The sequence below is a fragment of the Monodon monoceros genome, unplaced genomic scaffold, assembly GCF_005190385.1.
Source record: "Monodon monoceros isolate NGI ecotype Baffin Bay Population unplaced genomic scaffold, NGI_Narwhal_1 Super_Scaffold_7, whole genome shotgun sequence".
Classification (NCBI taxonomy): domain Eukaryota; kingdom Metazoa; phylum Chordata; class Mammalia; order Artiodactyla; family Monodontidae; genus Monodon; species Monodon monoceros.
In genome coordinates, this window is record NW_021703784.1 from 106312153 (window position 1) to 106382627 (window position 70475).

At 54.1% G+C, this 70475-nt stretch overlaps 2 protein-coding genes across 2 annotated transcripts; both read left to right on the top strand.

Moving 5' to 3' along the window:
- The first annotated feature begins 26216 nt into the window (after positions 1-26216).
- CTSD (cathepsin D) lies at positions 26217-35828 on the top strand. Its single transcript, XM_029208871.1, has 9 exons — positions 26217-26387; positions 28495-28654; positions 30566-30689; positions 31158-31276; positions 32690-32916; positions 34031-34153; positions 34523-34667; positions 34765-34863; positions 34944-35828. Exons 1-9 carry the CDS (start codon positions 26314-26316, stop codon positions 35109-35111), a joined length of 1239 nt encoding a protein of 412 aa, XP_029064704.1. The 5' UTR covers positions 26217-26313; the 3' UTR covers positions 35112-35828.
- Positions 35829-39101: 3273 nt separating this feature from the next.
- Positions 39102-53767, top strand: IFITM10 (interferon induced transmembrane protein 10). The gene is made up of 4 exons (XM_029209431.1): positions 39102-39116; positions 39627-40130; positions 40626-41078; positions 53612-53767. Exons 1-4 carry the CDS (start codon positions 39102-39104, stop codon positions 53759-53761), a joined length of 1122 nt encoding a protein of 373 aa, XP_029065264.1. The 3' UTR covers positions 53762-53767.
- The last annotated feature ends 16708 nt before the right edge of the window (positions 53768-70475 follow it).

Below are 70475 nucleotides of genomic sequence, written 5' to 3' on the forward strand. Positions count from 1 at the left end.
TAGGTAACCAAATTCATCCGTCCTTCAGGGTTTTGGCTTCTGGGTTTAGTGTCAGGCTTAGAAAGGCCTTCCCCACTCTAAGATGCTAAAACAACAATAATGATAATAATGACAGCTCACTCCCACCTAGTGAGTCATAAGTGCTGGGCCATTGTAAGGGCTTAACACCTATTAGCTCATTTATTCTACAAGGTGGCTCTGCCTTATTGCACCTTATAGATGAGGAAAGGAGGGACGGAGGCTAAGTGGCCTTCACAAGGTCACAGAGGTCACACCTGTGTGAGCCAGGACGGGCACCTGGACTGTTTGGCTTCAGAGCCTCGCATCCACTCTTCCGCTGTCACCCATCGTCTGCTGTGTGCTTCTGTAGTTCCGGAACAGGGAAGAGCACAGTCTGACCCCGTGCTGGAACTGTTTCTTTGGCTTTAGCCTTCTTTCTCCTTTGCCTTTGTTAGTATCTGTCTACAGCTATAATCATCCAGAATGGCCCACCTCGGGGAACCCTGCCCCTCTGCCTGAATGTTAAACTAAAGTGCCTTTATTCAGCTCACAGGGAAGCACCCTGACCCTGCCCACTTGTGGATGGCTGCAAGAAAGAAGAAAGTAACGCATCCCCTCTCCGACGCTGGCCAAACCAGAGGCTTTGCAAGACTGACGACCTTTTTACTTTACTTCCTCACCTCCACCTCCTTTCTGTTCTGTAAAAGAAACTAGCAGCCAGACCCCGGTAAGATGGTCTCTAGGACATTATTCTACCATAGTCTCGGTCTGCCAGCTTTCTGAATAATGTACTTCTTGCTCAACACCTCGTCTCCTGATCGATTGGCCCGCCGTGTGGCGAGCAGAGCGAGTTTGGACTTGGTAACAGTTCCACTTTTTATTGTTAAATCATGGATCCGTCTGGAATTTAATTGGGGGGGGGTGAGATACACCCTCATTCCTGCCCCCGGCCCCCGCAAGCTGTGAACTAATGGTACCCTCGCCATTTTCTCCAACACTCCATCTCCCCTGCTTTGAAGTTCCACCTTACCTCGGCCTCCACCTTTGCTCTGGGCACCCTGAGACATGGAATATTTCCTGCCATATCAGTAAACAAAGGATGTCTGAGCCAGTGAGCCCTGAGGAACTCAGGAAAGAAAGAATACCTGTCATCTAGCAGCCATCAGACTGCAGCCACTCCCCACGGGGCACCCTGAGGGGACTCGGGATGAGAAAGCCCAGGACACTGGCCCCAGGGAGCTGACGTGCACATCAAAGGAATGATTTCAGTGAGCCCAGACTCTTGTATCTTCCCATACATAGAAAAGCGCTACATTCCTTAACTTGGGATATCTGGTTTTCTTTAATGAACAGTAATCTTTTGACATTCCAATTACCTGCCCTTAGTTGCAAAACTTCTGTATAACCTAGCTCCCCCCGCCCTCACTTCCTGGGAGCAGTTCTCTCAGGGTTCCTTGAGATGCTGTCTCCTGGGCTTGAAGTCCTAAAAATTCCTGCCTAGTAAAATATAACTCTCAACTTTTAGGTTATGAATATTTTTTAAGTCAACAACCCTCAGTCCGCAGGGAGCTAATTCCAATTTCACGAATACACCAGCTCCCAAATTGTGAAGTCCAGCTCAGATCTCTTTCCTGAACTGGGCCCACGAATCCAGCTCTCTGCTCAACATCTCCCCTCGGATGCCCCCCTCCAAGCCCGAAGTGCCCCCAACCACCAAACCTTTCCTCCCTCGACCCCCAGATCTCCCAGCTCAGCAGATGGAAGCCCCACTATTTCCGATGTGCAGGCCAGCATACCCTGACCCTTCCTCCCCTCAGACCCTCTCCTAGTCCCTCAGTAGGTCTCACTCAAAACACACCAAATAGGCCCAGAGCATGACCGCTCCCACCAGGGGCTGTTGGCTCCATCACTTCCCCCAGATCCCGAAGTGAGATCTGGGAGGAATGCGGGTCCTCAGCACCTGCAGGCCAGGTGAGTTTGATGCCCTTGCTCTATTCTTCCATTCTGCCTATGTCCATACTTAACGATTTTCCAGGGGGTGGGGGTGGGGGGCCTTTGACTCAGGTGAGATTGCCTACATCTCCGGGCCACCTGTATTGGAAGCAGATGCCCCAGCCCAGCCAAGCTGCTGCAGGTACCAGGGGCCCTGGAAATCCTGCTCTGGTTCTGGGGCTTTCAAACTAGTTCAGATCTAGTGCTCAAGGGCAGGGTGTTACTCCCCGACTGTCATCTTCCCCTAGGCTCAGGGGCGTCCTGGCGTGTGTGTTGGGGGGATGACCCATGCAGGACAAGTCAGGTGAGCTGAGGTCCTGAAGAGGCAGCATTTACACCTGGGGCTGCCCACTGGCAGGTTGAAATCCTCTCCAAACACAAGGAAAGCCACGGGCAAACTTCCTCCTGTTTCTCAGAAACACGATGTCCATCTGTTGGAACCATTTTCCTTCTATTTAATCTATAAAAACTCATCTCTCTGTGTTGTTTTGCTATAAATCTATGTCAGCTAAAATATAACTCACAGCCCAAAAGTTGAGAGTTATATTCTATTCAGCGGGAATTTTTAGGCCTTCAGGCCCAGGAGGCAGCATCTCAAGGAACCCTGAAAAGGGACTAACTTAGCGTTCAGTGGTTAAGACTCTGCACGTCCACTGCAGGGGGCACAGGTTAGATCCCTGGTCAGGGAACTAAGATCCTGCAGTGCAGGTGCAGCCAAAAGGTAACCCTGAAAGAACTTGTCCAAGGAGGTGATGGGGTGGGGGTGAGGGTAGGTTATATAGAAGTTTTGCAACAAAGGGCAGGTAGTCTGAACATCAAAAGGTTATTGTTAATTAAAGAAAACCAGATATCCCAAGTTAAGGAATTTAGAGCTTTTCTATGCATGGGAAGGTGCAAGAGTCTGGGCCCACTGAAATCATTCCTTTGATATGTACCTCAGCTACCTGGGGCCAGGATCCTGTGTTTTCACATCCTGAGTTTCCTCAGGGCTCAGCTGATGACTGTGACACCCGTTGTTTACCGATATGGCCGGCAATATTCCATTTCTCTTCTCAATTAGATCCCAAGACAAAAGGAAGCAAAAACTGGCTTCCCTGCTCTGGAAAGAGTTCTGGCCTAAACTTCAAAACTTTCTAAGGAAATAGAATGGGAAGAGAAACAGAACAACCCCCCCGTCTGGGAGACCACTGCTTCCCGCTACGATGGAGTAGCAGGCACCAGATCACCCTCCGATCCGAAACAAACAAAACTAGAAAACAATATATGAAACAAAAGTGTTTCAGATGTTGGGCATCTGTCAGTGCAGGGCTGGGGTCCTTGATGGGGGCGGACAGGTGATCTAAGAGTTGCAACAGCCGAACGTCTGCAGAGAGTTTCCAGGCTGCAGTGGTGACGGGACCCGGGTGGAGCCTGGCAACTCACTGAGGAGATGCGTGTGGAGTCAGGGGAGTCAGAACAGCTGAAGTTCATACAGCAAAGTACCAGAGAGGAGAGAGCAGCTTGGGGAGAGCCCCAGAGGCCTGCAAGGATCTCTCTTAAGTTTTTAGCTATGATCGGTGCATGCATTTGGGGAAACCACTCCCAAATGAGGAAAGAACCAACCCAAAGGAAATAGAACAAACCTCAGAGCTCACACAATACCAGGCAGAGGTGGTGTTCACCCCAGCCAGAATGGAGACACCTCATAATTCACAGTACTGCCCAGAATTAAGAATTAAGGAATTAAGAATTAAGGGAATTAAGTAGTGCCCAGAGAGGTCTTACTTCAATAGTGGGCAAAATTAGCTCTAGACTAAATGCTGCTTTGGCTCTGCCTAACAAGGCTTTCCACCAAGACCCAAGAGAATCAAACACAACCGGTTCCCAGAACGAAGCTCAAAAATCCTTGTAGGAATACAAAGTATCCGTCGCTCAACGAGGTAAGAGTCACAATGCCTGGCATCCAATCAGAAATGACCAGAGTGCAAATAAGCAGGAAACTGTTGTCCATAGTGAGGAGAAAAATCAGTCCATAGATACAGACTCGTAAATGACGAAATGGAAGAATTTGTAGGTAGGAGAGTAAAACAGCTATTATAATCGTATTCCATACGTTCAAGAAGGTATAAAGCGAAGCACAAGCACATTAAAGAGAGATGGGGAGACGTGGAAAAGGTCCAAAGATGTCTAGAGATGAAACGACAGTGTCCGAGACAAAAATCACACTGAATAGGATCAACGGCAGATTAGTGAACTAAGTATCCAAATGAAAGTCAGAGAGAGAAAAGACTGAAAAATAAAAAAAGACACAGCATCACTGAGCTGCGAGAAAACTCCGAGCAGGACAACGAGCACAGAATCAGAATCCGCCAAGGAGGGAGGACACAGAGATTATCTGAAGAAATACTGACTGGAATGTTTCCAAATTTCATAAATCCACAGATTCAAACATTTTAATGACCCCCAAGCAAAATAAACACAAACAAACTGCACCAAGATACATCATACTTAAATTGCTTAAAGCCAGCCATCAGTGATAGAGGGAAATTTTTTAAAGCATCTGTTAAAAAAAAAAAAAAAGGCATGTTGCCTATAGAGGAATAAAATAAGAATGACAGTAGACATTATCAGAGACAATTCAATTTAGAATACAAGAGAGTAAGTTCTGAAAGAAGCTGTAAACATGAATTTCTATATTCAGCAAGAATTTATTTTAAAATGAAGGCAAAGGAAAAACATTTTCAGACATCAAAGAGCTGAAAGGATTACTAAGCAGAGACCTGCACATTAAGAAATTCTTAAAGGACATCCTTCAGGCAGGAAGAATGTAACACCAGATGGAAATCTGGATCTACACAAAGCAATGACGTGTACCAGAGATGATATACATGGAGATAAACAAAAAAGAAAAAATTCTATCGAAAACTATCTTTAAAAGGGAATTGGTTGTTCAAAGCAAAAGCTGGAACAATATATTGTAAGGTCTATAATGTGATCTAAGTAAAATGTGTAACAGTAGCACTAAAGCTGGGAGGGGCAAGGAGAAGTATAGTATTGTGAAGCTCTTATACTCTACATGAAGTAGCATAATATTACTTGGAGGTATACAGAGAAAAGTTAAAGATATGCACTGTAAGTCCTGAATTCACCAGCAAAATAACAAAACAAAGAGTTATAACTCAGAAATCATTGAAGGAAATAAAATGAAATCAACTGAAAATAAAAAAAGAAAGAGAGAGAGAAAGAACAAAGAACATACGGGACAAATAGGAAACCAACAGCAAGATGATAGACTTAAATTCAACCATATCAATAATCACATTAAATGTAAATGACCTAAAAATCTTAATTAAAAGGTAGACATTGTCAGACTGGTTAAAAAAAGAAAAGCAAGACTCAACTATATACTACATATAAGAAACTTGTTTAAAACATAAAGACACTAGTAGGTTAAAAGTAAATGACTGGGAAAGTATACACCATGTTAACGGTTATCAGAAGAAAACAGAAGTGGTGGTGGTTGGGGGGGTGGCATGATGAATTGGGAGATTGGGGTTGACATATATACACTAATATGTATAAAGTAGACAACAAATAAGACCCTGCTGTTTAAAAAAATTAATTTAATTTAATTTTAAAAAAAAGAAAGAAAGAAAAGAAGGCTTCCCTGGTGGCACAGTGGTTGAGAGTCCGCCTGCCGATGCAGGGGACGCAGGTTCGTGCCCCGGTCTGGGAAGATCCCACATGCTGCGGAGCGGCCAGGCCCGTGAGCCATGGCCGCTGAGCCTGCGCGTCCGGAGCCTGTGCTCTGCAATGGGAGAGGCCACAACAGTGAGAGGCCCGTGTACTGCAAAAACAAAAAAAAACCATAGAAAAAGAAAAACATGTTAAATTTAAAGTAAGCAGAAGAAAAGAAGAACAAAAAAAAGAGCAAAAATCTATGAAATACAAAACAGAAAATCAATGAGACCCAAGCTGATATTTTTAGATTTTTTAAAAAATGGATAAAATTCTATCTAGGCATATTGATCCAGAGAAGGAGAGAAGATACAAATTATCAGGAATATCAGGAATGAGCAGTGATTACAAGGGATCCTCCAAAAATGAAAAGAATAATAAGTACCTGAAAAACTGTGTTTGCCTGTTGGTGAGTGTTGAGCCAAAAGACACAGCCAAGCCAAAAATCCTGAAAGGAAGGATCAATTTCTTGCTGCAAGTAAGGGGAACACTGGGGATCTTCTCCAAAGCAGTGTCTCCCCGCAGAGTCCAGGGTTTATTTGATTGAAGTCAGGAGGGTCAGAAAAGGTCATTCATCTTCACCCCTTAGATTCCGGTAGGTCTGGTGGTTGCGGCTGCAGGCTAATCGTCACCATTGAAACGGAACGGGGAGTCTTTGCAACTGGTACACTGCCTTTGCTATTGCTACTCCTATTCTCTGATTACAGTTTGTTCTTTTGTTCCCTTAAGACCATTAAGTATTACTGAGACCTGTTCAGGGGCAAGCACTGTGGCCAGGCTAAGGCCAAAAATGGCTTCTCTTATGTCAAAAAGCTCTATCTGGTTCTTTTCCTTTAGGGACCCCCTACCCTATCTGCTTACAAGGGGATACAATAAACAACTTTATGCCAATATGTTCAGCCACTAAGATGAAATGAACCAACCACCAAAGCTCGCTGAAGGAGACAGATATGCCTCATGGCCCCATATCTGTCAAAGAAATTGAAACTGTAGTTTAAAACCTTCCCTCAAAGGAAGTTCTGGAACCAGATGTCTTCACTAGTGGATTTTACCAAACCTTAAAAGAAGAAATAATACTAATTCTACAGCAACTATACACGAGAACTGAAGAGAAGAAAGCACTTCCTGGCTCATCCTCTGAGGCCAGCGTTGCCCTGATACCATAAACCTGGTAAAGATTTTAGAAGAAAAGAAAACAACAGATCGTGAACATGACAGCAAAAATTCTTAACAGGAGTTTAGCAAATCAAATCCCAAAATATATAAAAAGGATAATATATTATGACCAAGTCGGGTATATCCCAGGAATGCCAGGTTCTTTAAACATTTGAAAATCAATGGGTTTAACTCACCATATTAACAGACTAACAGGAAAAATCACACAACCATCTCCAAAAGTGCAGAAGAGGCATTTCACAAAATCCAACTTCCATTCCTGATAAAAAGCTTCCAGAAAACAGAATAAAAGGGAATTTCCACCACAGAATTATGGAATTTCCATAAAAGGCATCTATGAAAAACTTACAGGGAATTCCCTAGTGGTCCAGTGGTTAGGACTTGGCTCTTTCACTGTGGTGGCTGGGTTCAATCTCTGGTCAGGGACTGAGATCCCACAAGCTGCGTGGCCCAAAAATGTAAACAAACAACAACAACAAAAATTTACAGTTAACATCATCCTTAGCGTGTAAGACTGAATGCTTTTCTCCTGAGGTCAGGAGGAAGGTGAGGATGCCTGCTCTCACCACTGCTGATCACCACTGGTTTCAGCCAGTGCAATTAGGGAGAGGAGAAAAATGCATCCAGATTGGAAAGGAAATAAAATGGGCTTTATTTGGGGAAGACATGACCATCCTTGTGGAAATCCTACAAAACTTATAGAAGAGTTACTGGAACTAATGTGAGAATTTAGCAGGGTCATAGGACAGAAAGTCACTAGACAAAAATCAACTGTATTTCCATTCTCTAGTAGTGAACACTTGGAAACCAAAGTTTTTAAAACACCATTTACAAGGGAATAAAAATGGGAATTATTTAGATATAATTTGACAAAAGATGCCTCATACTTGAACTCTGAAACTGTAAAATATTACTAAGAGAAAGTACAAAATGAACAAATGGAGAGATATACAGTGTTCACGGATAGAAAAAAAAAAATCTATGTTGTTCCCCAAGTGGCCTATAGATTCAACACAATCTGAGTCAAAACTCCAGGAGAATTTTTTTGTAGAAAATGACAAGCCGATTCCAAAATTTAGATGAAAATGCAAAGGACCAAAGATAACTAAAATAACTCTGAAAAAGAATAATATTGATGAACAGCTTACCCCACCTGACTTACTATAAAGCTGCAGTAAAGACCAAGCATGTGTGGTATTGGTGTAAAAATAGACAGATAGATAGATGGGTCAGAATAATGTCCAGAACCAAACCCAAACACACATGGCCAACAAGGCAATTCAATGGAGAATGGATTCTCTTGTAAACAAAAGGTATTGGAACGCCTGGGTAACCATAAAGATGGGCATCGACCCTTACCTCACATCGTAAACAAAAATTAATCCAAAAGGGGTCACAGACCTAAAATAAGAGAGAAAATGGTAAAACTCCTAGGAAAAAAGCATAGGTGAAAACCTTACTGACCTTGAGGTTAGCAAAGATTTATTAAATAGAGCATTTAAAAAACAGAAAATCAATAAATTTGACTTCATCAATGTTTTTTAAACTTCTCTTTGAAAGGCATTGTCCAAAAATGAAAAGACAAGCCACAGGCAGGGAAAAAATATTTGCAAAGCATATGTTTTTTGCAAAAACACGAAGGACTTGTATCTAGAATATATAAAGAAGTCTTTCCACTCAGTAATAAGACAACCTAATAGAGAAACGGGGAAAAGATTTTTTTTTTTTTTTTTTTTTTTTTGCGTTAAGCGGGCCTCTCACTGTCGTGGCCTCTCTCGTTGTGGAGCACAGGCTCCGGACGTGCTGGCTCAGCGGCCATGGCTTATGGGCCTAGCCGCTCCGCGGCATGTGGGATCTTCCCGGACCGGGGCACGAACCCGTGTCCCCTGCATCGGCAGGTGGACTCTCAACCACTGCGCCACCAGCGAAGCCCGTAGGGAAAAGATTTGAATGAATACCTCACAGAGAAGAAATGGTCAATGAGCACATGAAAAGATGCCCTAGTTCCTAAATCATCAGGGAAATGCAAATTAGATCCACGTGAGAAAACACAAACACCTATTTGAATGGCTAAAATGAAGACTGCCAACCATAGTAAGTGCTGGTGAGGGCATGGAGCCATGGGACTCCTCATGCACTGCCAGTGGGAGTGGAAAATGAAACAAGCACTTTGCAAACACCGTTTGGATACATCCTCAAAACGTACCCACCCCTCTACCATATGACCCAGCAATCCCACTCCTAGATATTTACACAGGAGGATCAAAAGTGCACATCCCCAAAAGACTTGCACACGAACGTTCCAGCCAGCTTTAGGCGGAATGGCTCAAAGCTGGAGCCCACCCAAATGTCCATCAACACACAAATGAATAGACAAGTAGTGGCACACGTGCATTATGGGACAGTACACGTCAATAAAAACTAGGAACCCTCCTACACGGTTGGTGGGAATGTAACTTTGTGCAGCCACTATGGAGAACAGTATGGAGGTTCCTTTAAAAACTATAAATAGAGTTACCATATGATCCAGCAATCCCACTCCTGGGCATATATCTGGTCAAAACTCTAATTTGAAAAGATATATGCACCCCAATTTTAATAGCAGCACTATTTGCAACAGTCAAGACATGGAAGCAAACTAAGTGTCCATCGAGAGATGAGTGGATAAAGAAGATGTGGTGCATATACACAATGGAATACTATTCAGCCATAAAAAGAATGAAATAATGCCATTTGCAGCAACGTGGATGGACCTAGAGATTATTATACTAAGTGAAGTAAGTCAGACAAAGACAAATATATGATATCTCTTATATGTGGAATCTAAAAAAATGAAACAAGTGAACTTATTTACCAAACAGAAACAGACTCACAGTCATGGAAAACAAACTTATGGTTACCAAAGGGGAAAGGGTGGGGGAGAGATTAATTAGGGTTTGGTATTAAAATGTAGACACTGGGCTTCCCTGGTGGTGCGGTGGTTAAGAATCCACCTGCCAATGCAGGGGATATGGGTTCCCGCCCTGGTCTGGGAAGATCCCACATGCTGCGGAGCAACTAAGCCCGTGCGCCACAACTACTGAAGCCTGCGCTCTAGAGCCCGTGAGCCACAACTACTGAGCCCGTGTGCCACAACCACTGAAGCCCGCGTGACTAGAGCCCGTGCTCCGCGACAAGAGAAGCCACGGCAATGAGAAGCCCGCGCACCGCAACGAAGAGTAGCCCCTGCTCACCACAACTAGAGAAAGCCCGCACGCAGCAGTGAAGACCCAACACAGCCAAAAATAAATGTTTATTAATTAATTTTAAAAAATATTCACACCACTATATATAAAATAGATAACCAACAAAGACCTACTGTACAGCACAAGGAACTATTCTCAATATCTTGTAATAACCTATAATGGAAAAGGATTTGTATAACGGAATCACTTTGCTGTACACTTGAAACTAACACAACATTGTAAGTCAACGTTTCAATAAAAATTAATAAAATCAATAAAAATTTAAAATAATCAATAAAAATTCAATAAAAATCAATAAAAAATTTTAAAAAACTAATGAGATCAATTGTGGGGGGCAGAACAATGCTCCCTAAAGACAGACACGTGCTAACCCCCAGAACCTGTGGTTAGGTTTGGTTACAAAGGGGAATTAAGTTTACTAGGCAGCTGACCTTAAAATGGGGGGATTATCTGGATTACCCGAGGGAGCAAGGTAATCACGAGGTGTTTCAAAGGGGAAGAGGGAGGGAAGAGGAGAGTCTGGGGGGCGTGTGATGCCCCTGAAGGGTGGGGGACTGACCACCGCTGTCGGTGGCTTTGGCTCTGGAGGTGGGCCACGAGCCAAGGAATGGGGGTCTCTGGCAGCCGCTAAGTGTCAGGACCCGGGTGTTCCCCGGGAGTCCCCGGAGGGAGCGAGGTCCCTCGACACCTGGATTCGGGCCCAGTGAAAGCCGTTTCAGGCCTCTGACCTCCAGAATTATAAAATGCTAGATTTGGGTTGTTTCAAGCCACTAAGCGTGTGGGACTCTTACAGCAGCAGCAGGAAACTCACGCCTTGATTAAGGCAGGAGCGTGGCTAAATCTCCAAGTGATGATGCCGTGTGACAGAGGCCCGATGAAGACAGGCACGTGCTGATTCCAGCCCTGCCAGCCTCTAGGGACGTGAGCTCGGCTGCAGGCCCAGGAAGCCAGTCTGGGGATGCCTGGGACTGGTGGGGGTGGAGGAACAGGGGGACGCGGGGCGATGGAACCTTTGCGCTGGGTAAGCTTGCCTGTGACCCCGAGATGTGTCCACGGGGCAGCCATGGATAGAAACATTCACTTTTCTATGCACTTTAAAGACGTGTGGTTCATTGCAGGTCACGTGTGCACCAAATAAAATGGTGAAAAAATGGTGCAGCCTGTTGAAAGGTCACGGAGCAGGGGCAGTGGAGGTGTGTCCGATGGTTCAAAAGAAATGTGCGCTGTAGATTTGGGCTGAGGGTAGACCAACCTCGTTAAGGGTTAGGAGAGCAGCACACTGGAGGTAGGACCTGAGGACAGGAGACCGGGGCGGGGGGCAGGGTGTCAGCACCCACAGGGCCCAAGGGGAAGGCACAGGGGCTTCTTGGGGAAGGGTCCCTGGGGTGGGCGGGGTCAGCAGGGATGGGCCGTGGGGGGCCTTAAGGCCTGGGGAGAACGAAGTAGAACTTGGTCCTGTTTCCAAGTGCACCGGGAGTCACTGGGGATTCTCTGGAGGAGAACAAAGGGATTAGATGCACCCTTGACGAGCCCCTGGGTCTGGGGGCTCCAGGGAGCAAAGGAGACGGCACTGGCGGCCCAGGGTGGGCCTCGGAGAAGGGGTTTGGGAGAATGGGGGCTGGGAAGGGATGAACGCTGGGCTGAGGAAGCACGTGCCGTCTCCGTCTTCCATACTGGGAAGTCAGCAGATGTCAGAGACAGGAATAGCATGGAACAGCGTGCTACTTAGAAAGAGCTTATTTAGAAATAAGGCATTTATTTAGAAATATGGAGGTGAGCGTAGAAAGAATCTGCTGAAAGACAGAATGGGGTGTCGAGGGATGGGAAAACGGAGGGAGAGCAGAGGGATGCTGCCTACGACCGGCTGAACTGTGTCCCCAAAATTCACACTTTGAAGTCCTGACCCCCAGCACCTCAGAATGTGGCTGTACTTGGAGCTGGGCCTTTAACGAGGTGATGACGGTAAAATGAGGTCACTGGGGTGGGTCCTAACCCCACAGGACTGGGGTCCTTATAAGAAGAGGAGGTCAGGACACAGACACACACGGAGGGACGACCCCATGAGGACACAGGGAGGAGACGGCCGTCTACACACCGAGGAGAGAGGCCTCAGGAGGACCAGCCCTGCCCACACCTGGATCTCGGATTCCAGCCTCCAGGACTGGGGACATAAACGTCTGCTGTTTAAGGCGCCCGGGCTGTGGTTTTGTTACAGTGGCCTCGGCTGACCCATACTCTGCTTTTCTGAACAAACCTCTGAGTGTTCTTGGCCTCCATCACCAAGGGGTATAAAGCTGATAAAACAAAAACGTGGGTCTGTCCAAGTAAGGCGTGGGAAGGGCCCGCTGACCCTGGGAGGCTGCTTTTAATGCAGGGACGGTGGCAGGAGGGGGATGGTGCCCCACCCTTTGTCCCTGGCCTGCAGCGGGAGGGGAGGGCGGGGAGGCCAGGCAGACTGCTGGGGCCATCCTGCCTGTACCCCTCGGGTGGTGGGTGGGAGCTCAGTCTTGGGAGCCAGACCCTGGCATTAAAAGCCTGACTCCACTTCTTAATAGCTGCTCGCTCGACCTGTCCAAGCCGCTGTCTTGTCTCCTGGAGTGCGGTCAGGCCACCCAAGGTGGCTGCTCTCTGGCTCTCTGTACATTCCTGCTGGACCAGTCCCGGCCTCACCTACAGCCCACTCACCTGACTCACCTTCCCTCTTAGTCACAGAGCCTAATCTATGCCTACATACTTGCCTACATACTTGCCCCCTGGCCCCAGCTAGTGACGACTGTTACAGTCTTCAGATCAGAGCTATCTCCACTATGACAGTTTATCAGAGGGGCAGTGAGGGGCACGCCCCTCTGTTGGTTTCCCTGTAATCCATGAGCCAAACTGACGTCAATCTCCCCCATAGCCAGTAACCTCCCCACCACGTCCTGCCCGCTGTCTGCCACGCACAGTGGGGTGTCGCTCCAGGACCCCACTTCGGATGTGGAAGATCCCCCGTCCATTAAACCGTCGCTGTCTCTGTCGCTGACTCCGGGCTCTTTCTTGGGTCTCGAGGCCGTGCAAGTACAGGGCTTGCAGGCCTGCAGGGTGAAATTTCCAACACCTGTGAAATGGAATCGCAGCTCCGCCTCTCGGAGCGAGGTGAGATGATGCCCCTCTTCAGAGGTGGCAGCGTCGAGTCTTCCAGACTCTCTCGGACTCTGACCCTCCTGCCTCCCTCTTCTCAGGACCCTCGTGACCACATTTGGGGGCCACCCCAATAATGCAGGGGAATCGCCCCAGCTTGAGATCCTTCCCTGAATTATATCTGCAAAGCCCCTTTGCCACGTGAAGTCACACATCCGCACGTTCTGGGGGCTCGGATGCTGTGTTGATCAGAGCTCCCCAGGGGAACAGGACCAACAGGATGTCTGCGTACCTCACCCCGCCTTCCTGTCCTCTGAGGTGTTGATCACGTGATTGTGGAGGCTAAGTCCCATCCAGAAACACCCTCCCAGACACACCCAGACTCGTGTTTGACCGAACATCTGGGACCCCCATGGCCCAGTCAGGTTGACACATGAAATTAACCCTCACAGACGTGGATCTCCCTGGGGGATACTATTCAACCTAGCAGGAGGATAAAAGGATTCAGTGGCAGGAGGGGATGGAGGAAGGTGGGAGAGAGGTGGGGCAGAGCCCCCAGAGCTGGGACGGGGCACAGCGGCGCTCGCTGGAGCTCGAAGCCTGGGCTCTGCTCACCACCTGGCAGGTCTGTCCGGGGCTTGGGGTAATGCTTCTTCTCCTGGGGGGCAGGGGGGAGCCTCAGTAGTGTGTAGCTGAGGGCTCCATGGTGTGCTTGGGCCCAGATGTGAGCCATTGGCCGGTTGAGAGCGGGGGTGGAGGGGGTGGAGGGTGGGCTGGAAGAGTATCCTGCCATCGGGGAGCTCGGAGTGGGCACCCAAGCCCTCTGCCCGTCAGGGACCCTGTCCAGGCCACAGAGGAGGGGGCTCTTTTCCCGTGGACACGGGAAGAAGGGTCTACAGTTTCTGGGGGGCGACCCAGACTGTCACCCCGACGGGGTGAGGAAGGGCTTGTGGGTGAAGCCAGGTGCAGGGATGTGCGGGCTGCTGGTGCTGGACACCAGTCTGCAGGCAGGTGCTTCTGGGACCCCCTCACCTTCCCCCCGTGTGCTGGGGCCCCATTCTCAGCTTGGTCTCCTGACCGCCCTCCCTCGTGCCCCCAGGCCTCCCGTGTTGTCAGCAGGAGTCCCACCCCCTGGAAACCACCGGCCTGCTGCCCCCCCCCCGCCCCCAGGGTAATAACAGCTCCCGTGTCTGGGTGCCCACGTGTTGTCTGCACCCCAGGAGGGGGATGCCCCAGGCCGAGGTGCTGCCCCTGACGTGGTCTAAGCCGGGGGCAGGAGGGGCACCACATGCAGGGCAGGGGGGCCTGGCAGGAGCTGCAGGACCCACGGGCAGTGGCCGCTTTTGAAGGGCCTCCGAGAGCCTCTGTCCACCCGAGAGACCAGGCCTGTGTGCTGGGTGGGCAGCTGCGCTGAGAAGCGGGGCTGCCTCCCCTGGGGATGGAGTGGACGGAACCTGAGGCCAAGGCAGCTTCCCGCGGCTCCCGACACAGACAGCAGGAACCCCAGCCAGAAAGGGAAGGAAGCTGCCAGCGGGGCCGATCCTCGTGCAAAAAGCCTCCCCCGCCACTGTCATGTGCCCAGGGTTAGCAGGCCTGGGGCCCCGAGGGCACTCGGTGCAGGCTCTGGGGGAGGAGTGGCCTCCAGCTGCCTGTGGCCAAGCCGGCAGAGAGGCCGTCGTCCCTGAAGGGCTCTCCCAGAGGACACTTCCTGGCCATTGCCCCCTCCCCTCCCTTGTAGCCACTCTCCCCGGGATGGACCACAACCTCAGCATCTCCTCTCCCCACCGGACCACTCGAGCTGCCCCCGGCAAGTCCCCAGGGCCACAAGGGCTGCCTCTGGTGGAGGGTCCCAGCCTCACCCTCTGGAGGCATCAGAGCATCGCTCAGGCCAACGGCCGTCTCCATGGTGGCCACCTCCTGCTCTTGGCTTCCAGACCCTGTATCCTGCTGCCCTTCAGCCCCCGCTGGGGTCCTAGCAGCGTCTCAGCCTGCCCCTCGGACGTGCTCCTCTTGTGGCCGCGTCTTCTTGTGGGTGTCCTTGACCCCTTCTCTCTTCCCCTCGGCCAGCCCATCCACTGCCTCCCAGCCCCATGCCGGCCTCTTCCCTCCTCTCCCCCCTGACCCCACCGGGCTGCACCCAGTCCCCTCTGCTTCTCGGCCCTGCGAAGTCCCCACAACACTGGAGCCCTGCCTCGGAGGCCCTGAGCACTCCAGCCCAGGCCCCACGCCCCTCCCACGTCTGCGGTCCTTCCTTCAGCCTGGGAGTCTGTGACCAGAGAAGGCAAAGCCCCTGGGGCTTCTGCAGTGGCAGCTGAGCGGCCCAGCGGGGACGGAGAGGGGGCGGGTTGCACCTGAGCACTGGCTGCCCTGCCCCACACACCTGCCCCTGTGCTCTCTCCCTGCAGGAGAGATTCCACGACCCCATCTTACAGACAATAGACTGAGGCATGGGGCAGCTGAAGAACCCACCCCAGAGGGCTGAGGGCTCACCACTGGGGAGAAGTCTGCTCCAGTGCCATGCTCCCTGCTGGTAGTGAATGGGGGAAGTGCAGGGGACAGCCCTGGGTCACTCACAGAGTCGGGGGGGGGGGGGGGGGGTGTCTGAGTCCGTGGCTCCCGGTCCCTCCAGGATTGAAAGTCGAGGCCTCAGTATTTGCCTCCAGGTGGGCCGAGGCCCATCCCTCCCGCCCCTCAGCTCGTGCCGTGCACTGGCTACGACAGAATCCAAGCCGGGTCTCAGAAGAATCAGGGCATTGTTCACGGGACACAGGCCTCCCCCCACCCCACCTTCCCTGCTCTGCTGAGTCACTGCTCCAAAGACAGTGGGTGTTGCAGCCCCAGACCCGTCTGTCAGGCTGCCTGGGAGGGGCTGGGTGCTGCAGAGAAGCTGGTGTCCCGAGAGCAGGTGGGCATTGACCGCCAGCCACCTGCCCACCCCTGGGAACCGGCCCTGCACTGCCGGCTGTGGGCGGAGGGTGGGTGGGAGCTGCGGGAAGAGCGATAAGGTCTGTTCCGGAAGAAGGACCGGCCCTGAGACTGGACGGTGAGCCGATGCCTGGGCTCCCACCCACCTGTGCACCCACACCTGGGAGGTCATGACGGGGTCACCGTGGCCCTGCCCTCAGGAGGACAGCCATGTGGGCACGCCCCTTGCTCTGCTCTAAGGACATCTTGGGGTGGATTGGGGCACATCGAGGCAAGACGGCCTGGGCCCCCTTCTTGTTGGGAAGTGCGCCTTCCCTGGGAGCAGCTGGCCCAACGCGTGGCTGTAGATGGAGGTCAGCTGCCTGGCGGCGGGTCCCTGGCCACATCTGGGGGTGGATGTGAATGCAGAGTTTTGGGTGGTGCGCCCCTGCTCCATCGGCCTCCAGCTGCCAAGGCACAAGCCACACCTTTGTTCTGCAGGCCACGTGGAGGAGCCAAGAGTGCTCCGGGGAAGCCGCAGACAATTCTTCCCGACACTCACAAAGCCGGCACCGAAAAACAAGCAAGCCGGCCGGCCCGGCCCGGCCCAGCAGACCTGGGCAGAGCAGTGCGACCACCATCCCAGCTGCACCAACCCGCCCCACAGCCCTGCAAGCCTCCCAGGTCCAGCCACCCGCCCATCCCACTTAGCCTCTCCGGGGCATCCGTCCCGCACCCCCTCACCTGCCCGCTTACTCTCACTGTCCTGCTCCACCAGCCCCCCTGCCGGCTGACCGTCGCAGCTCCACGCCTCTCCCGGCCTTGCTCTGGACTTGCCCCACATGTCCACGAGCCTTGGGGATGCCTGTCCTGGCAGGACCAGCCCACCGGCACCGCACACCCTCTGGGCCCCAAACTGAACTCTTCGTCACCACTTTAACGTTCCCGTTTTCTTTCTTTCTTCCTTCCTTCCTTCCTCTCTTCCTTCCTTTCTTTTTTTTTTTTTTTCGGCCACCACGTGGCATGTGGAATCTTGGTTCCCAGACCAGGGATCAAACCCTCACCCCCTGCATTGGGAGTGCGGAGTCTTAACCACTGGACCACCAGGGAAGCCCGATGTTCCCCTTTTCAACAAATGACAGTGTGGGGGGTAGAATAACGCCCCCTCCCAGTCCCCCAAACCCGTGAATGCGTGACTTCCACGGCAAAGGGGACTCCGCAGGTTGTGAGCGAGCGGAAGATCTTGAGATGCGACATGGTCCTGGGGTCCCCAGGTGGGCCCAGTGTCATCACGGGGGTCTTTATAAGAGAGAGAAGGGAGAGGCTGCACCAGTGGCTCTGAGGATGGAGGAAGGACCGCGAGTCCAGGATGCGGTGTCTCCAGAAGCTGGAAGAGGCGGGAACAGATTCTCCCCTGGATTCTCCAGACGGAACCAGCCCTGCAGCACTCTGACTTGTGCCCATCGTGGCTGAGTTCAGACTTCAGGTCTCGCGAGCGGTGGGCAATGACTCTGTGCTGTGTGTGCGGCTGTCACAGCAGCCACCGGACACTGACAGGGAACACTTCCCCAGTGCCTCTCGCCAGAACCAGGGGTGCCCTCATCTTCAGGAGGAGCAGACAGGGCAACAGTCAGTGCAGCCTGCCCCCTCTTCCTCACCCTCCTGCGTCCACCACTCCCGGTGTCTGTTGTCAGTCCCTTTGTCCCATTCCTAAGGCCACCATCCTAGTCAGGTCCATCCCCTCCGCCTGGAGAACCCCCAGGCCACCATCACATGCAGGAGCTGGTGGTCAGGTCACTCCCGGGCCCTCTGCTCTTTGCACATCCTCACTGCTCTCACGGCTTCAGGCCTGTCTCGGGAGCCGGCCCCATGGGGTCCGCACGGCAGATTCCCACTGTTCCGTGGGTGCTCGTCGCCCCGTGAATGAAGGCAAGGCTCTTGCTCCGGGGCCTCCCACAGTCTGGCCGAGCTCCCACTGGGAACACCGCCTGACCAGACAGCCCATCATCCCTCTGCCCACACCCCCACTCTCCCCGCCTCCCATCGGGGGCTTCTCTGCATCCCTAGAGCTCACTGCTCTCCATCCCACCCAGGCTTTTCCCCCCCACCCCCACTATGTTGGGTCTTTGCTGCTGCGTGCGGGCTTTTCTCTAGTTGTGGCGAGCGGGGGCTACTCTTAGTTGCGGTGCGTGGGCTTCTCACTGTGGAGGCTTCTCTTGTTGTGGAGCACGGGCTCTAGGCGCGCGGGCTTCAGTAGTTGTGGCTCACGGGCTCAGTAGTTGTGGCTTGCAGGCTCAGTAGTTGTGGCTCGCAGGCTGTAGAGCCCAGGCTCAGTAGTTGTGACGCACGGGCTCAGTAGTTGTAGCTCACGGGCTGTAGAGCGCAGGCTCAGTAGTTGTGGCTCGTGGGCTCAGTAGTTGTGGCTCGCGGGCTCAGTAGTTGTGGCTCGTGGGCTTAGTTGCTCCGCGGCATGTGGGATCCTCTTTTTTTTTTTTTTTGCGGTACGCGGGCCTCTCACGGCTGCAGCCTCTCCCGTTGCGGAGCACAGGCTCCGCACGCGCAGGCCCAGCGGCCATGGCCCACGGGCCCAGCCACTCCGCGACATGTGGGATCCTCCGGGACCGGGGCACAAACCCATGTCCCCTGCATCGGCAGGCGGACCCCAACCACTGCGCCACCAGGGAAGCCCGGCAGGTGGATTCTTAACCACTGCACCACCAGGGAAGCCCCCCACCCAGGCTCTTTGCACACGCTGCTCCCCAAGCTCCAAAGGCCCTCTTCCCCCCAACCCGCGGCCCACATTGTCCCGGTCCAGCTCCCATTCACTGTTCAGGAGGGCATATGGTGGTCGCCACCTTACCGCAGCCATCCCCTCAGTGCCAGCCATAGCCTGTGACCAGGCCATGCACTGCTTGAGGACTTGGTTTGGGTCTAGCTGCCCCAGGAAGGCAGGTCTGCTTCTGTCTTGTTTGTCCCCAGCGTGCAGCTCAGAGGCTGGGACCTGGGAGTGAGGTGGGTTCTGTTAGAGAACGAGGGGAGGGGTCCCTGACCAAACGGGGTCGGGGGGGGACACGGGGTAGGTGAGTCAGCGTGCCGTCACTCCAGACACCGGCCACAGCAGGCTCTGCACTCTGCCCAGGCAGGTCCCTGACATGATGGCTCCTGGGGTCCCAAGGGCCCCATGTGGCTACCAGCCCCCGCCCCATCCCACCTCCCCAGAGAAACCATGATGGAGGAAGGCCATGGCTCAGGGCTCAACCCTTGGGGCTGGGATGCCTGCTCCAGAGGGCTTGTGAGCCACTGGGACCCTGGTCTCCTTTTCACCAGTGCCTGGACTGAGGGCCTGAGAGACCACTGGGTATTGTCTCCATCTCAGAATCTGGGACTTCGCAAAGCTCAGCACAGTCAACCAACTAGCGTTCATGCACACACGATCCTTGGTAGCACGGGCCCATCTGGACACCCCAAAGACACCTGCCCATGCAGCCAGGCCTCACCCACAGCTCCTTGCTGGTCTAGAACCAGGCCCCGTGCTGGGCTCAGAACTGGGGGATGCTCATGGCTGGGGTGCGGGCCGTAGCAGGAGCCCGCTGGGAGGGGACTCACAGGGTAACGTTTAGCCACTGTGGGCCCTGGAAGCTGTTTCTCCCCATCGTGCGGAGAGCTAGACTAAGGTGCAGGGGGCAGAGGCCAGGGAAGGAGGCATTGGACGACCCTGCCCGGCGTCAGGGTGAACGAGGGCGCCTCAGCCATGCCAGGTCCCTGCCCTGCAGGGCACCCAGGATTCCTAGGCCCTGGACCGGGGGTAAATGTGAGCACCTGTGCCCAAGCATGTACCCACCCATCCTCCACCTGTGCCCGGGTACCCCCTCCTCTGCCCTAACTTTGCCAACCACTCACAGCTCCCACCCTTCCCCCACCAGTGGGTCCCTGGCCAAGATCAGCTGATCTGAAGCTAATTCCCTCCCTCCGGCAGCACTACTAGCCGGGAGTCTATGGCTGGGGCCCCAGGGGCTGCACCTTCCCCTTCCTCCTGGGGCCAGGGTGGCCCAGCTCTGGGGGCCTGAGGGCAGGGTGACTCAGGCCCTAGAGGTGGGCGGGGCAGTGAGGACAGGGAGAGGCGTGACCCAGCAGCCCAGCCGCACCTCCACCCACCTAAGGGAGGACCTGGTGACAAACCACTTCTGGCCGCATCCAGGAGCACCTTGCCCACTCTGCCCTTCACCGTCCCTCTCAGCTGCTGGGCTCACAGGGGCCTCATCCCTCCTTCCCTCCAGGTGCCAGGGAGCAGCAGGCTCAGAGCTTCACACAGGGCTGGGGGCTCCAAGCCTCGGGCCAGACCCGAGCCTGGGGCAGGGAGACCAGGGCAGAGAGAGCCCACTGCCCGTCTGCAGCCCCCACCCTTCACCTTGCAAACTGTTGGGAGGGAGGTGAGGACAGCAGGACCAGGGGCCCTGCCGCAGCCCCACCCCGCATCTGCAGGGTCCACCGCGTGGCCTGTGGTTACCGTTCGCCCTGCAGGCTGTGTGGCCTCCGGGCATGTAGCTGTGCCATGGAGCACCCACCCCCTCCAGTCTCGGGGACGAAACTTTCACGGGCCATGGGGCTTTCCTCGTGGGGCTATGGTGTCACGTTCTCCACCTGCCTCGATAGCCAGGATGTGCACCGCTGACCAGGACAGCTGGGGACCAGCTCCAGTGGACGGGACTATATGGCCCTCCAAGGGCCGGTCCCCGTTCCCTGGCACGTCCGTCTGCCCCACTTCTCAGCCACGCTTAGCTAATCCGGTGTTTCCACTGGAGCCACTCTGGGGGGTGTGTAAGGTCCCTACCTGGGATCTGACTGGCACCTTCCTGATGACAAAGGAAGATAAGCACTTTTCCCATCTCTTGGGCACCTGGTTCCCTTTGCCTGTGTGCGAAGCGTCTAGCAAATCATTCTCCTGGTTTGCTTTGCTCTGTTAGGTTTTGCCTTTTTATGGGTTTGCCGCTCCTTTTATATTTCAGATGCCAGTTGCTCGTCAGATTTGTGTAATGAAAACAGTTTTTCCCTCTCTGTGGCTTGCCTCTTCACTCTCTTAACACGGTGTTTTGTGAGAAACAGAAGTTATCAATCTTGATATAGACTAATTTATCACTTTTCCCTTGAGAGAGATTGATGCCCTTTTTTCTATTAATACTTTATTTTTTAGAACAGTTTTACATACACAGAAAAATTGGCAGAGAGTACAGAGTTCTCATAAACTCACCTCCCCCCCACACACGCACACACACACACACATGTGTCCACTATTATTAACATCTTGCATTAGTGATACATTTGCTAAAATCAATGAGCCAATATTGATACATTATTATTATACATTATTGATATTGATACATTATTATTGATACATTATTATTAACATTAATGTCACAAGGAGTCACAAGGAGTGACATTAAGGTTCACTCCTTGTGTTGTACATTCTATGGGTTTTGAGAAACCCATAATGTCCTGTATCTACACTTGTAGCATCATACGTAGAGTCTCTTAACCGCTGTAATAATGGCTGTACTGAGTCTGCCCATTGACCCTCCTCCCCTCCTCCCCTCCTCCAACCCCCGGTTCTTTTACTACTGATTCTTTTACTGTCTCCATGATTTTGCCTTTTCCAGAATGTCATACAGTTGGAATCACAGAGTGTGTGGTCTTTTCAGATTACCTCCTTTCACTTACAGATATGCCTCTATGTTTCCTCTGCGTCTTTTCATGGCTTGATAGCTCATTTCTCTTTAGCGCTGAACAATATTCCATTGTCTGGATGGACTACAGTGTATCGATCCATCCACCTACTGAAGGGCATTTTGGTTGTTTCCAGATTTGGCAATTATGCAAAAAGCTGCCATAAACATCTGTGTGCGGGTTTTTGTGTGGACAGATGTTCTTAGCTCCTCTGTGTAAATACCAAGGAGCGCAGCTGCTGGATCATATAGGAAGAGCAGGGTTAGTTTTTTAAGAAACCACCCAACCGTCTTCCTTTAAAATGACTGCACCATTTGCGTTCCCACCAGTGATGGATGCGAGTTCCTGCTGTTTCACACCCTCACCGGTACCTGGCGCTGTCAGTGTCCAGGTTTTGGCCACTCTGATGGTGTGTAGAGGTATCTGGTTGATGGCTTTCTGTTTGGTTTTTATAAATTAATTTACTTATTTGGCTGCATCGGGTCTTAGTGGCAGCGCGTGGGTTTCTCTCTAGTTGTGGCGCGTGGGCTCTAGCGCACGCGGGCTTAGTCGCGGCGTGTGAGATCTTAGTTCCCGGACCAGAGATTGAACCTGACCCCTGCATTTGAAGGCGGATTCTTAACCACTGGACCACCAGGGAAGCCCCTCCGGTTGCCATTTTAACGTGCATTTCCCTGCTGACGTGAATGTCTCTCCACGGGCTTCTCCATCCTCTGGACATCTCCTTTGCTGGGGCATCTGATCCTGCGCACTTGCTGACTGTTGGGTTTCAAGAGTTTCCACGTATTTTGGATGCCTTCTCTTCTCATTCTCCTTCTCTTCTCATTCTCCTAATCCTGTCTGTCTTTTTCACAGATTTGGTGGGTTTTGTGCATTTCCTATTTAAAAAACAAATCTTTGTTGGTTTCAAGATCATGAAGGCGGCCTCCTTTGTCGTTTTCCCCCTGATGCATTTACCATGGATCTAACTGATCTAAGGAATTTACCATCTTCCTAACCCACCTGGAATTTTGACAGCTGTGTGTGGTGTGAGGGAGGGATCAAGGCCCTCCCATCCCGCTGCACGTCCATTGAGAAGAGAGCCTTCCCCCCTGCGCTTCATGCAGGGCTCTCCTTCGTTCGGCTCCCCCATCTATTTGCCTATCTTTGCATCAATACCACACTGTCTCGATCACCGGGTCTTTACAAGAGCTGCTCTCTCTCAAACATCACTGCTGCCACTTCAGTGAAACTGCTCTCCTCCAGGCCAAGTCACTAAGTCCCGTGGCTGGTGCAGAGTCCCATCCTGCCCCCGGCCCATAGGTGGGCCACAACCCTCCTTGTACTTTTTACTTGGCATCCAGGCACTCCTCCTGTCCCCAGCTGCTCCTGTGTCTCCTTTGCTGGTTCCCCCTCAATTCTCTAACCACATAAAGCTGGGAACCCTCAGGCAACTCTCCTAGCGTCTGATCTCACCGTTTAGAAAGTGCTGAGTATTGATGACGCTCAAGTTTCTGTCTCAGCTTGGATCTCTCTCCTCAACTCCCAAGCCCAGTAGCTGCAGCCACTCAGCAGTGCCACTGCATGTCCCCCGGGCATCATGCCAATGTCACAAACATCTGAAACGGAGCTCCCTGTCTCCCTCCCCGTCCCTCCTCCCGCATCCGTCCCCATCTTGGCCGCTAACATGCCATCCTTCCGGCCACTCTGCACACACCTGCGTCAGTGTTAATCCCTCCACTGCACACCATTTTCCCAATCCATCAGGACAGCCCACAGGCTCTGCCTCAAAAGTGCATCCCGAATCTAGCTGCTTCTCACAGCCTCCTTGGCCACCGCCCCAGTACAAGCCACCTCGGCCCCCACGTGGATGGTGGCCCCAGCCTCCCAGCTCATCTACTTTCGCCCTTCCTCCCTAGCCTTGCTCTGCAGGGCGGCCAGAGTGTGGTGCTCAGAACCCTCCAGCTCATCCCACCCGGGGTCCTCTCGGTGACTGGACATCCGAGTAACCTGGCAGGGAAGCTCTGCTCTGACCCCTGATCTCATCTCTTCCGCCTGCTCTGCCTGTGCTCAGCTGACTTAACGTGCTTGCACGAGGCTTCTCCGATTGCAACACCCGCTTCCTGTCACTTGCTGTCCCTCCCCTGCCCCGACCTTCCCTTCATCATCTCCTTACAGTGACCTGTGTAAGCAGCCTTTTTATCTTCTGTCTCCCCTGCCTGGAGTATAAACTCCACAAAGGCAGGGATCCTGTTTTGTTCCCATGATTTCCACAGCGCCCAGAGCTCCCCTGGCATGCGGTTGGTGCCCCACAATCACATGTTGGGAGGGGAAAACGGATGCACAGGGTCCCAGAGGGCCTGACCCACGAGATGCCGAGCGGAGGTCAAAGGGAGGTGGAGGTCAAAGGGAGGAGCCCCCAGAAGGGGCTACTCTTCTCGACTCACCTGGGCAGGACACCCCCCCCACACACACACACATCTGGGCCTGGGCTCTCCCTCCATCAAGGGTTGGGCTGGGGACCAGCACAGAGAGCATCTCTGCTCTGTAATAAATGGACAGGCGGCCTCTGCAGGGGGTGAGGGCCTCTCCACCCTTTGGGCCAGCAGAGGGTCCCTTCTCAGCAGCCCCCTGCCACCTTCAGGGAAAACCAAGGATGTCAGCTTGGCTCCCACCAGCTCGGGCCAGACACAACTGGCTGCCGTGTCAAGCTTCTGGCCCCTCCGATCATCCACGCTGCCTCCTGCCCAGACCCCCCAGGGGCCTCAGAAATGCCTCTGAAGAAGAAGCAGGTAGGACACTCTGAACGTGTGTTTTCTCAGACGTCTGTCTCTGAGCACCACAGGTACACGCTATCATGTCCCCACTGGACATCAGGACCAGCACGGTGACCCAGGGGACACCAGCTGGGACCCCCTCCACTGTATACCAGACTCCAGCCCACCCAGGACCTGGCTGACCTCTCCAAGACACTGGCCTGCCGCGAGGGAGGGGATAACGCCTGGTGCAAGGGCCCCACTTCTGGGCCTGCACGGAGGACAGCCTTGGACCCGAGGGCGCGGGGCCAGATTCCGAGGGCAAGGATGTGTGCCTGCTTTGCTCCCGGCTTTAGTCCTCATATCTAGAACCACAGCAGGGAACCTAGTATTTATGTGACGGCTGGGTACGGAGGTAGGGCGAGGCGGGGGTCACTCACCTGTAGCCATCAGGCTGACCAGCGTGGAGGCGGTGATGGTGGCCGAGGTCAGGGTTCTGATTTATTTAGTGGTTACAGAAAAGACGGGAATTCTAACCCTGCCTCTGTGAGCCACAGAACCTGTTTGCCCCCCTTTAAGTGGGGGAGCTGGGAGGACTACTCACGAAAAAGTGCCCTGGGCGAGTCCCCTTGCGAAGGTTCCTCACTGTCCACATCCTGCACAAATGTCACCTCCTCAGGGAGGCCTGCCCCCCACAGCGGCCACTCCCTAGCACATTCTCCTGCTTAATTTCCTTCTTGACATGACGTTCTCTGAAATGACCTGTCCAAATTCTTTCCTCTATAACCCCCACCCCTCCTCTGGCTGGGACTGAGGGTGGAGGCATGGATCTGGCCCTCTCCTTGGGTAGCAGGCTGGGCAGGAAGGAATGGATGCTGACCGGGTCACTGTGGCTTCAGTCAGGGCTGAGCACTGGCCAGAGCAAAGGACTCTCCTACCCCTGAGGCTCGTAAAAACTGATCGGCTCATAAAAACTGATCGGGAGTGTCTGCGGCCGAGACCTCCTTCCCTTCCCACCCCCTCCCCCCGCCACAGCATCCTTTGAGATTTTGGGCCTGATGGGGACGGTGCGGTGCCCGGTTACACAGAAAGGAGGGCCCAGGGTGACCCGGGCAGGGCCAGGCCAGATGCTGCTCTGGGGAGGGGTACTGGGGGGTGGGAGGGCTGTGGACACCTGAAGAGGGAGGATGAGGGTGGCTGGAGCTTCCAGAGGGGGTACCTGGGAGATTCCCAGGGTGAAGGAAGAGTGGGAGGGACAGGGGCGCCCCTGGAGGGAGCAGGGGGAGGGGGAGGATGGAGCAGGGCGCCCTGCACAACCGCGCGCCTGGGGCGGGGAAGGAGCCGCGGCTCCGGGGACCTCGCCCGGCTAAGGTGTCCAGGGGGGTGGTCCCAGGCCCCGTCCCCTTCTGCCCCGGCCAGGTCTCGGTAATTGTCGGGGGGGTTCAGGGCGGGGCCCGAGTGGGACAGGCGGCGAGCGCACCCCCGCCCGCCGTGCGCGGGCCCGAGCCGGACAGTCTGTTCTGGGCCCGGGGTCGCCCCGCCCCCGCCCCGCCCCGGCCCCGCCCCCGCGCCGCCGCCGGCGGCCCACGTGATCAGCCGGGGCGCAAACAAGCCGGTCAGCTGACCCGGCCCGACTGCGCCGTCATCCCGGCTATAAGCGCGCGACCTCTCGGGCCGTCCGCTCCGACCGGGTCGCCGCCGCCATGCAGACCCCCTGCCTGCTGCTGCTGCTGCTCGCCCTCGGCCTGCTGGCCGCGCCCGCCGCCGCGCTCGTCAGGTGAGCCCCGCAGCTCGCGCGCCCCGGTGACTCCCGGGCACCGCCTGAGCGCCCCGCGCGGGATGCGGCTCTGCCGCCCCCGCGGACTACTGCAGGGTCCACCCTCGGGCGGGGCGGGGGGACCTCTGCAGGTGCGGGGCTCGCCCAGAGTCCCCGTCAGCCTCGCGACCCTTCCTCTCTACCACCATGGGGTCGGCCTTGGGGGGACCGGAGGAAGCACGAGGGAGGGCGGCTGTGACTGGGAGCCGACCCAGCGTCCCCAGGACAGGTAGGGTGGGAGCCTGTACTCAGGGCCCGCTCTCGGGTGGAAGTCGGGAAACCGAGGGGTAGGCCCAGGAGCCCGCTGAGCCTGGGCAAGTCATTTTCCTGCCTGGGGTCCCCTTTACTAGATGTGAACTGGTTGTGGTCCCACCTGGTGTGTCCCATGAGATCTTACCATAGGTCCTGGGCCGGCTGGGAGACCCTCTGGACACCAGGAGACCCACACGTCCCGGAGTCCAGAGGGAGTCGGCCTAAGGAGTGGGTCGGGAGAACGGCCCAGCTGGCACCAGGCTGTGGGCGGCTCCCCCCACCCTGAGGCTGGGGCTTTGTCGCAGCAACACCAGCTGCCCCCAGTAAGGACCATGCCCTCCTCAGGCCTGGGGGGCTCCACTGGGCCCAGTGATTCCACGGACTATCAGTCCTGGTCCAGGGCTGTGCCATGCTGTGTCAGCTAGGCGGAGGGTCCCCCCACCCTCCCGGCCTTGCAAGGCAGCCTGCTCGCCCAGCAGGGGAGGGGTGCGGTGCGCCCACCCCTTCCTGCCCCTGCCCCCACCCTTGCCCCCCCACCCCCCGCGGGGCCTTTGTGCTCGGCAGGGGCAGGCATGCTTCCACCTCTGTTGTGGGCCTTTGCCTGTGGGCAGGTGGGTGAGGTCTCAGGGCTGCAGGAGCTGGCTGGGGCCAGAGCGGACTGAGCCTTGCTGAAGGGCTGGCTTGTGTGGGCTCTTGAGTGGGCGCCTGTGTGCGCTGTGGCCTGGGGGCGAGTAGTCCTAGCTGGAGCAGCTGTGGCGGAGCTCCTGCAGGCCTGAGCCTGCTCTGGCCTCACCCCCAGGCCTTCCCCCGGGGGTGGACGGCAGTGGGGAAGGAAGCCTGCGGCCTCTTGGCAGGGCAGCTGAACCCCAGCCCTTCACATCTCCCAGCCCTATGGGACCAATGACACCTGTTTCCTTAGTTGCTGGAGGGCGTGTCCCTCCCTTCCCCCAGGCAAGAACCTCAGGCTTTTCCAGCCTATCCGCTCTTAGGCAAGAGGTGAAAGTCCCACCTTCCTGGAGCACACCCTTGGCCTGCTAGGAAGAACCAGCTGTGACCTTGAACTCGAAGATCCCCAGGGCTGGGAAGACATTTCATCCAGTAGCTCTGTTTGGTCTGGTGGCTCTCCTCTCCCACCTCCTGGGGTGGGTTCAGACCCCTGGGGAGCTGGGGATGGAGAAGGGCCCCTCACTCTGCTCCCTGCTGACAGAACCCCCTGCTCCCTCCTGCTGGGTGGGCCACCCAGGCTGGCGTGTGTGCTGGGAAGGGTGCTCCAGGCGGGGGCACTGGGGCTTGCGTGGAGGAAGGCAGGCCTGGAAGCCCCCGCCTCCAGGGTCCAGGCGCCAACCTTGCCCCCTTTCTGCCTGTGTGGGGAGAGAGCCGCTGGGCTCAGTGCGGCCTGGGGTGAGGACTGCAAGGAAACGGGGTCATGTGAGGGGGACTGGGGGTGGGCAAGGAGAGCTTCTCGGAGGGGGTGGCCTGGAAGTCCCATCTGACAGGCAGGAGGTGGCCACCCCATAACTCAGATGGGTAAACTGGGACCATCTCAACGTGGGGTCTGCGTGGAGAGTGGCAGGTTGGGCCAGAGGGCCAGGCAAATGGGACTCCACGGAGGGCTTTGGGCAGACGTGACAGGTGACCACCGACACCCTCATAGCCCGCACTGGTCAGAAGAGACCAGAGCGGGCCCAGAGTAGGGACAGTGGGGTGCAGGTGTCTGGGGGGGCGGTTGGGCCTCCAGCTTGGATGTGGGTGTGGGAGCCTCCAGGTGGGGTGGCAGCCAGCCGGCCCTGACGAGCCCGGACCCCTGTCTTGACAGGATTCCACTGCACAAGTTCACATCCATCCGCCGGACCATGTCGGAAATGGGGGGCCCCATGGAAGACCTGATCGCCAAGGGCCCCATTTCAAAATACTCCCAGGGGGTGCCCACTGTGACCCAGGGGCCCATTCCTGAGATTCTCAAGAACTACATGGACGTGAGTTTTGGTGGGGGGCGGGTGCGGCCAGGGGCTGGGGGAGCAGGTTGACTACGGACACAGTTGTAGACAGGGGCTGGCTCTTAAGGCAACTTCTGTGAGCCAGCGTGGATTTGGGTGAAATACTCGTGTTTTCAGCCCCAGTGGTTTTGGGGGCTTCGGCTGCATGGTATGGGGGAGGGGCTTCTGAGCCATGCCCTTCGCCATGGGTGCTGCCCACAACCCCCTCCAGACTGAGGGCTTTGACCTCCCGCGTCCTCCCCAGCTCCCCTGCCCGACCTGGTCCTCGTCCCGGGGGGCTGAGAGGGTTGACTTGCGCGGCCCTGGCACCTCCCTGACGTCTCCCCCACGTGCCGACCCCCGTCAGCTCAGAGCTGGGCCGGCGTCTTCATCCTGGCGGTCTTCCTGGGGGGAGCTGCGTCAGCCTCTACGGATGAGGGCGCTGGGCACGGCACGGAGGAGCCCAGGATCGGGCCCAGGCCTGCCCGAGAGTCTGTGGGTGGGGGCCTGGGGGTCCCTGAGCTTGGATCGCCTGTGTGCCCAGGCGGCACTGACTGCCCTGGAGCTTCTGTGCTCTTGCCCATTCTGCTGGAAGGCCTGGGGCAACCTGTGGCCCAGTCCCTGGGCCCTACCTTCCTCTTCGGTCAGCGGCCAGCCCTTATGCCCACTGCCCGTTGAGGGGGAAACAGGCTCAGAGGTGGAACATTCTGGAAGCCAAACAGCAAGCTGGGGCCAGGTCCTGGGCCCCAGCCTGGTACCTCTGGGGCTGCCCAGGTGACATCCTCTTTGCATCACCCGCCCCCGGGGTCTTGGGGAGCCAGCTCCTTGCTGCCATCCATCCTCTTGTCCACTTAGGGTTGGGACGGGTGGCCTTGCCCTCTTTCCTGCCTGGTTGGAGCCCCAGCCGTGCCAGGAAGCTGTGGCCTCACAGGCATGTGATCAGAGGGGCCGTCTGCCTGGGGCCTGACGGACCAGTTCCTGGTTCCTGTCCCCCCAGCGCGCACGCGCACATGCACACACATATACACATACATTCACACACGCACACACGCACATACACACGCGCACACACGCATACACATATACACATACACACAACGGAGATTTGCTGAGTCATTCTCTGACCCCCCGTCCCCCCCCCCTCCCCCAAGTCTGGCCACTTCTGTCGGGTCATGAGTCAGCACTGGAGGGGTCGGAGCCAGAATCCTGCAGCAACGGGGGAAGGGAGTGCCCAGGAGGCAAGGCCCAGATGACTCCAGACAAAAAGGCCCACGTTCTCTGACCTGCGAGAGGACCAAAGACGGGGTTTCCCTGGGAGGCTCCAAGGGTCACGTGCCCCCTTCATGCTCACCTGAGCCCTTGGTCAGCACCTGGGCCTCCCCCGGGGCAGCCTCTGCTACCCTGTATGCAGGTGGGAACACTGAGGCCCAGAGCAGTGAAGGCAGCGTGGCTGGCAGTGAGGGATTCAGCCTGCGCCCTCGGCCACCTAGATCCCTCTGCCTGGGGGCCCTCCAGGCTTGGCCCCGTGGAACCTGAGGCCCCAGAGTCAGGCCCTGACTTGACCCTCACGCTGGGAGGAGGCCTTCCCTCCTGGGGCCCTGGACCCGTGAATCACAGAGGGTCTTCAGGCAGGCATTTCAACCCTCTCGCGACACTGACCCCACTTTCACATGGGGTGGTCGTCCCCCAGCTCACATGGTCAGGCAGGGGCGGGGTGGTCCCCAGGGGCCCTGGAACCCGAAGTGCCCATGGGTACCAGGACCAAGGGCTTGGGAGGGGCAGGTGGGGGTGGGCAGCCGAGGCAGCAGATCTGACCCTGGGCCCCTCCCCTGGCCCGGGCCTTCTCTGGGCCCCGTGGGGAGGTGAGGGTGCCCCTTGCCCTAGCCCTGACAGAGCCTACCTCCCACCCAGGCCCAGTACTATGGGGAGATCGGCATCGGGACGCCCCCGCAGTGCTTCACGGTGGTCTTCGACACCGGCTCTTCCAATCTGTGGGTCCCGTCTATCCACTGCAAACTGCTGGACATCGCCTGCTGTAAGTCAGCCTGTCCCATGCCTCTCCCTGGTGGCCAGAGGGAGACCGAGGGCCGGGCCCAGCCCCTGCCTGCCATGGACGCGGGAGGGTAGGGGCCCTGGGGAGGGACATGCAGCCCTCCATCCCTCTCCCGCATGCGCTGTCCCCGCGGGCGCTAGGGCTCAGCTGTCCAGCCTCAGCCCACCTCCTTCAGTCCTGGGGCGTAGCGGTGGGCAGGCGCAGACCTCTGGTGGCCCTGTCCTGGCACCTCTTGTGGGCAGCTCGCAGCTCCCACCTCTCAGCCACACCAGACAGGCTTCCCTCGCTGGGGTCTCCACTCTTGCTCGCATCTGGGCTCGGACCGTGGGAGCCAAGGATGGAGCGAGTTGGGAGGGTGGTTGGTGGACGGGCTGCAGCAGGCGGTTGGGGGTGCTCAACGGGTCTGGTCGTGGCCCGGCGGGCAGCCTGACGGGCTTCCGGCCGGTGCAGGGACCCACCACAAGTACAACAGTGGCAAGTCCAGCACGTACGTGAAGAACGGCACATCCTTCGACATCCACTACGGCTCAGGCAGCCTGTCCGGGTACCTGAGCCAGGACACCGTGTCGGTGAGTCCGTCTCTGGGCCACTCCCCATGGAGGGGCTTCGCCCTCTGAACCCCAGGGCAGGGGTCTGTGCCAGCTCCCCAGAGGGGCTCTTTAGTTCAGGAGGCGAGCAGTGGTCAGCTGAGCGAGGGGCCTGGGGGTTCAGCTTGAGCAAAGGCCCAGAGGTGGGGCAGCTCAATGTGGTTGGTGGCGAGGAAGTGGGACGGGGACGGGGACGGGGTGGACGTGGTCGCGCGTGCGGGCTGGGTGACAGCTGGGAGATCGGAAGGGAAAGTGGGCAGAGAGCCACTGAGGCACAGGTGTAAGAGCGCCGGGCAGGGCTCTGGGACCAGGATCCCCATGGGTGATTAGTGGTGAGGCCCCTGGCCACAGAGCCGGGTGGAAGAGCCAGTGGGAAGATGGGGTCCCGTGCTGACGTGTTGGCTTTGAGATGCCGTTGGGTGATGGGGTCAGGCATGGCCGGGGTTCCTGCAGCTGGAGCTGCTGGCAGAGGGGCACCTGCGGAGAATGCTGGGCGGGAGTGGGCAGCAGCCGGGGTTGCTGGGGGGCAGGGGGCGCCTGCAGGATGTGCCCACCTCCCCCGGGGAGAACTGAGGGGCCCTTGTGGGCTCTGCCCGGGCCCCTGCGCCTCTCACGAGCTCTGGGGTGGAGCTGCTGGGGCCAGGCCGCAGGAGGGGCCTGGGTTGGGACTTGTAGAGGAAGAGGAGCAAAGCAGAAGATGGTCCCCTCGCAGCCCCCAGCCCCGGGAAGGCCGCGTACGGCAGTACTTGGATGGGGGAGTGGCAGAGGCGTGGGGGGAGGGTCGGGGCACTGTGGTTCCCTGTGGGCCACCCCTCCCCCTCCTTATCTGCCTGCCCAGGTTTATCTGCAGGGGCCCCTCCGCCAGGTTCTCTCTGGGCCTGAGATGGGATGTCACCCAGCACGTTCCTCTCCTGGGTTCAGCCCCAAACAGCCGTTTCTTCCCACATTCTGTGCCCTGTGCCATCTTTATCTGCAGCTCCTGGTGGCGGGGGGGGGGGGGGGGGGGAGGACCGGGGGGATGTGCGGCCTTGAGTCCTGGGTCGCGTCACGGGTTCCCCAAGGGCAGGAACAGGCCAGAAGGGAGAGCTGTGGGTGGAAAGCCTGAGCTCATGACCCCACCCTCCCTACTCCCTCCGTTTGCGTCTATCCTTGAAATATTCCTGCCAGAGTGTGGGCCCCGCACCCCTGTTGTCCCCACCTGTGTCCGGCCGGGGTTGCCAGCCCTTTCTTCTGGGTCCTCTGCCCTTCTTGAGTCTCCTGTGTGCTACCTGACAGGCACCGACTGAGCTGGGTTTTGTAGCCGTGGCTGCCCTCGCAGGGACGGGAGGTGGGTCCAGCGTTGGGCTTGGCGGTCCACGTGGCCCACTGACTCCTCCCCCCCGCCGTGGCCCTCAGGTGCCCTGTAAATCAGGGTTGTTGAGCCTGGGCAGCATCAAGGTGGAGAGGCAGACCTTCGGGGAGGCCACCAAGCAGCCGGGCATCACCTTTATCGCAGCCAAGTTCGATGGCATCCTGGGCATGGCCTACCCCCGCATCTCTGTGAACGGCGTGCTGCCCGTCTTCGACAACCTCATGCGGCAGAAGCTGGTGGACAAGAACATCTTCTCCTTCTACCTGAACAGGTGGGGCAGGGCGTGGGCCGGGTGGCCGCTGCCCTGAGCCCTGCTCATGGTCACCGAGCCCTACGTGCTCCCCCCCGGGGTCTGACCCCGGGCGTTACTGGCGGAATTCCAGCCCAGAGCCCTCGGCCTGGCCTCTGTATGGAAACTGCCTTCTGTCCTTTGCTAGGTCAGTGGCAGATACTCAGCAGCTTGGGGCCAAGCCACCTGCTAGATGCTGGGGTGCAGGTGAACAGGTGGGGCCGTTCCCCCTGAGTTCTTGGGTCCAGGGGAGGCAGACGAGGTGCAGCGGACCCGGAGATCGGCCAGGCCTGGGACTGGGGACGGGTGGCCCAGCGCTGTGACTCCCCGGGTGATGGGCTGAGGCAGGAAGTGGTGGGGGGATGGCTTGCAAGGGCAGAGCGGAGGGTGCGGAGGGGCACTGGAGGTGAGATCTGCTTTCCACACAATGGGCTTTGGAGGTGACAGGAGGTGGAGGCCACAGTGGTGGCGGAAGGACAAGTTCAGCAAGGCGTTTCTGAGTGCTGGGGACAGCCGGGCAGACGATGCTGAGCTCAGAGTATTAATATAAGTGTAAATAAGAGGTGGGGAGAGTCAAAAGCTGAGATCCAAAGGGGGAGCGAGTCATGGAAGGATCTGGATGGAGGACATCCTCGGGAGCAGCAGGTGCAAAGGGCCTGGGGCAGGAACAGCTGGCTCAGCTTCTCTCAGGGTTGCCGGCACCTCCTGGAAACCCTTGGTTTTTCTTCCAGGCAGGTAAGGTCCCTGCTCCTGGAGCTGTTAGCATTCTTGTTCCCATCTGCCTGCTGGCCTGACCCTGGCCGTCCTCAGCTGGCAGACCAGGAGCCCAGAGGCCCAAGCAGGATCTCTTCTGCTCAGGATGGGGCTTGGCCTGCGGTCCACACTGGTTGTAGGATCAGAGCCCCTCCCCCCTTCTGGATACTTCCACCCCTGCCCGCCCAGGAAGAGTCCTGCTCTGGGGCACCTTCTGAGATCGATCCTCCCATCCCTGATTTCTGACCTGGTCCCAGCCTGTGCCTATCCACCCAGTCCTCAGGCTGGACGCCTGGTGCAGGGGTGGGCAGGGCAGCAGACTCCCTCCCTCCTTCCCCCCCAGGGACCCAAATGCACAGCCCGGGGGTGAGCTGATGCTGGGCGGCACTGACCCCAAGTACTACAAAGGCTCGCTGATCTACCACAACGTCACACGCATGGCCTACTGGCAGGTCCACATGGACCAGTGAGTACTAGGTGGGGCCCCTCCCTTGGCTCCCCAGGGGGCATGGCTTGTGGGGACCCCGCCCCCGGCCTCGCACTCAGCAGGGCCTTGTTCGGGTGGAGGGGGGCCGGGCAGGGTGGGCCTGGACCCTGTGTCCCGCCAGCCCTAGGTGCTCTGGCCACCATCCGGTGCCCAGCCGAGCTCTCGTACCCGGGCTCCAGCCAGTGTCCCCTCGTCCACAGGCTGCCTAGGGGACTGTTAACCCTGCTCTTGGCTTCTCCAGCCACCTCCCCTCCCCTCCCACCCAACTCTGTGCTCGGGCTGAGTCCTGCAGTGGGGGCGGGGTCTCCAGGTGGCCCTGGGAGGGGACTCACACCACCTCCGCTGCAGGGTAGACGTGGGCAGCAGCCTGACCTTGTGTAAGGGGGGCTGTGAGGCCATCGTGGACACGGGCACCTCCCTCATCGTGGGCCCCGTGGAGGAGGTGCGGGAGCTGCAGAAGGCCATCGGGGCCGTGCCGCTGATCCAGGGCGAGGTGAGCGGCCGGCGGGGCCCGGTGGGGAGGACGGGCACCCCCAGGCCGCCATGCCCCTCCCCCCCGCACATGCAGCGTCTTCTCGTCCCCCCCTTAGTACATGATCCCCTGTGAGAAGGTGTCCAGCCTGCCCAAGGTCACCGTGAAGCTGGGGGCTAAAGACTACAAGCTGTCCCCAGAGGACTACACGCTCAAGGTGAGCTGGGGACTGGGGGGCGTGGGGCGGAGCACATCCAAGGGCGCGGCCTGGGTGGTGACCTTCGTTGGCCGTCCCAGGTGTCGCAGGCTGGGAAGACCATGTGCCTGAGCGGCTTCATGGGCATGGACATCCCCCCGCCCGGCGGGCCGCTCTGGATCCTGGGCGACGTGTTCATTGGCCGCTACTATGCTGTGTTCGACCGCGACCAGAACCGGGTGGGCTTGGCCGAGGCTGCCAGGCCATAGCTGGCTCCCCGCCCGCTGGCAGAGTCCGGAGGAGGGTCGAGGAGGAGAAGGCCTCACCCCTGCCCTCCCGGCCACCCCACCCCGCCACACACTCACACTCGCACGCGCAGCACAGCTCTCTGGAGGCCGCCCGGGTTCCGTTCTGTGGTTCCCCCTCCCTGGTTTCGGAAAAGCTGCCTGCTTGTCTGTCTGCCTGTCTGCTGGAGGGGCGGGCCGGGGGCAGAGCCAGTGGGTGGCTGTGGTGCACAGGCTCCTTTCTCTAACTTGGAAGACCTAGCCCGCTGGGCAGCTGTGCATCCCTAGGACCCCCAGCCCCGGGGTAGTTCCCTCCCCAGCCTGCACCTCGGGGGCCTGGCCACCCAGCACCGTCCAGCACCAGGCTGCACTTAGTCGCCCCTCCGTGCAGCTTGGGGCCCGGCACCCTGCACTGCGGCCCCCACCCCTCTGACCTAGACCCCGCGAGGAAGGGGCCAGCTGAGGCCTGAGGATGAGCTGGAAGGAGCTGGCAGGGGTGGCAGGGGACAAAAGCTAGTCCTGTGAGACCTCGGTGGGGTCATCCTCCATCGTGGGGCTTGACTCCATTGTGGAGGACATTGAGGGCGTTCTCTGGCCTGGGGGTGGGGTAGGAGGGGAGGGGGCTGGTGCCGGCCTTCCCTGCAGCTGCCCCCTTCTTGAGTTGCCGGGAGCAAAGTTGGCATGAAAATAAAATTTGTCTAGGTCTCTTACTGTGTGTCGGCGTGTTTTGTGCTTGGTGGGGAGGGTGGTGGGGAAGGAGCTGGTGTGGCTGATGCCCTGCTATCACTTCAGAGGGAGGGCTGACCCAGCTACCCTAGGGTGCACCTCTGGGGTTGCCCCGGGCCTGGCTCACAGACCCAGACCCCAAGACTTTTGCCCCCTGCCCAGCCTCGTGGCCGAGACACCCATGGTGGGGGACTGGCTTGTATGGGGGCCTGGAGCAGTGATCAGCAAGGTGGGGCCCAGCACAGGGCTTCTTATGTGAGTACCTTCATGGAGGCATGATTTTCAGGTCCAGGTGCGTGTCCTCCATGTTTACTTGGAGAATGTTCCACCAGCACTGGGGCCCCGCAGTGTTCCCTGATCCCCCTGCACACATGATTCCAGCCTAGGAAAGAGGCCTGATGGGGCTGGTGGCACCTGGGCAGCCTACCTCATCTGGGCCTCCTCACCAGCCCCTGGAAGCCGTATCTCTGTATGTGAGCCATGCCGATGCTGGAGCAGGCCAGCCTGGGGTCCTGGGTTTGCAGGGATCCAAGTTAGGAATCCCCTCAGGCCACAGTGACTTCCTGGCTGGTCTGGCCTGTTTGGTGGGGGTAGGCGGGGGTGGTCAGAAGCAGCTGCACAGCCAGGGGGGTCTGAGGGATGAATAGGAGTTTGTGAACACTTGGTGGTGGGCAGATTCTTCAGGAATGGGTAACTGGAACCCACCCCCTGCAGGTGTAGGGGTCTGGCTGGTGTGACATTCGTCGCTATCCTGGTGCCTTCTCAGCCAGCAGGGCTGTGGCTGTCACTGACCTGGCCCCAGGGGGCCCAGGGGCTGCACCCCAGAGCTGAGCCCTAGCAAGCGCCTTCCAGAATTACGAGAATCGTGAACACGTGCCCGGTGTTGTCTGCACCTGAAACTCGAGCTGGGAGCCGGCAGAGCTCTGCGGGGCTGCAGGGTTTCTGGGGAGCCCAGTCAACGCTGGTGTCTGGGAGGCCCGCAGGACAGGGCTGCCAGGGACGACGCACCCCTCCCCTCACCCCCTGCCCGTTGACCATCCGGGGCCTGCTCTCCACTCTGTCTCCCTCAGCCTCCCACCACCCGAGGCCAGCAGGGGCTCACCGACTCACGGGCCCCTGCTCCACCCGCCCTGCTCACCGTGACCTTCGGCTGGAGGGTCCTCCCTTCTGGAACACGGGGACGAGCGTGGCGGGACGCCCCAGACCCCTGGACACTGTGTGGGTTAGTGCAGGCCGAGCCCCCAGCCCCTAGCCCAGACCATCAGGGCGTTGATGTCCTGCCCAGAGTCGGGCCAGTGCAGCCGCCCTGCACTGCCCCCCGGAGGACCCATTCAGCTGGCCGGGATTCTCCGGACCCTGCAGTCTGAATCTGGGCTCAGACCCAGCTTCTGTGACCCGATCCAGAGCCTGGAGTCTCTGTCTAGGGAAGGAGGGTGACAACAGGGACCTCTTCGCGCTGGGCCTGATGGACACAATGAGGACCCCAGCACAGGGCCTGGCGTTCGGATGCTCCAAACACTGGCTCTCGTCCTGGCTGGCTCAGCCCTGCTCGGCACCAGCCCAGTGGGCCCCGGTGGGCGCTTCCCGCCTGGAGGACACCCAGCCTCGGGCTGAGCTCTCTGGAGCCCACCTGAGTCCAGCCCCTTCCCAGCGGCCTGCAGCAGGCTCCTGTGGGCCAGGCGCCCTCTCCTGCTGCCTGAGGGCCAGCTGGACGCGAGGGCAGACCAGCCCGTGGGCCGCTTACAGCAGCCTGTACAGCCCTGGGCAGCGCCTGGCCCAGGGGACACCAGGTGGCCTAGTTCACAGGCCACTCACAAGCCTGGGAGGGCCCCTTAGGTCAGACTCAGCCCGACTGAGGTCTGGTGCCCGCAGGCCAGGCCCTTGGGAAAGGGGCAGTGGGGTTTGGATGAGGGAGACTGAGCCCCGGTTCCCCGCAGTCCCCATCTGCCCTCAGAGACCTGTGGGCCCTGAGCCTGGGCCCTGCTGCGGGTGTGGTCAGGGCGGGGTCAGCTTTGCTTGGGAACCCCGCCCACTTGAAGACGGTTTTATCCACATCCTTAAAGCCAGCTCTTGCGCTGCGGGGTTCCTGACCAGCCCCGAAAGAGGCTGTACCAGGGTCAGCCAGGGAGTGGGGGCGGGGCAGGGGAGGGGCCTGGAGCGGGAGTGGGACGTGTCCAGGGACCAGGGTGCAGAGAAGGGCTCAGGCTCAGAGCGCACAGAGACTGGGGAGAGAAGTGTTCAGAGAGGGCCCGGCACAGGGAGGCGAGCACTCCGAGGAGAAGGGGTCCCTGAGAAGGACCCAGGCTGGGAGGAGAGAGGGTCGTGGAGGGAAGGGAGGCCGGTTGAGAGGGTCAGAGCAGAGCCGGGCTTCACGGGAGGAAGGGCTCAGAGCACAGCCTGGGGGGAGAACAGGGGTTCGAGGGAGATGAGGGAGGGAACAGGCTGCCACACAGAAGGGCAGCTTCAGGGGGTGGCGGGGTTGGAGGTTCTGGGCTCCATGGGGGCCGGCAGATGGGTGAAGAGGACCCAGCTCAGAGAGGGCCACTGCGCAGTGAAGTGGGGACTCAGGGCGCAGCAGGGGGGCTGGGGTTTCTCCATGGCAGAGGGTATCCTTGGGACTTTTGCAGGAAGGGGAAGCCACTTGGGGGCAAGTGTCAAAGAGATAATGAAAGCAAGGTGGGGTAGGCGGGGGGCTGGCAGGCTGAGGCCGGGGGTGGGGGAGGGACTTGGGGGACAGAGCATCCACAGGGTGAGACGGGCCGGGCTTGCAGAGAGGCATGGGCAGGTGAGTGGCCTGGACTCCAAGGAGACCGGTGTTATAGGGGCTTGGAGAAGGACACCTGGTCCCAGGGGCAAAGGTTTCCAACAGGTTACGCGTCACAGTCTTCAAGACTGGACTTTGGCGGGCAGCCACGTTATCGAGCGTGGAGCTCAGGGGCTCTGAGCTGGGCACCCGTGAGTCCGATTTGGGTAAAATATGGGGGCAGGAACTCCAACGGGGGTGGGCTCAGGAAGGACAGGGCTGTGAGGGCGGCCTGGGGGCGGGGCCTCAGCCAGGGATGGGATTGCGCAGAGCTGGGCACTCCGGTGGGGGCCTGGGGAGGTGCACCCTGCTCAGGGAGAGACTGCAGCTGGGGTCTGGGGGCTGGGAGGGGCCAGAGACTCAAGGAGGACAGAGGCCCTGGAAGGGGCTTGGATAGGGTCTAGGGTCGTGCGGGGACAGGAGAGCAGACAGGGGCCGGGCTAGGCATGAGGACCCGCTTGGTGAGGACAGGCTGGAGGAGGCACCTGGGCTCTGTGGGTGGAGGGGCTTGGGGAGGCTCAGACACCTACCGGGCCTGGCACTGCGAGGTGGGTGGAGGGCCAGGACTGAGGTGCGGACAGAGCCGGGGGGAGCAGGAAACTCAACAGGCGGAGAAGGGGCAGCACCCAAGGGGAAGGGACTCTGACGCGGTCCTCGGAGCTGCGGGGGGAGCGGAGGGGGAGCACAGAAGGAGGAAGGGGCTCTCCCCTGGGGAGTCAGATGCGAAGACTCAGCGAGGGACTGGGGGCTCAGCAAGAGGGAGGGCGCAGGGGGCGGTGTCCAGGAGACGCGGGTGGCGCGGGCACCGGGGTCTGGCGCTGCAGCGGAACCCGTGCCTGGTCGGCTCTGCCACCCCGAGGGTCGCCGCTTCCGGCCGGCGCCCGCTGCCCCCACCCAGCCGGCGGGAGGGGGCGGGGAGGTGGCTGCGCCCGCCGCCGCCGCCGCCAACGTGAGTCAGGCTTGGGCTGCAGCCGGCGGCCGGCCTGGCGCTGCGGAGGCAGCGCCGCCACCCCGCGCCCCTCCCCGCCGCCACCCCGCGCGCTTCCCGCGCTGAGGTCGGGCCGCTGGGACGCGGAGCGGCGGGACAGCCAGACACCCGCGGGACGGCGGAAGGACGCGCGGAGCGCGGCGCTGGGTCGGGCCAGGCCGCCGAGGATTCGCCAGTAGGTGAGGGCGCGCCGTCCCGGCGGCTGCGGCAGACCCGGGTCAGGCTGGGGGCCTGCGGGGCCGCGGGGCCTCGGCTGCGGACCCCCGGGGCGGCGCGGGGCGCGGGTGCCTCGTCGGAGAGTGTTCGTTTCGCAGAGTGTCATTGTGCGTCCGTTCCCGGCACGGGGCGAGTGACCCGCGGCGAGTGCGCGCTCTTGGGGTCCGGGCGCCGCTCGGGGCCGGGGTGTGAGGGGGCGATGCGCGCGGGTTCGGAGCCCCAGCGGCCGCCGTGCTCATCCTCGGGGGATCGTGTCGGGGCCTGTGTCGCGGTGTGAGTGTCACAGTGCGGGGTTGTTTACCTGGCGGCGTCTCTGAGCGCTCGGCGTGTGCCGGGGTCTGGGGAGCCGGGTGGTGGTGCTGGCGTTTGTGTCCGATGTGACAGCGGGAGCCAGCGCGCAGGTGCTCCGGGGAGCTCTCCTCCTTCCGCCAAAGAGTGACTGAGGCTGTGTCATTGTGGGTCTGCGTGCCCTGTGTGTGCCGGGCTGTCTGGGGGTGCTGGTTGCTCTGTTTACCGCAAGAGTGTGCCAGTCGGGATGCTGGGGGGAGCGCTGCTGTTGTGTGTCAGTGGGTGACTATTTGTGCGCAGATGGCGAAGTGACGAAAAGCCCCCGACGTCCCTGCCAAGGCTGCTGTGAGGGCTTCGGCATCTGGGATTGTCCTGGGGGGCTGTTTATGGGGCCAAAGGAGAGACACCGCAGGGTGCCAGGGTGGGCCCAGTAGGGTGGTCCGGACCCGGCTCATCCTTCCTCTCCCCCATCCTGCAGGCCCAGGGCTCCAGCCAGTGCCCAGCCCCGCTGGGAGCCCCGGCCAGCACCACGGACGGCACCCAGGAAGCCCGAGTTCCCCTGGACGGGGCCTTCTGGATCCCGAGGCCCCCGGCGGGTTCGCCCAAGGGCTGCTTCGCCTGCGTGTCCAAGCCCCCCGCCCTGCAGGCTCCAGTGGCCCCCGGGCCTGAGCCCTCAGCCTCACCCCCCATGGCACCCACCCTGTTCCCCATGGAGTCTAAGAGCAGCAGGACAGACAGCGTGCGGGCCACCAGCGCCCCCCAGGCCTGCAAGCACCTAGCAGAGAAGAAGACCATGACGAACCCCACGGCGGTCATCGAGGTCTATCCCGACACCGCGGAGGTGAACGACTACTACCTGTGGTCCATCTTCAACTTCGTCTACCTCAATTTCTGCTGCCTGGGTTTCATCGCCCTGGCCTACTCCCTCAAAGTGAGCGGGCGCGGGGATGGAGGGGGGGGGCAGGGGGAGCAGGAGACGCGGGTGCTGGCTGCATCACTCTGCCCCCTCCCTCGCAGAGAAGCCCATGGGTGCAGCGGAGCGGCTGAGGGATAGAAGGATGGTGGGGGACCCAGCGAGACACGGATGGCAGCCAGCTCGGGGCTGGCAGGGAGAGCCAGCCCATCCTGACCTGAGCTGGGGAACCTTCCAGGGTGTCTTGTCGGGGCTCGGGTTCCTCAGGGCCAGGGTCTGTGCACAGCGAGTTTGGTCTGTGGGGTGGGGACCTGGGACTCGGTGTCCTGTCCCCTGGGCGGGGGACGTGGGAATTAGGCCTGGGTGAAGCTGTCCCTAGGCATAGGGATGGAGCCAGCAGGGAGATGAAGAGGCCTTGGAATCCTTCCCCTGTTGACAGGAGGAGGGGTGACGTCATTGCTGGAGACCTTCTTGTCCAAGCCCCTTGCAGGGAACCTGATGCCAGGCAGGCACTCAGAGGGAGGCCGTGACAGACAGACGGGGGTGCTGACCCGCAGCCACTGCTCTGCCTCCCCTCACACACGGTTTCTAGATGGTCCGTCCCGGGGGAGGCTCTGTGGGAGCCAGGAGCCCGGGGGAGGGAGGTGTGAGGGTGTCCCATACACCCTGACTCCACGCCCTCAGTGTATACAGCTTCCAGAAGCCCCTTGCTGCTGTGAGAGGAGCTGGCTGGGAGCACAGCAGTGTCCCAGGCAGACAGGACCCCATCCCCCCCGGGGTGGGGGCAAAGTGGAGAGAAATGGACTGAGATGACAGGAGGGGAGCTGTGATTGACTCGCACTTGGGGTCTTGGGGTCGGGAGATCCATGCAGGTGTGTAAGGACCCAAGAGCCTGGGGCTGCTGGAGCCCAACCAGCAGGAAGGGAGGGGTAGACTCAGGGCCTCGCTCCCTTCCCACCACCCCGGAAGGGCCTGGCTCACGTCTCGCCAGATCATCACTTTTCCCGAGCCCTGATCTGAGTGTCCAAGGCCAGGCGCATTTCACTGATTGCAGCTGCCCAGCGGGGCGGGGGCAGAACACGGGGCGGGGGCAGAACACGGGGCGGGGGGGGGGGGGTTGCTGGAGGCCGAGGAGGGGCTGGGCCCGAGAGGCTAGCCTGGGGGAAGGTGCTGGGACAGCTCTGCCTCTGTGCGTCTCTGAGCACGGAGCCCCCTGCCCTGGCATCACACGCTCTGGCCACCTGGTCTTCTTGTCCTCCTGACTCATCATTGGCATCACGATCACCCACCGCCTTCAAATCCAGGCCTGTGTACCCAGCCCTGGGCTCCACATGGACACCGTGTCCCTTGAGTGTGCGTGAGTGTGGGCACATGTGTGAGTGTGCACGTGTGCACGAGTGTGTGTGCATACAGGTGTGAGCATGTGTGTGTGTGTGCGTGAGCTGTGTAGGCATGAGAGTGCATTTGTAACTGTGAGTGTGTGTCGGTGTGAGTGTGCACGTGTGTGTAATTATGTGTGTGAGCATGCATATAGGGGTGTGGGTGTGCCTGTGTATGTTTGTGCGTATTGTGTGTGCATGCATATAGGTGTCAGCATGCATGTGTGTAATTGTGTGGGAGTGTGAATGCATGGGTGTGCATATGTGAGTGTGTGGCACGTGTGTGCACGAGCGTGTGCCTGCATATAGGTGTGAGCATTTGTGTGTGTGTGCATGAACTGTGTAGGCATAAGAGTGCACTTGTAATTGTGTGAGTGTGTGTGGGTGTGTGCACGTGTGTATAATTGTATGTGTGGGAGTGTGAATGCATGAGTGTGCATATGTGTGTTGCACGTGTGTGCACGAGCATATGCCTGCATATGGGTGTGAGAATGCATTGTGGATGTGTGTGCATGTGTGTAATTGTGTGTATTGTGTGTGCGTGCAGGGGTCCCTGGGAATTGGGGGTGAAGCCCCCAGGCCAGCCTCAGCTCTGCCTCCCTGGGCCCTCTTGCCTGGCCCCACGAGTAGCCTGTGGACCTGGGTCCGGCTGCGTGTGCTCCCGTGGGCAGCTGGCTGGCACAGGGCAGGTCCATCTGCTGTGGGTGGTAGGTAGGTCACAGATTTCTGAATGGTTCAGGATCCGCTCTGCAGTGCGGGGTGGGAGTTGGTGCTTCTAGAGACAGAAGGGGATTCACTGTGCCTGCAGCCCGGCTGCTCCCTCACATCCTTCCTGGGCGTTAGCAAGGGCAGAAAGGCTTGGGGCTTCCCTGGGAGGGGTGAGCAAGGTGAGCTGCCTCTGTCCAGGGCAGAGGGGAGGACAGACCTGGCTGGCACAGCCTCCCACGCCTGGGAATCCGTCCATCTGTCCGTCCAGCTGTACGTCTCCTGGCCTGCTGCACCCTACATCGTTTGCAGCCGTCCTGGGCACTTCCAAGGGCACCTGATGGCCTTGGGGTCAGGAGGCCTTGCCTAATCCCCCGTATGGCCTCTTAAAAGCAGTGATCTCGCTTCACTGAGCCCATTTCCTCATCCGTTCACAAAACACAGCAAAACAAAACAACATTCAAATAAGCACAGAAGCAGGGCGGAGGCTGGCCTTCGGGTGAGAAAGAAGCACTGTGTCCCTAGCTGTCCCCGTCTGTCCCCACACGCCCCGCCCCCAGGGGCACCCTCGTGGGCTCGGCCTGGTGTCTGGGGATGGCACAGACGCAGAAGGCCAGGTCTCCGTCCGTGCAGTCTGCACGAGGTGCTCACCATGGCCCCCGGCTCCCCTTTCTCGGTCTGGAGAAGTCCAGCCTCCTCATCTTGGCATTCAAGGTCCTGCATGACCCACTTTTAACCCCTTCCCTAAGCGAGCTCCCCGGGTGCGCCTGGCTGCCCCCAGCCTGGGGCCTTTGTGAGGCCCGGGTTGCCCCCACCCTCAAAGGCTCTGCTGCCTCCCTCTGGCTGAACCTTCCTCCCCATCAGAGAGCCCCCGCACTGACCACAGCTGCCCACCCCTGACCCAAGGCAGGGCTGACCAAGTTGGGGGGCAAAGGATGCTGGAGGAATGGGTGGATGGACAGAGGGTGCATGGGAAGATGCATACTCACCAAACATTTCAGGAGAAGAACACTTCACTCCCAGCTTGGGCGTGAGGTTGGGGTCAGCCCCGGACACTTCTAGGGGAGGCAGCATTTTCCCCGGGCCTTGAAGGGTGGGTGAGGGGACAGGAGTTCATAAACTAAGACACGAGGGTCGGGCAGTCGGGAGCAGCAGGGCCCCATCCTCTGTGGGGAGCAGAAGATGGTCCGGGAAAGGCAGACTGAGGCCGTGCAGTGAAAGACTTGGAGTTCCATGGGAAGGGTATGGGGGACACGGAAGGGAAAGGTGATCAGAGCTGTGAACTCTGCAGCCAGGGTGGAGGGAGGGGATGAGACAAGCCCAGAGGCAGGCAGGAGTGAGGGTCCGGTGTGGTGGTCCAGGCGAGAGGGCACATGGCTTGAACCAGGGCGGGGATGGTGGCAGAGAGCAGCCTCAGATTGCAATGAGGACACAGGCTGTGAGACTTCTGGGTGACAGGGCAGTCAGAATAGATTAGGGGGAAGGATACTGTGTCTGTTTCTGTATATACATACTTGCCCACTCCCTCCTTTCTGAATATCATCCATCCATCCATTCATACATATGTACCTACATCTATCCATACATCCATCATCCATCCATCCACCCACCCACCCACCCATCCACTCATCCTCACATCCATCCATCCATCCACCCGCCCGTCCATCCATCCATCCATCCACCCACCCATCCACTCATCCTCCTATCCATCCATCCATCCATCCATCCACCCACCCATCCACTCATCCTCACATCCATCCATCCATCCATCTGCCCATCCGTCCATCCATCCACCCATCCACCCACCCATCCACTCATCCTCCTATCCATCCATCTATCCACCCACCCACCCACCCACCCATTCATCCTCACATCCATCCATCCATCCACCCGCCTGTCCGTCCGTCCATCCATCCACCCGCTTGTCCGTCCGTCCGTCCGTCCATCCATCCACCCACCCGCCTGTCCGTCCGTCCATCCATCCTTTCATCTATCTGTGCTCACTATATCCGTTGATTTCATTCATCCGTCCACCTACGTGCTAACATGCCCATTTCCTCACCATGAATCTATTCATACTTTCACCTATCTTTCCATTCATTTATTCACTTAACTTTTCTCCCACCCTCACTCCTGATCCCCTTTACTTTCTCAGTCCATCCCAGAATACTGTCCATCAATACACCAAGTCATTCATCCATACCCAACACATCCACCTACCCATTCGTCTTTCCACCCCCCCACTGGTCTTTTTATATATATCTTCTTCTTCCCTTCTCCCCTCTTCTTCCAATTATTTCCTCTCCAATGGTTCATCCATCTAACTACCCACCTACTCTGTTTATCCATTCTTCTATCTTCTCTCCCTCCTACCCACCTCTTCCACCTTCTGTGTATACCACATAGCCATACGCCCAGTGTTCATGGTGGCTCTGGTCTACAGCATAGGTTTGAGTCCTGGGACCTTAAGTTGGCATTACATCTATCCGTGCCTTATTTTCCTCCTCGTAAAAATGGGGTTGTACCTACCTCAGGGTGTCGCTGAGAGGATTAACTGAGTTAATGCCGTGTAATGCTGTTAGCATAGCGCCATACCCATAGTCGTTTCTTTTATTATTTTTATTGTTCTTTCCTACATCCATCCTCCATGTCCATCCTTACCTCCCATTACTTCTACCCATTCACCTGCCCTGTGTATGATTTTACCCAGTCATCTGTCCATCAATACACATATCCACCAACTTTATTTAAACATCCATCCTTTTCCCGTTGTACATCTCTCTAACCATCTTCCCACCTTCTATTTCCTGTTCCCTCCTTTCTTCCCTTACTCACTTTAATTACCCATCCATCAATTAATCTAGTGATTCATGAAGATAATTCATCTCCCCTCTCTTCTCAACTTTCTCATTCTTTTTCTCATTTACCCAACTATCTCCTACTCCATGTACCCCATATACCCTGTTTCCTCCTTGTATCCACTCATTCCTTCTTCCATCACTTTTACCCATCAATGTACATTACTAATTAGTTCATCCAAGCATCCATCCATTCATCCATACATACACATCCTCACCTTTCCTTTTCCCTTTTTTCTTTTCTTCTACCCATTTGCTCACCCCACACATACTTCTAGCCTCCTATCAATTCCTCTATCCACACTCTGTAACCCAATTCCTTCAGCTATCCCCTCCCACACACCTATCCACTGAATCCATCCATCCCTTTCTATCTTGTTTACCCACACACCTTTGTGGATTTGTTTAATCTCCTCTTTTCTTCCCTCCTGTCTTTCCTCACCTACATCCATCCATCAGTTTCCCCTCCATCTGTATATTCATTGTCTTCCCTCACTTTGATTATCATGCCCGTCGCCTCTTCCTCTCCTTCCCTCCCTTCCTTGTATGTAACCATCATTATCTATTCATTAAACTCTCTAGTCAATGACCTAGTCTTCAGTTCATTCAAACTTCCCAACATCCTTCCACTCTTCACGCATTTGTCTCACACGCAATTCTAATGCCTAGTAAGTGATAAGCAACACACGACCCCTGCCCATGAGGCGCTTACATTTTGGTGGGGTGTCAGACAATAATAAAAGTAACACTTACGCATGTCAGACGGTGATGTCAGCTCTGAAGAGCACATGAAGCATGGTGAGGGAGATGTGCGGTGCTCTTTTATGTAGAGGCAAGGAAGGCCTCTTTGTTGAGATGCTATTTGAGTGTAAACCTGAATTAATTCACGCAGTAGCCATAAATGCATCTTTCTGAGAAAGCATATTCCAGGAAAAGGGGTCAGATATTGCAAAAGCCCTGCGGCAAAGTCAGGTTCAGGGACCAATGTGGCTACAATGGGGGTGAGCATAGGAGATGGGTCCAGAGAGGTGGGGGAGGGGCCAGACCACATACATCTTGTCTGCCACAGTTAGGATTTTGTTTTGCTTTAAGTGAAAACTTTGAGGAATGTTAAACAAAGAGTCAATATTATGTGACTTACTTTTTTTCTTCTTTTTTTTTGGCCATGCCATGAGGCATGCGGGATCTTAGTCCCCCGACCAGGGGTTGAACCCACACCCGCTGCAGTGGAAGCATGGAGTCCTAACCACTGGACCTCCAGGGAAGTCCCCATGTGATTTACATTTTAAAAGATTGCTCTTGCTACTAGTGAAGAATCGGCTATAAAGATGCAAGGGGTTGGGGAGTTGGGAGACAAACCGAAAGCGGTTCACTGAGTCAAGTCTTGGTTCAGAGGGTGGGAGTGAAGAGTTAAAACTGGTCCTATATTTTGAAAGAAAAGTCAACAGAGTATCCTGATGGATTGGACATAAGGTGAGGGAAAATAGAGAAGATCCAAAGATTACTCCAAGGATACTCATCTGAGCAGTTGAAAGAAGGGAGGTGCCATTTATAGATGAGGAAGGAGGCTGCAGGAGGGGCGGGTTTGTGAGGAAAAGACCCTCACTCACCTTGTCCACCCACCAATGCATGCACTCATGGTTCCACCCTTTCAGCTACCTGCCCATGCACTTTGTCTCCAAAAATTCATCTGTTCATCTTCTTTCCTTCCGGAATTTCACTTCCATACTGTCAGCCATCCCTTTATTCACTCTTTCACTTATTTACTAAATTCATGTTTCTACTCGTTTCATCATCTCTCTTTTTTTTTTTTTCTTTCTTTTGCGGTACGCGGGCCTCTCACTGTTGTGACCTCTCCCGTTGCGGCGCACAGGCTCCGGACGCGCAGGCTCAGCGGCCATGGCTCACGGGCCCAGCCGCTCCGCGGCATGTGGGATCTTCCCAGACCGGGGCACGAACCCGTGTCCCCTGCATCGGCAGGCAGACTCTCAACCACTGCGCCACCGGGGAAGCCCCCATCTGTCTTTTTTTTTTTCTTCCTTTCCTTCCACGGTTTATCCACCAACCTCATCCATTACTCTGTTCATCTATCCATCCACCCAGCTCTCCATCTAGTCTTTTTTTCTTCCCTGGATTCATCTGTTTCCCCCCTTTTATTCATTCATAGTAATAGCGATAGTAACAACAAGCCAGCAAATAACAATAACCATAAAACAACAATTAATTATTGAGCTCTTAATTAATTAATTAATTATCGAGTATATTCTAGGCACCTTTCTAAGAGCTTCTAATTATTTAATTAGATGTAGCATTTTATTTAATGATAAAACCCTATGAATAGGTGCAATTAATATCCTGGTTTTACAGATGAGGAAACAGAGGCACAGTGATACAAAGTAACTGCCTTGAGGTCTCCATCAAGTTCCTTTCTCGGACCCTTTTTGAATCACTGCACTCTTCTTCCTGTGGTCATCCCCCTTCTGTCCATTCATCCTCTCATCTCTTCCTCTCTCTGTCCATTTTCCTGCACTTTCTATCCATCTCGGTTTATTCATTCATCCACCCAACCATACAGCCTTCCTTTGTACTATTCTCCATTCTTCTACCAGCTCCTTCTATCTATATAGCTAATCAATCATTCATTAAAACTTCTGTTCATCAGCCCCTCTTCTCTCTTTCCTTTCTCCTTCTCACAACCATGTATCCACCCACCCACCATCCAGCCAGTCATCCGTCAACCATCAATACATTTCCGTCTCTCCATCTTTTCCTTTCATTTATTCCTGCTTCCTCTTCATTCACCTCTAAGTTAAGTTGCCCATTCATCCATTTATATATTATCCCTCCCTTTCTTTCCTCTACCCCGTTCTTCCAATTATTTATTATATCCACTCGTGTAATCCGGTGGTGAGCTGGTATCCATTCATCTACACACCCATCGACCCATCCTCCCTTTCCTTCACACGGTATCAGTCTGTCATCCCATGAAGACACACATTCATAGAAGAACTGTCCATCCATTGATCCATCTGCACATCCTCCCATTTTTCTTCCTTTCCTTTCTTTGACTGACTCACCCAACTATCCAACCATCAGTCTGTTCACTCACCTGTCTTCCTCCTTTTCTTTTCTTTCCGCCCAGCATCACCCATCCACCTCTTCACCCACCTGCCCTGCATCCATTTATCCATTCCACTCCTCCGTGTTTACTCCTCCTCCTTTCACGTCATTTCACCCCCACCCACCATCCTTTCCTTCCCTTTGCCTTCCTTCTGCTTTTTAGACTGCCCTTCTCGGCCTCCTTCCCTGGATACCTCTTGCTTCCCAGATCTTTCAACGTTGGGATGCTCTGGGGCTCAGTCCCTGGTCCTCTTCATCTCTTGCCTACACTCTCTCCGTTGGTGCCCTCACCCAGCCTCATGGCTCCAAGTAGCGTCTTTATGCTCATATGCTCCTCCAATTTGTATCTCTGCCCTAGACCTCATCCCTGAACTCTAGACTCGTAGAAAACCTACCTGCTCAAAATGTCCAGCTCTACGTCTAGAAGACATTTCTAGCTAAACACGTCAGAAGCCCAACTACTGCACCATGTAGAAACTTACTCCTCCTGGAGTCTCCTACAGCTCCCTGATTTCAGTAGATCAAATCAAAAAGCCTTGAAATCATCTCAAATTCCTTTCTTTTTTTTATCACACTCCACATCTGATCCCAGTAAATACTGTCAGCTGTATCTTCAAAATAGATCCAGAAAAAGGTCAGTTCCTACCACCTTCACGACCACTGCCCTGCTGCAACCCACCCTGACCACTCACCCGGACTGTCGGCCTCTCCTCTGCTTTGTCCAGCCTCTGCCCCTTCAACCTGTTCTCTACACAGCATCCAGAATTACCAGGTTAAAACACGCCGGAGCCTCTGCCCTTGTTTTTTCTGCTAAAAAGCGCCTACAAAGTCCCACGCAACCTGCTTCTTGCCTATTTCCTCTCTGACCGTAAGTCGCACTCCCCTTCCCCTCTGGGTTCTGCTCTCCCCACACTGGCCTCTGGTTATTCCTCAGAACACAGGTTCATCCCCACCTCAGAGCTTCGTGCTCTGAGACGTGCTTTCCCTGCAGGTAAACACATGACCGAGTCTGTCACACTCTTCCGGGCTTTACTCAAATGCCCGTGCTCCATGTGTTCTTTCCTGAGCACCCAGCTAGAGTCATACCTCCCACAATGCTCTCCGCTCTCTGTCCCCCTCAGCTTTCTTTTTAGCACATTTAACACCCTATACATTTTACTTATTTATTGCGTTTACTTTCCATGTCCTCTCCCTTAAATGTGTCCTTAAATGTAAGCTCCATGAGGACAGGGGACTTTGTTTTTTTCCCTGCTGTATACTTGGGACCTAGAAGAGCAACTACACAGAGCAGGCACTGAATATTGCTTGACTGAGTTAATGAACCTATTCACCTACCCTGCATTGGTCTATACTATAATCTACCCAACAACCCTCCCTCCTCTCCAATTATCTACCCATCCCATTCACCCAACACACATTCATATATCCATCTATCCTCCATTCCATCCATTTGGCACACTTTTATATGTCCCCATATGCACCTTTCCCACCACTTCAGCACACATTCACACATCCATCTTATCTGCCTATGCCAACAATTCGCATTTATTTCTAAACCCATCTAGCCACCTGTCCTACCCATCCAACATATACTCATGTATCCATGTATCCACCTGTCCAGATTATCCAGCGTATATTCATAAATTCATCTACCAGCCTGTCCCGCCCATCCAGTATACCTTCCTGTAACCACCTAGGTACCTGTTCCCATCATGCAATGTAATTTCGTATATCCATCTGTCTACCTGTCCTGCCCACCTGGCATACCTTTATGTGTCCATCTAGCCTGCTCCATCCATTCAGCACCCATTCTCAGATATTGATCTACTTGCCTGTCCTACCTGTGGAGCATGTTTCACGTATCCATCTGTGTACCAGTCCTTCGCTTCTGGCAAACACCCGTGTATCCATCCAACCATCCCTTCCATCCAGCATCCATTCCTATGTCCGTATCTCTGTGCGTCCCATGCATCCAGCATGGGACGTTCATATCTCCCTCCTTCTCATCATCCACCTGCCTTCCCATCATCAAATCACCTGTCCAGTTCTCCTCTTCCCTGATCTCCTTTACAACTGAATGGATGGGTTACTCAGCCATCCACTTCCAACATCCATCCCTATCCTTCCTTTCCTCATTCCACTAGCCAACAAGGAAGTCATGACCAATTGTTTATTTTTAAATAAACCAGCCTTGTTTCAACATGAGGAAAAAGAATTAATGTATATAATTTACTAGTTAATGAATTAGAGGAAAAATATGTTTATCTCATGGGGATTTTTAAAAATACAGCAATCTACCTCTAATAATACAATGAACATCATTCTCATTCGTGAGCTTTACAATTAAGACTGAGAGTAGGCTGCCTGTTACATCATTGCTAGTCAGCATCGTTCCGAAGCCTTTGCTTCCATTATATAAGAGCTTGCTTTGGACCAGACGCTATGCTAATGCTTTGTGTCCACCAATTCCTTTCAACAGCCCTATGCCGTAGGTACTATTGTTATCTTCCTGTTACAGACGAGAATACTTGCTAAGGTTATGCAGTGACTGGCAAAACTGGGATTCAAATCCAGGCATCTGTACTCTTAACCACTGTGCTACAGAGTCTAAGAATAAAGACCTGAAGGAAGAAATAGAACTGTTATTTACGGTAGATATGATTCATTACAGAAAACTTGGTCTGTTATAATTAATACGATAGTTTAGCTGGATACAAAATCAGTCTATAGAAGTTGAACTTTTATACACCAGCAAAAATCAGTTAGCAATGTAATCTTAGACATCACTTACAATATGACAACCAAAATAAACAGACTAAGTCTAACAAAAGATGTAATAGCTCTTCCTTCTGGAGAGAATTACAAAATTTATTTTAATGACGACGTCAAATAAGACCTAAATAAGTGGGTGATACATCATGTTCTCACAACGGAAGATAAAACTCAGTGAAGATGTGGGCTCTCTCCAAAATCACTAGAATAAAAGTTCCACAAGGGCATAGACTTTTCTTCTTTTCTCCTTCCCTTCCTTAGTTCCTCAAGGCCAGCTTCTTTTCCTCCCTCTACCTCTCCATTCTATACAATCTGCCTTAAGTCACCCAATCTTCCACCCCTTCCCCAGTCCCTCCAACTTGTCCCCCAGCTCCACTCCACTCCATCTCCTCTTTCCCTTCCTCACCCCCTCCATCCACTGCCAGACAGTCACCTCTGTCTTCTTTCTTCTCTCCTCTCCCTCTGTTCCTTCCACCATTCGCCTCGTCCATCCATCCACCCAGCCACACTCCCACCACATCTGTGTCCCCACCGCGTTAACTACCCATCTATTCTCCCGTCCATCTGCGTAACCCACCCTCCGGGCAGCCAGACATCAGTGTCCTCTATCTGCCCAATCCAGCCCCCTGCCTTTTGTCCACACGCCCATCCGTACATCCATTTACCCGCCAATCTGCTAATGCAGAGACTTTCTCTCCCCGCCTCTCTCACCTCTCCGCTTCCTCTTCTCCTCCTCCCAGGCTTTGCTCTCTGGTTGCAGCATGCTCAGACCTGCTCTTCTCTGGACTCTGTGGAAGGAGAGGGGACTCCTCAGACCTAGCCTGGATGAGGGGACATGCTCCCCAGGGACACCTCTTCACAGCCAGAGGATCTTGGAAATGGGTCCACCACTGTCCACCATCTCCCCAGGACTTACTGGGCTCCAACCGCTCCCTTCACTTTAATATCCCGTTGCAGGGACCCCAGGGCTGCCTCCCGTCCAAGCATAGTGTGTATTCTCAGGGAATCCCAGTCAATTTTAAATGAGGTGGGACCAATCAGATTAGGACACACGTGGATTGCCCCATCGTCCAATCACGTAACGCTCTGAGGCCGGCTTCCTCTTTTATTTTATTTGTTTATTTTCCCAGCGTTATTGAGATATAATCGACCTACAACATTGTATATGCTTAAGGTGTACCACGAAATGATTTCCACAGTGGGGTTAGTTAATACTCCTCATCTTACATAATTATCTTTTTTTTTGGTGGTGGTGGTAAGAACACCGAAGATCCGCTCTCTCAGCAACTTTCAAGTGTATAATACAGTATTAACAATCCATTTTATTTTATATAGTTTTAGATTTATAGAAAAGTTGCAAAAAAATAAAAAAGATACAAAGAATTCCTATATACCCTTCACCCAGACATCTCAGTGTTAAGTTTACCATATTCACATTTTCTTCTCTCTCTCTAGAAATACATATTGTTTATTTTGTAAACTGTTTGAAAGTAAGTTTCCGACCTGATGCCCCATAATCCAGGGCACGTTTCCACCCAGCAAGGACATCGTTGTGCAGCAACCCCGCACGGTTGTCAGGAATCAGGAATCGGCAACTGACACTGGCTTGGGGCTACAGTCTCAGGGGCCCTCTGCCCTCATGCCCTCTCGCCTGGCCCCTGCCTGTGTCCACCCCTCGGCGCCGGCTGCCGGTCTCACCTCCTCCTTCTGGCTTCAGGTTCGGGACAAGAAACTTCTCAACGACCTGAACGGGGCAGTGGAGGACGCCAAAACCGCTCGGCTGTTCAACATCACCAGCTCTGCCCTGGCGGCCTCCTGCATCATCCTTGTCTTCATCTTCCTGCGGTACCCGCTCACCGACTACTGAGGCCCCGACAGGCACCGCCAGCCTGGAGATGAAGCTCTGAGATGGGTTCATTTCGTGGCTGAGGAAAGCCGGATGCCCTGCGGCGGGGGCGGAGCCGGAGCCCCCCTGCAGCTGGGAACCCGGCAGCGAGGCACCGGGACAGTGAGTTCCGTGCCAGCCCACCCTCTCTGCCTCCCGGCCCTCCTCCTGTTTCGGGGGGGCCCGTGGGTTTCTTCCTGTGCTGCTGCACCTTGGCTTCCAGTGGCTGCCCTCCCTGCCTGCCTGTGCCCCCGCCCAGGCTCCTGGGGCCCCTCAGACCTGACACCCAGCAAGAAGGGCTTTTGTGGGAGCTTCCCAGGATCAGGTGGCCGCCAGCATCTGGGGACTGACTCTCTCCTCCCTGACGCCACCTCCTCCAAGCCGTGACCCTGCTCAGAGCTCTTGTATCTGTGAACTTCCAATAAAATACCTGCCCAGCTCTGGCCCAGCCTCCTGTCCCCCACTTGGGCAGGGCTCGGGGTGGAGGGCGTGCGGGGGGGCAGGATTTGGAGGCTTTGGGAACCCCACTCAATCACTGCCTGGGGGTCCTGGGCCCCGAGTGCTGCATCCAGCTGACTCTTTCAGGGGAAGCTCGCCCCATGATCCAGGTGGCCTCTTCTGTTCACTGTGCATTACGGGACTGAGGGGGCTTTTGGTGAAGTGTGCTCCTAACACGAGTCCCCACGAGGATCAGGCAGCCTCCTTGGAGAGGACGGAAGGGGGGCGGGCACCAGGAGGGCGCCCCAGACGGCTATGGCAGTGCCCTGGCCAATCCCAGTCTACCTTGGGGACCTGGGACCTGGGCAGCTTCCTTCGTCCCCTCATCCGCGAAGTAGGGGATGTGGTTCTCCCATTTCTCAAAGGCGCCATGAGGTTCACCAGCGGGGATAACGAGACATCCGCTGGAGGTTGCTGTTTCAGTATCAAGATCAGTGCAGGCGGCTCGTGCGGGGAACCAGGGCAGCGATGCTCCTACAGAGATGGGCTCTGCTCACAGCCCGGCAGGGTGCGTCAGCCTCTGAGAGCAAGTCTGAAGAGTCCTAGGACAGGAGAAGCGCAGGCCCCGTGGGACGTGACGGAGGAGAGGCCCGATTCAGCCCAGGAGCTGCAGAGAGGGCAGCAGGTGGAGGAACCCCAGAGCCAGCCGAGGCCTCACCGTGAGGGATGCAGCCGGTCTAGGAAGCAGAGGAGGTTGTGTGCAGACAGACCTCTTCCATCGCTGGGGCGATGGTTGTGGTCGTGTGGACGTGGGGTCAGGAGTTGGGGGCTCCCCTTGGACCTCCTGGGAGAGAGGGGCCCTCCCCTGGAGTCCTCTGGGAAGGCAAATCTTCAGGATGGGCCGTGGGTCTCTGGAGAGGTGTGGGCCAGCTGGGTTGGGTGGCTGCCCATCTAATGGCACAAGTCGTGGGCTCAGTGGCCTTCTCAAGTGGTGCCCAGCTGCACAGACTAGAGAGAGGGAGCCCCCATGCAGGGGGCTGGGAGAGGTGTCCAGGAGGTGGGTGTTGGAACAGGACACAGGCTGGTGTTTGGTTGGGGAGGACAGGAGCAGGCTGAGGGGCTCAGGGACTAGAATCCTGGGGGGTCCACTGCCGGGAGGGATGGGGACTCAAGGTGGGGGACGGGTCACAGGAGCAGCGGTTCTGGGTGTTATGACCACTGGGCCTGGAGAAGTGTTTCCCAGGTGAGAATATCAAGAACCTGGGTATTGGCTGCACGCCCGTGGATATGGCCCAGGGCTCAGAGTGGAGACTCGAGCTGGGTCAGGAAGCTTCAAGCAAAGCGGGTGCAGCCTGGGTGGATGGGGGCAGAGATGGGGTGAGTGAGTGGGACTCACGAACTCCCCCCAGGACGGGGGAGAAGGCAGGGACCCGGTGCTGCTGACCCCTGACCCCGGGCAGTGGTGGATTGGGGTAGAAGGGGCAGTCAGGGGCCCTGCAAGGTCGTAGGGAGTTGAATCGCGGCCACCCCTTGGAAGGGAGCAGCCAGCCTTCCAGGTGGCCTCCATGGAGGGCTGGAGCCGGGAGGGCAATTGGCGGTGGGGCTGAGCAACCGGACACCGTGACAGACCACTGCATCTCAGTCACGGGCGTTCTCAACACTTCTGCGGTCAGGCCCAGGTAGGCGCCCACCACAGCCCGTGGGTCCCTGGAGGAGCCGGGAATGGGACGAGGAGTGATGGGAGGAGCTGCGGCCGGTCGCAGGAGAGAGTCCCCGCCCCGCACCCCGATGGGCTCCCCAGGCACCTGGGGTTCACGGGAGCCGCTGTTCGTGAGGTCAGCCTGGGGCACCCTGGCGTCCTAGCGCTTTCTGGTGCCTGGCGGGGGTGCTGAAAGTGGAGGGGAAATGTTTCCTTTGCTCATCCTCCTTCCACCTTCGATGCCCGCGGCTGGCTGGCTGCCGGGGACGGCTCCCAGGAGGAAGGACATCCACATTAGGTCTGCCTCCGCCAGCTTCTCCCTGGCGGTGCCCGTGCAGCGGAGGCGTCGGGCTCCTGTTGGAGAAACGGCACAATCGCCCTGCAGCCAGCAAAGGCGCCCTCGGCTCACAGATGCTCGTATCCGGTCCTGGGCAGCGTGGGGCACGCGGCCCCCAGAGGTGCCGGCCTCGCACCGTCAGGCTCCGGAGAGGGGCGGTCATCCCCGGCACGATGACCGTGGTGGGTCAGGTGGACCCCTCGCCCTCACAGGCAACAGGCCGCACAGGCTGTGCCTTGGTCTCTGGCTTCCAGGCCTGTGTCTTTGCCTCTCTGGTCTCTTCCCTGACCTTCCTTCCGGCCCTGTGCCCCCTGCGCTCTCCCCTCCGCATTTTTATTTGATTTTCAGTTTGCAGTAAATAATAAATAACGTACGAATGAATCGTCGTCGCTCACTCTCTTCCTGTCCCTCCTGGACGTGCCCCCTAGTTTTCTGCATCTTTGGGGGCATCAGGTGACATTCCCTGCCCTCCCCTCTCCCTCGTGCTGCCCTGGCTGGCCTGGCCACTGTCCTTGTGACCCCCCAGCCCAGAGTCCAATCTAAAAGAATCGGGACCAAGTAGCTGAATGGGGGGCAGGTCTAAAGGGCGAGACTGGCCGTGTGTGCGTGCATCTGAGTGTGCACATGTGGGCACGTTTGCATGTGTGAGTGTGTGTGTGCCTCCGCCTGCAGGCATGTGTGTGCTGGGGTGGGGTGCCGCTGTGCAGACAGCCCAGCCCCTTGCCTTCACCACAGCCCCCCCCAGAATTCCCCAGGGCCCATCCACTTGCAAAGCCACTGCCCACTCCAGCCTGACTCTGCAGACTTTGGAAACCCACAGAATATTCTTTCTCAGTCGTGTGCTCTCATCTCCCCCGCAGGGGTGCAGAGCTCAGGGTGTCACCCGACTGCTCCCCCTCACACAGAATAGTGACCACTGGCTCAGGTGGGGGCACGAGGGGAGGGGCAGGTCCCTGACTGCCACAAACCCCGAGCCCACGAGACTTGGTCCTCTGCCCATGACCTGTGGGTGGGAGGACAGCAGGGACGGTATGGGGGGCTTTTCTGAGTCAGAAGAGGCACAGCATCCCCTCCCCCACCCCTGCCACCTAATGCCACCTGATGAGGCTGGGATCCCTAAAGGGAGTCTCAAGGCTGATTTCCAGGACAGAAAGATGTGCTCCTGAGAGGGCTGCCAGAGGGGCGTGGAGAAAAGAAGATGGAATCAATTAGGCCACAAATTCAAGACCATTGAAGCCCAAATAGTGACAAATCCCCACACATCACAGTAGGGGTAGCAAATCAATAAAATAAGAAATGAAAAAGGAAAAGTTATAACCGACACCACAGAAATACAAAACATCATAAGAGACAGCTAAGAGGAAGTATATGCCAGTCAAATGGACAACCTGAAAGAAATGGACAAATTCTTAGGTACAATCTCCCAAGACTGAACCAGGAAGAAACAGAAAATATGAACAGACCAATCACAAGTACTGAATGGAACCTGTGATTTCAAAACTCCCAACAAACAGAAGTCCAGGACCTGATAGCTTCACAGGCAAATTCTATCAAACATTTAGAGAAGAGTTAACACCTCTCCTTCTGAAACTACTCCAAAAAATCGCAAAGGAAGTAACATTCCCAAACTCATTCTACAAGGCCACCATCACCCTGATACCAAAACCAGACAAAGAGATCACACAAAAAAAGAGAAAATTACAGACCAATATCACTGATTAACACAGATACAAAAAAATCCTCAACAAAATATTAGCAAACTGAATTCAACAATAAGTAAAAGGATCATACACAGTAATCAAGTGGGATTTATCCCAGGGATGCAAGGATTTTTCAACATCCTCAAATCAATCAATGTGATACGCCACATTAACAGAATGAAGGATAAAAATCATACAATCACCTCAGTAGATGCAGGAAAGGCTTTTGACAAAATTCAACATTCATTTATAATAAAAACTCTCCACAGAGTAGGTATAGAGGGACCATACCTCAACGTAATAAAGGTCATATATGACAAGACCATAGCTAACATCATATCCAATAGTGAAAAGCTGAAAGCTTTCCCTCTAAGATCAGGAACAAGACAAGGATGCCCACTCTCACCACTTTTATTCAACATAGTATTGGAAGACTTAGACACAGCAATCAGACAAGAAAAAGAAATTAAAGGAGTCCAAGTTGGAAAGGAAGAAGTAAAACTGTCATTGTTTGCAGATGACATGATGCTATACAGAGAAAATCCTAAAGATGCTGCCAGAAAACTGCTAGAGCTCATCAGTGAATTCAGTAAAGTTGCAGGGTACAAAATTAATATACAGAAATCTGTGGCATTTCTATACACTAACAATGAAAGATCAGAAAGAGAAATTAAGGAAATAATTTGCTTTTGTTTCCCTTGCCTAAGGAGACAGATCCAAAAAAATATTGCTATGATTTATGTCAAAGAATGTTCTGCCTTGTAATTTACTACCATGTCAAAAAGAATAAAATACCTAGGAATAAACCTACCTAAGGAGGTAAAAGACCTGTACTCAGAAAACTATAAGACACTGAAGACAGAAATTGAAGATGACGCAAATAGATAGAAAGATATACCATACTCATAAATTGTAAGAATTTATACAGTTAAAATTACCATACTACCCAAGGCAATCTACAGATTCAATACAATGGCATTTTTCACAGAACTAGAACAAATAATTTTAAATTTTGTATGGAAACACAAAAGACTCTGAATAGCCAAAACAATCTTGAGAAAGAACAGAGCTGGAGGAATCACACTCCCTGACTTCAGACTATAGTACAAAGCTATAGTCATCAAAACAATGTGGTACTGACACAAAAACAGACACATAAATCAATGGAACAGAATAAAGAGCCCCCAAATAAACCTACACTTGCATAGTCAATTAATCTATGACAAAGGAGGCAAGAATATACAATGCAGAAAAGATAGTCTCTTCAATAGAGGCAAGAATATACAATGCAGAAAAGATAGTCTCTTCAATAAATGGTGTTGGGAAAACTGGACAACTTCATGTAAAAGAATGAAATTAGAACATTTTCTCACACCATATACAAAAATACATTCAAAATGGATTAAGGACCTAAAGTAAGACCAGAAACCATAAAACACCTAGAAGAAAACATAGGCAGAACACTCTTTGATATAAATTGTAGCAATATTTTTTTGGATCTGTCTCCTCAGACAAGGGAAACAAAAGCAAAAATAAACAAATGGAACCTAATTAAACATAAGGGCTTTTGTACAATAAAGGAAACCATTGACAGAACAAAAAGACAACCTACAGACTGGGAAAAAATATTTACAAATGATGTGACCAACAAGAGGTTAATATCCAAAATATATAAACAGCCAACACAACTCAATATCAAAAAAAAAGAAAAAGAAGAAAAAACAATCCAATCAAAAAACGGGCAGAAAACTTGATTTTTCCGAAGAAGATACAGATGGCCAGCAGGCACATAAAAAGATGCTCAACATTATTAATTATTAGAGAAATGCAAATTAAAACCACAATGAGACATCACCTCACACCCGTCAGTATGGCCATCATCAAAAAGCCTACAAATAACAAGTGTTGGTGAGGACATGGAGAAAAGGGAAACTTTATACACTGCTGGTGGGAATGTAAACTGGTGCAGTCACTGTGGAAAACGGTATGGCGTTATATATAATGGAATTTTACTCAGCCATAAAAAAGAATAAAATCTTGTCATTTGTGACAGCATGGATGGACCTACAGGGCATTATGCTAAGTGAAATAAGTCAGACAGAGAAAGACAAATACCATATGACTTCACTTACATGTGGAACCTAAAAAAAAAAAAAAGAACAAGCATAACAAAACAGAAACAGAGTCATAGATACAGAGAACAAACAGGTGGTAGCCAGAGGGGACGGGGTGGGAGAGGAGACAAATAGGTGAGGGAGCTTAAGAGGTACAAACTTTTAGTTACAAAATAAATGTCATGGGTATGAAAAGTACAGTGTGGGGAATATAGTCAATAATTATGTAATATCTTTGTATCTTATCATATGATCACTGTGAAGTGTACAGTAACATCAAATCACTATGTTGTGTATCAAGAACTAATACAGTGGAGAAAAGGGAACCCTCTTATACTGTTGGTGAGAATGTAAATTGATACAGCCATTATGGAGAACAGTATGGAAGTTCCTTAAAAAACTAAAAATAGAACTACCATATGACCCAGCAGTCCCACTACTGGGCATATACCCTGAGAGAACCATAATTCAAAAAGAGTCATGTACCAAAGTGTTCACTGTAGCTCTATTTACAATAGCAAGGACATGGAAGCAGCCTAAGTGTCCATCATCGGATGAATGGATAAAGATGTGTCATATATATACAATGGAATATTACTCAGCCATAAAGAGAAATGAAATTGAGTTATTTGTAGTGAGGTGGATGGACCTAGAGTCTGTCATACAGAGTGAAGTAAGTCAGAAAGAGAAAAACAAATACCGTATGCTAGCACACATATATGGGAAGAAAAAAAGTTCTGAAGAACCTAGGGGCGAGACAGGAATAAAGACACAGACCTACTAGAGAATGGACTTGAGGATACGGGGAGGGGGAAGGATAAACTGGGACAAAGTGAGAGAGTGGCATGGACATATATACACTACCAAACGTAAAATAGATAGCTAGTGGGAAGCAGCCATATAGCACAGGGAGATCAGCTCGGTGCTTTGTGACCACCTAGAGGGGTGGGATAGGGAGGGTGGGAGGGAGGGAGACGCAAGAGGGAAGAGATATGGGGACATATGTATATGTATAACTGATTCACTTTGTTATAAAGCAGAAACTAACACACCATTGTAAAGCAATTATACTCCAATAAAGATGTTAAAAAAAAAAAGAACTAATAGAGTGTTGTAAATCAATTATACTTCAAAAACAAACAAACTCATAGAAAAAGAGATCAGGTATTGGCTACCAGAGGCAGGGGAAGGGGGAGGGGAATTGGATGCTGGCAAATCAAAAGGTACAAACTTCCCGTGATAAAACAGATTAGTCCTAGGGATGTAATGTACATGGTAAAGATAATGAACACTGGGGCTTCCCTGGTGGCGCAGTGGTTGAGAGCCCGCCTGCCGATGCAGGGGACGCGGGTCCGTGCCCCGGTCCGGGAAGACCCCACATTCATAAATAACCACAATGCACATAATAGAGTGTCTCTGGAAGGAAGATGATAGCGGGAAGGGAAACAGGTGAGCAGGAGATTGTTCATTTTTACTGTGAATGAAAACGCACAGAGAGAAGTAAGAGGGGCACCCAGCTGGGGGGTGTTGGGGAGGAGGGGGGCCAGCTCCAAGGTGGGTGAGGAAGGGACCACGTGGGGGATTGAGAAGGGCATCTTCATGCGGAGGGACAGTAGTGATGACGGGAGGTTGGTGACAGACAAGGGAACTGGTCAGATTAGCAAATATATCACAGCTGACCGGAGTCAGGTGTTGGTGAGGAGGGTGGGAAATGTGGAAAGGGATAAAATGGGGGTGCACCCGGGGTGCTCGGTGGCATTGGAGGAGGTTGTGTGTCCTCTGGCTCTCTCCGCTGAGAGGGTCTGCAACATCCCAGTAGCAAAAGCTCATCCAGTGCCCAGTGACACTTCACCACTTACAACGGGTGTCCCCAACCCCCAGGCCACAGACCGGTACCAGTCCGTGGCCTGTTAGGAGCCAGGCCGCACGGCAGGCGAGCGAGCGAAGCTCCATGTGTATTTACAGCCGCTCGCCATCGCTCACATTACCGCCTGAGCTCCACCTCCTGTCAGATCAGCGGTGGCATTAGATTCTCATAGGAGTGCGAGCCCTACTGTGAACTGCGCATGCGAGGAATCTAGGTTGCGTGCTCCTTGTGAGAACCTAATGCCCGATGATCTGAGGGGGAGCTGAGGAGGTGATGCTGGCGCTGGGGAGCGGCTGCAAATACAGATTATCATTAGCAGAGTGGTTTGGCTGCACAGAGACCGTCATAAATCAATTGCTTGCAGACTCACATCAAAACCCTATCAGTGAGTGGCAAGTGACAACAAGCTCAGGGCTCCCACTGATTCTGCATGATGGTGAGCAGTATAATTATTTCATTCATATATTACAATGTACCAATAATAGAAATAAAGTGCACAATAAATGTAATGTGCTTGAATCATCCCGAAAACACCTCCACCCCCAGCCTGTGGAAAAATTGTCTGCCACGAAACCAGTCCCTGGTGCCAAAAAGGTTGGGGACCGCTGACCTACAAGACCCAGGGCTCCCTGGGAAACGGCTGATTCCAGGGAACGCCCAGGGCTGACCTGGACCAGCTTGCACCAGGAAGCAAGAAGGGCTAAAGGATTGAGGAGGATGTGTCCAAAATGTGCAGGACCCCCTCCCAAATCCAGGACAATTTGAGGATCAAAGTAGACAATATTAGTAACAATTATAATCCTTTGAATAAAATAGGAAACCATGAGTCCATACTGAGATTAGTAAATAAATCAGCTGGAGGTTCAATGGACACTGGGATCTTTGGTTTCAAAGAACCATCCTGAAAAATAATTATAATTACAGAGGGAAAACTGAGTAATGTCACGGGTGGAGAACTCTGCAGGCCCTACTCGATCTAATGACCCGGTGAACATCATTGGGAAGGGGATATATCAGAATTGTCTACCACCCGAGAGGATGCACGAGGAACAGCCTAACTCAGCCTCTCTCGTGTGTATCCCTCCTGCTGTGGACTGTCTGTGCCTGTGCCTCCCAAATTCAAATGCCCCAACGTGATGAGAGTCAGATGAGGTCCCGAGGGTGGGACCCCGTGGGGGACTAGTGCCCTTATGAGAAAAGGAAGAGAGCAGGGCCCCCTCTCCTCCATGTGAGGACACAGTGGGACAGGGTCTCATCAGGAACCAAACTGGCGGCACCTTGATCCCAGACCACCAGCCTCCAGAACCGTGAGAATAATTGTCCGCTGTTTAAGCTGCCCGGTCTGCAGTGTTCTTCTACTGCAGCCTGGAAAGAAAACCTGCACTTGTCCTGTGAGTCCCCTTTGCTTTCATACGATTCCCACACTCACAACACTCCTGACATGGGACATGTGGGCGTTTTTCCCACATGAAGCAATTGCGTGGCACCGGCTGGGGTTCCGACACTTTAACTCACTTCTGACACTGTCTACACAGAGACAGCACCGATCCCACGGATGAAGGGCTCAGTCCCACAAGACTGTCCCACTTCAGACACCCATGGCAAACTCCAGTTGTCGTCTCTGCCTCTGACCGACTGGCTACAAATCAGAGGTTCCCATGAAGCCCCTCCTTGGGTTCGGTTAGTTTGCTAGAGCAGCTCACGTCGTAACCCAAGAAACCAGTTTTCTGCTTACCAGTTTATTATGAAAGGGTGTGATAAAGGATACAGGCCAACCTCCTCATGGAGGGCTGCGCGAGGCAAGGTGTGGGGAAGAGTCGTGGCGCTCCCATGCCCTCTATGCGTGCACCTCCCAACGAGCACCTCCACCTGTTCACCAACCCAGCAGCTCTCCAAACCTCATACTTCTGGGATTTTAGGGAGGCTTCACCACATGGCATGATCAATCATTAACTCAGTCTCCAGACTGCTCCCCTCTTAAAATTCCAAGCTTCTAATCACTGCTTGGTCTTTTGGTGACCAGCGCCACCCAGAAGCCCACCCAGAGTCACCTGTTACAACAAAGGACACTCCTATCGCCCCCAGGAAATCCCAAGGGATTTAGAAGCTTGGTAATGGGGTCAAAACCACATGTTAGAACAAAAGAAGCTCCTGGGCTTGTATCTCTTAGGAAATCACAAGGGTTTCAGAAGCTCTGGGCCAGCCTGAGCTGACTGAAACACTGCCAGAAACACATAACCAAGCGCCAGGCAGACCCAGATTGAGGGACATTAAAAATGTAGCTGTCCTGTGACCTTCAGAAGTATCAAGGTCATGGGAGTAACAGAAGACTGAGGAGCCGGGAGAACGAAGGAACAGATACAAATATTCGCACTTTGCAGCTTGCCTTGTCAACCTCTGAACATGATCTTTGATAAACCTAAGTTATTATTTTTCAAGTCCCATTTATAAGTTTTTTCTTGTAGGATTAATGTTTTTGTCACTGTGATGAACGTCCTGCCGATTTTTAACTTTTTCTTCACTCCAAAGTCCTGAAGTTTTTCTCTTTGTTTTGCTGTAAGAGCCTCTTGTTCTTCTTTTGCTTGTGGGTCTAGGATCCGTCTTGAATTAATCTCTGTGGACAGTGTGAGGCTGGGGTCATGGGACTCGCTGGAGATCCTCCCCTGACGCCCTTGCATCAGGGGCAAAGGGAGCATTTCTTCCCATACAGAAAGAATGTCCTTTTTTCTGGCTACATTTAAGGTTCTGGTTTTCAGCAGTTTGACCCTGAGGCTCTGGCTGTCAGAGGTGCTGCCGCTGTGGCTCTAAATTCGTGGTGCTGGGTTCCCTCTTGGGTCTCGACACTGTGGTTTGAGGTCTTTCATCCGTTTTGGAAAAGACCCACCACCTCCTCTCCATCTCGCCTCTGCCCCAGTCTCACTCCCCTCTGTTCTGGGACTTCAATCTCGTGCATGTTAAACATCGGATTTCTTCCCAATTCTACAGTCTGCTCTTTTCTGACTTTTACATTTTTCTCTCGGTGCCTTGCTTTTCTATATTCTATTCACCTTTTTGGAATTCACGAACTCTGTCTTCTGTTGTGTCCAGGCTGGGATTCAGCACATATGATGCATTTTTTTTGTTTCAGTTATAGTATTTTCAGTTCAAGAAGGTGTATTGGATTTTTTGTAGATTCGTTTTCTGGGGAGATTCTTTGTCTTCTCGTCCATTTCGTCATCTCCTCCTCTGTTCTCTCTCACGTGTTTACATCAGTTGTTTTAACACGTGTCTGCGATCCCACCTAGTTCATTCCCAGTGCCCTGGCTTCAGTGCCTGGCCCATCATTGCTTGATTTTGGGACGCATTTGCTCTTTGTTTTTTTTTTTTAAATATATTTATTTATATTTGGCTGTGTTGGGTCTTCGTTGCTGCACATGGGCTTTCTTTCTCTAGTTGCAGCGAGCAGGGGCTACTCCTCGTTGCAGTGTGAGGGCTTCTCATTGCGGTGGCTTCTCTTGCTGTGGAGCACAGGCTCTAGGCACGCAAGCTTCAGTAGTTGTGGCACGCAGACTCAGTAGTTGTGGCTCGCGGGCTCTAGAGCACAGGCTCAGTAGCTGTGGCACACGGGCTTAGCTGCTCTGAGGCAGTGGGATCTTCCCGGACCAGGGCTCGAACCTGTGTCCCCTGCATTGGCAGGCAGACTCTTAACCACTGCGCCACCAGGGAAGCCTCCAACTCCATAGTTTTCTGTGTAGAGGTCTTACACAGAATTTGTTAGATTTATTTCCAGATAATTGATTTTTGTTGTATATGTTACAGTTTGAAATCGTTTCTTTTCTGTTTATTGCTGATGTAAAGAAATGCAGTTGACTTTTGTTTTTTGTGTTTTTGTTTTTGCAATTAACTTTTAAAGACGGATGGGCGTCCTTTTACCATAAGTGTTTTTATTTTCATGATATTTTTGTTAAGTTCTGGATTTTCCACATACACAATCATAGCATGTGATCATTTGAATAATTACAGTTTTAATTCTTCCTTTCTAATCCGCATACATTTTATTTGTTTTTCTTGACTTAACTACATTTTTCTGGGACTTCAATTACAATGTGAAATAGAGGCTCTGAGGGCAGGATTTCCTTCTGTAATCCTCATCTCAAAGATAAATCTTTCCGGCTGTATAATTTTGGATGACATTTGCTCTCAGTATTTGTAGAAATCTTTCATTAGTTTAAGGAGCTTCCCTGTGATTCATAATATGCTAATATTGACATTTTGGCCATAATGCCATAAATATGAACAACTTTGCCCTCTGCAAAAGCATATTTTTTAGAATAACCGAGCCAACAGGAAAGTGGATTCTGGGGGCAGACAACTCAAAACCTATGCGGCCTTGTGACCCGAGCAAAGACTGAGCAACACGAAGCCCAGTGCCCACCGTCACTGTCACCCAGCACCTCAGCTGCTTATCCCCTGGAAGCCATCAGCTCTGGCCCAGTATACTTAGTTCAACAACTGGGTCCTTAAAGGCGTTCACTCCAGATCTCACCAAATTCTAACACCTGGTCCAAAGCACAGACATTTTCAGCCTTTTTTCAACACAGGGGAAAGCGTCTTCCCAGATTTTTCATTTGTGCTTTGGCTTCTCCGGACAGTTTAACACTGTGGACGCTGCCCTGGCTCTCAGCAGTCAGCTCCTGTGTTAGGAGAATCTCCTCCAGGGCTGTCAGCTTTTCCTTCAGGCCTTCATATTTCCCAAGACTTCCTCTATGATTGTGAAAATGAGACGAGCTGGGATCTGGGACCATTTGCTGCAGTGCTTGCACCTGAACAAATGTCTCCTTGAGCAACAGAATACAAAGAAACTCTAAGAGACTAAAAATAACTGTGTGCATGCACAGCTGGGGCATATTCTGGACAACAAGACACAAAAAGACCAAAGGCCCCAACTGCCACTTCTGAAGAGCCCGGAGCAAAAGCAGGGTTCTGCGCATGCCCCCTGCACACAGCACCACCAAAAGACTGGGCGAACTCCCTAAGTCACCCCTCCAGCCCGACCCCAGGACACACCCCTACCCGCCTCCCATATGAGGAGCCAGCTTGCCCCACCTAGCGGAGTGAGCCAGCAAGGGAAGCTGTTACTTGTTTTCTCTCCCCACTGCTGCAGCAGGGACCCCAGTACAGCCTTGCCTGAATTTCTTGTCTGGCCTTTGATCAATTTCTATTGATTAAGGAGGCCAAGAACCTTGGTCAGTAACAAAAATGCCCACCTCAATCATTTAAAATCATTACTATGCTGGGGAAAATGGGTCTAAATAAGCATTCTTCTTTTTTTTTTTTTTTAATCTTTATTGGGGTACAATTGCTTTACAATGGTGTGTTAGTTTCTGCTCTATAACAAAGTGAATCAGTTATACATATACATATGTTCCCATATGTCCTCCCTCTTGCGTCTCCCTCCCTCCCACTCTCCCTATCCCACCCCTCCAGGCGGTCACAAAGCACCGAGCTGATCTCCCTGTGCTACGCGGCTTTTAAATAAGCATTATTCTTGTGCCACACTGACATTTCTTTATTTACTAATTGCTTTTGAGCTAATTTGCATTTTATGAACCCACATTGTAACAGAAATGGCTCAAATTTATTACATTGATATTGAATGTTATTGAGTAATGTTTCTCCTTTGATTTTTTTTTGGCTGCGTTGGGTCTTCATTGCTGTGCACGGGTTTTCTCTAGTTGTGGCAAGCGGGGGCTACTCTTCGTTGCAGTGCGTGGGTTTCTCATTGCGGTGGCTTCTCTTGTTGCGGAGCACAGGCTCTAGGAGCGCAGGCTCCAATAGTTGTGGCACGTGGGCTCAGTAGTTGTGGCTCGTGGGATCTAGAGCGCAGGCTCAGTAGTTGTGGCGGACGGGCTTAGTTGCTCCGCGGCATGTGGGATCTTCCCGGACCAGGGTTCAAACCCGTGTCCCCTGCATCGGCAGGCGGATTCTTAACCACTGCACCACCAGAGAAGCCCTCTCCTTTGACCTGATTATGTGATTTTCCTCCTTTAATACCTTAATGTTGCAAATTACTTTATTTGATGTTTCCCGCCAATAGTAAAGCAGCCTTGCCTACCTGGAATAAATCTAAGATGTCCATTCTGTGTTATTACTTTAAAACGCTGCTTTGCTTGTCGTGATTTTTTTCCCTTGCCTTTATGTTCAGGAGGGTGACAGACTTGCAAGTTCTCCTTCTCCACCATCCTTATTAGGTTTGGGTGGCAAAGCTCTGTTAGTCTTGAATTATCTCAAGGGTTTTTTTTATTTGTGTCGTCTTTGTGGCATGGCAGCTGGTGAAGCCACATGGCCCTAGAGTTTTTTAAGTAGGAAGGCTTCCTTTCAATTCCTTTAATAGTTACTATTTTATTTGTTGTCTTATTTATTTGTTCCTATCTCCAATATCTCACACTAAATGCTTAACTTGTTAATTTTAGTTTAGAATTTTTTTACTGAAGTATAGCTGATTTGTAATGTCGTGCCAAGCAAAGTGATTCACTTACATATATACATATATTCTTTTTCAAATTCTTTTCCATTATAGGCTATTATAAGTACTGAATATAGTTCCCTGTGCTATACAGTAGGTCCTGTTTATCTATTTTACATACAGTAATGTGTATCTGTTAATCTCAAACTCCTAATTAATCCCTCTCCCACTTTCCCCTTTGGTAACCATAAGTTTGTTTCTGTGTCTGTATTAACTTGTTAATTTTTGTCTTTCCTCGTTTCTTTTTTTAATTATTATTATTTTATCTTTTCTCGTTTTCAAATACAGATGTAACCACTGTTCAGTTTATGACGCTTTGCCATAAAGGCTATGGAGAGTTTGTACGACCTTTAGAACAACCTTTTCTTTTCATTCAGTGTAGTGACCTTCTTCTTCCCCAAATATGTTAAATAAATAAATATAAGAAGTGATATTTCGTCATTACGGTTTCAGATGAAGACACTTTTTTTTTAACTCTCACACACAGTGTTAATCAGAGAATATTACCATACAATTTGAAGTGTGTACCACATTTGGATGAACCCACGATGTTTTGTTTTGGGCACAAATCACCAGGCAGGAGGGAGGCACAGGGTAGGGTGCAGGCTCTATACCTCTCGCGTCTATTATATACGTGTTCAAAGATGCTCTCATGTTTAGTTCCTATTTTGCCCTTCAGCTGTCTTCCTGGGCTATCATTTTATTTATTTACTTATTTATTTATTTTTGCAATATGCTTCCCTCTCGCTGTTGTGGCCTCTCCCGCTGCGGAGCACAGGCTCCAGACGCTCAGGCTCAGCGGCCATGGCTCATGGGCCCAGCCGCTCTGCGGCATGTGGGATCTTCCCGGACCGGGGCACGAACCCGTGTCCCCTGCATTGGCAGGCAGACTCTCAACCACTGCGCCACCAGGGAAGCCCCCTCATTTTATTTTTAATAGCAGTTTGAGTGCAGGATAACTGTGACAAATTGGTTGAAACATTGCTGAAGAAAACGGTGCAGAAAAAATACAGGAAAACATGAACCTTCGTCACATTTCACGCACAAACTGAATTCATTTCCAGTTGTCTTCATTGTTCAATTAAACCAAGTTTCCTAAAGTCGTTTTGGTATCATGGGTGATGATACCACACCCAAGCACATCATAGTTTTTCACATTAAAGTTAATGGAAATATCTTGTCTACTGATTTTGCACGAGTGGCAGAATTTTCAGGAAAAAATGCCTTGGGTCAGATACCCTTGCATTTAAATCATACTTTTTTTTCTTTCGTTGCTTTACTGATCTCCTTGTCTTGTTTTCATTTTATTTCATTGAACCATTTGAAATTGCTGCTTTCATGGTAAAAACAGCTAAATATTAGCGATTTCCTACTTTCAGCCTACGAATGGATTAGTAACATTATTAGCTTCAGATAAAAATACTTCCCCTATAACATTGTATTTTTATCCACTATAGTATGTTTATAATACGTTTCTCAATATCCTATCAGTGAATATTCTAATTAAATTTCTTTCATGGAGTTCTAGCATAATTGAACTGTGGGCAGAGAATATTCTGTATATGATTTCAACCTTTGGAAGTGTTTACATACTTACTTTATGGTCACTCTTTCGTTAATGTATCATATGTCCTTGAAAAAATATTTATTTTACAGTGTTGGTGTCCGGCTCTTTATATGACTTCTAGGTAAAATTTCTTCATTGTGATGTCAAATCCTGTGTGTACTTGTTGGCTTCGTTTGGGGGGCTGTAATTGATCAAAGGCCCCAGCAGCTGTGCTCTGAAATCCAACACCCCATTTGCCCTGAAGCTACAGGCTGCCTTCGGCCATGACTGGGATTCCCAGGCAGGCTAGGTCCTGGGAGGCCTGGCTCTCCTCCCACAGAAGAAGGCGGCAGAAGGGTTCCCCCAAGGCCTTGCCCAACCTAGTCCAGTTGGGACACATGGGGCCCAAGGCAGGAAAGACACTGCACACCTACAGAATCTCAAGAACCAGCTGGCAGGTCCTGGCAGGAGCCAGGGGAGTGCCCTTGGG

Bases quoted from the DNA above. Each gene is read 5' to 3' on its own strand.
- CTSD (XM_029208871.1), top strand. From the start codon at position 26,314: ATGCAGACCCCCTGCCTGCTGCTGCTGCTGCTCGCCCTCGGCCTGCTG. The intron at 32,917-34,030 runs GTGGGGCAGGGC...CTTCCCCCCCAG, and splicing joins TTCTCCTTCTACCTGAACAG to GGACCCAAATGCACAGCCCG. The intron at 34,154-34,522 runs GTGAGTACTAGG...CCTCCGCTGCAG, and splicing joins TGGCAGGTCCACATGGACCA to GGTAGACGTGGGCAGCAGCC.
- IFITM10 (XM_029209431.1), top strand. The intron at 40,131-40,625 runs GTGTGAGTGTCA...CCCATCCTGCAG, and splicing joins GTGTCGGGGCCTGTGTCGCG to GCCCAGGGCTCCAGCCAGTG. The intron at 41,079-53,611 runs GTGAGCGGGCGC...TTCTGGCTTCAG, and splicing joins CCCTGGCCTACTCCCTCAAA to GTTCGGGACAAGAAACTTCT.